Raw genomic sequence first — 72,089 nt, 5'->3', positions numbered from 1 at the left:
ATGCGTTAACTGTAGGTAAATAACCACAATCCATTTCTCCAATTCTAAAAAAAGATAAAGACCCCACTGAATGTGCATCCTATCGGCCAATATCCTTGCTGAATATGGATTCTAAGATTTTTACCAAAATTCTGGCCACTAAATTAGAAAATTATCTCACATTATCTCTGAAGTTCAGACCGGATTTATTAAAAACTGTTATTCATCTTTTAACATTAGAAAATTAATTAATATAATTTATACTTCTTCATCTAAAATACCAGAATGTCATTTCCTTAGATGCTGAAAAAGCTTTCGATAGAGTTGAATGGCTATATTTATTTAATACGTTGCAGAATTTTTATATTAGGTGGGTAAGGGACTTATAAGTTATCATTATATGCTGATGATTTGTTACTATACATATCTGACCCTGAGAGATCTATTCCTGCTATTTCATCCTTGCTTGCTCAGTTTAGTAGCTTTTCTGGCTACAAACTGAATTTTAATACGAGTGAATTATTTCCATTAAATATGCAAGTTCCAATTTATAAACACTTACCATTTAAAGTTGTCACAGATCATTTTACGTATTTGGGTATTAAAATTACCAGGAAACATAAGGGTTTATTTAAAGTTAATTTTTTACCTTTAATTGAACAAATCAAGCAACTTGTTACCAGGTGGTCCCCATTATCTCTGTCATTGGTTGGTCGAATTAATACTATCAAGATGATAGTATTACCCAAATTTTTATATTTATTCCAAACATTACCAATTTTTATTCCTAAATTTTTTTTTATATTATTGACTCCAAAACATCCTCGTATGTGTGGCAGAATAAAAATCCTAGATTAAGTAAAAAATATTTACAGAAGCCTAAGAAGGAAGGTGGTTTTGCTTTGCCAAACCTGAGATTTTACTATTGGGCAGTTAATATTCAGTATTTAATATTTTGGACACAAGAATCGGTCATAGTACCGTGCCCACAATGGGTAAATTTGGAGTGTAAATCTGTACAAGACTTCTCATTGTTTTTATTTTAGGATCTTCGCTTCCTTTTGCTTTATCTAAACCGAATAAACAAATAACTAATCCTATAGTTAAACATACATTAAGAATATGGTTTCAATTTCGTAAATTCTTTGGCTTGAATAATCAAGCCCTATTATATCTAACTTCTTTTTCCAGCCCTCTTTTATGGACCAAGCCCCTGTGTTTTGGAAAACAAAAGGTATAACATGTTTTCGTGATCTATTTTTAGATAACAGTTTTATGTCCTTTGAACAGCTATCCAGCCGAAAACTCATTTTTTTTAAGATACTTGCAAGTTAGAAATTTCTTGAATGTTAGTATTTTCTGAAATTATGTCCAATGGACATTACAGAAAAAATTCTAACTCTGAATCCTTGCCAGAAGGGTTAAGTAGCCATCATTTATCATATGATCATGAAAATACAGCCAGGAGTGTCAGAAATAATTAAGAAGGAATGGGAAAAAGAACTTCACTGTCTTATACCCACAGAGCAGTGGGAGAAATTTTTACAATTAGTCAATTCTTCTTCTATTTGTGCTAAACATGCCTAATACAATTTAAGGTTGTTCATAGGGTTCACATGTCCAAGGATAAACTCGCTCGATTTTATTCTTATGTTAATCCAACCTGTGACAAATGTCATTCTGAAGTCGCTTCATTGACCCACATGTTCTGGTCTTGCCCCTGTTTGCAAAATTATTGGAAAGATATTTTTGGTATTATTTCAACAGTTCTGAATATCAAATTTCAACCGCATCCTATTACTGCAATTTTCGGTTTACCAATGATGGATAATAGTTGTTTATCCCCCCTCAGCCCGGCGGATGATTGCATTTGTTACATTAATGGCTAGAAAATCTATCCTATTGAACTGGAAAGAAATTAGTCCTCCAAATATATTTCATTAGTTTTCTCAAACTATTTCTTGTTCGAGTTTAGAAAAAATTACAAGTGTTGTCTTTGTCCCTTCAGTTAAATATGAAGAAACTGGGAGACCATTTATTCAACATTTTCATATAAGCTAAACTGACTTTTCCTAAACCTTACTTTTATTGTCCTTAATTATTTGGATGGAGGTGCGGAGTTATTGACGCTACTGTGTATAATTGATATAATGCAATGGCCCATGTCGGTTAGGATTTTTTTCATTTTTTTGGGGGGGAGGGTTTCTTATTTTCTCCATTTTTTGTAACCACTATGAGTTTAGGAGGTTATTATCATCTATTTGTATTTATACCTTCACCTATTAATTATGTACTCTCAAGCTCTTTGTATTCATGTTTCATTTTTGGGTTTGTTTAAAATCAATAAAAATATTTAAAAAGTAAGGACTATTCTGAGGAAAGGGTGGAATAGGCGCAACGGGCCGAGTGGCCAGGCCTGCTCCTGTTACTTATTTTCTAAAGCACGAGTTTACCTTTGCGCCTTGTTCTCCCTTGGTTTTCAGCCGTTCGGATTGCACAGGGGAGCGGTGAGAGCTCCGGAGATCCATCGGCAGCCGCTGCGGGGCAGCTCCCGTCTCCCAGCAGGAAGGGACGGGTCTGGGAGACAACTCCAGACAACAGGCCCCGATCCTCGGCGGGGAAAGGCCGGGCGCCTCCGTGTAGCTGAAACATCTCACGGAATCTCCGCCGGTCTCTTCAGCTCTGCCTTCGAAAGGATTCACGACCCGCCGGTGGTGCAGCCGAAACCCGAGGCGCAGCTCCCGGTCTCCGGCCTCACTCGGTCCCGGTTGCAAACACAGGCCCGGCCGGGCGCTCAGCGTCCCGCCCACTGACTCCCCTCAGCCAATGAGAGCATCCGTCTCCCAACGGTGATCGCTGATTGGCTGTGAGTGTGTCTGAGGACGGGCTGCTGCCGGGAGCTGGAGATGTCAGTCACAGTTTGTTCTCAGAATTAAAGCAAGTTTCCCGAAACTCAAATTGCAAAATAAATTTTATTATCAGAGTCCAGATAAGTCACCACATACAACCCCGAGAAGCATTTTCCTGCGGACATACTTAGAAAAAATATAGAATAGTGACCATAACAGAAGCAGGCAGTGAAAGATCAGCCAGAGTGCTGAAGGTAACAAACTGTGCAAAGGCAAATATGGAGAAACAGGATAAATAACAGGAACATGAAATAACCGCAGCGGCTGCTGATGGATCTCTGGAGCTCTCACCGCTCCCCTGTGCAATCCGACAGGATGAAGGCCAAGGGAGAACAAGGCGCAAAGGTAACCTCGTGATTTAGAAAATAAGAAACAGGAACAGACGTTGCCATTCGGCCCGTTGCGCTGTTCTGTCCCTCACTCAGAACATGGCTGATCTTTGACCTCAGCGCCACTTTCCTGCAACGTTCCCAACATCGCCAAGACCCTAAATATGACAGTTTAATTTAGGAAACTTGTGGAGAAAACTCCAAATATTCACCGCAATGTGTTGGGGAAATTTCTCCTCATCTCAGTCCTGCTGAGGTGATCTCGGATTTTGAGTCTGTGATCACTGGTTCCACTGCCCAGCCAGGAGAAACATCATTCCTGCCCCTACCCTGTAAATACCCTGTGAGACTGTGTCTGTCTCAATCAGGAAGCTTCTCCATGTGAACCTTGTGTTAATGAAATTGGTGACAGTTCTTTCAGACCAGCAGCTTTGACCACAAGAACACCAGACAGTGTTCAGCACGGAATGTCCTGCAGTTACTGCAGGAGAAGGACTGGATGGACACAGTGGAGTGGTTCCCTGAGCAGACAGTCCAGACCATCTGGCAGAATGCCTCATCACCAGATCTCACCGACAGGCAGCGAGACCTCACCTGTCTGGCAGCGAGAGGGCCCCTCCCAGTCTGATCCTTGCTGCATGCCCGGAGATCACTCCCACAGCGCGCTGCCCCGAGATTACTGCAGTGGAGACGAGAGGGCCCCTCCCAGTCTGATCCTTGCTGCATGCCCGGAGATCAGTCCCACAGCGCGCTGCCCCGAGATTACTGCAGTGGAGACGAGAGGGCCCCTCCCAGTCTGATCCTTGCTGCATGCCCGGAGATCAGTCCCACAGCGCGCTGCCCCGAGATTACGGCAGTGGAGACGAGAGAGGCCCTCCCAGTCTGATCCTTGCTGCATGCCCGGAGATCACTCCCACAGCGCGCTGCCCCGAGATTACTGCAGTGGAGACGAGACGGTCACTCGCCTCTTTGCGGACTGTGGGCTGGCGAAGATCTGTGGAGAAAGATGCAAGGGCCTGTGCCACAGCAGCTGCGTGACAGAAGGCTCACTGATCCTCGGGCTGTTCCCAGAACGCGCAGGAAAACGGACAGCGAGTGCTGCTGGAAGATCATCAACTCGGGGAAAGACGCTCGAAACTTGTTGGCCTGCCATCACACCGAGATGTCCGGAGAGCAGCGGTTCCCAACCTGGTGTCCACGGTTACTGGTATTGGTCTTTGGCACAAAATGTTGGGAACCCCTGTCGTACAGGAATGCTGCCGAATGGCACATTCCAGACTACAGGGACACCATTGGTACTACAGGGATTCTCTACTGCTCGACTGGGAGACGCCGTGTTGGCTGAGGAAGCCTCTCAATTATTGTTCACCACCCCAGGGGGCACATTAGCGACAACAGACAACAGAATACCCTTCAGACAACGAATGTAAATTCATTGGGTAAAGGTATTGGAAAGTTTTATCATTCTAAATATTTTATATAAAGCTTATTTTGATACAAAAAAAAGTATCAACATCTGATCTGTACCCAGAGTGAAGGAGACCAGGCCTTCTATTGGAGACGGGACGGACGTGGGTCAAGTCACGAAGTTTTTCTCACGAAGGGCTTTTGAAATCAGGACCTTACCGAAAAATTAACATTTTTCACCCTGTGACGTAGAATGTCCAGTCCTGTGCTTTTTCCTGCAACCACAGGTCGGTCATCACAACTGCATCTCTCTCCTCACAGCACAATATTCTCTCCGCATCCCCAGTTTAATGGCATGTTTTCACTGTTTACTTATCCACCGTTTTACACTCCACTCTGAATCTGTTAGACATGGAGAAAGATAAAAAACGAGCTGCTGGAGGAACTCAGCGGGTCGGGCAGCATCTGTGGAGGGAAATGGACAATCAACATTTCGGGTTGAGACAGTTCAGATGAAGGATCTCGATCCGGAAAGGTCCTTCCGATCGGAGCGATGGGGCCTTTGGACATTCAGCTAACGTTTTTTGTCGCTCTAGGTGTTTACGAGATGGGGTTGCTGGGCATATGGCCAACTCACCTACGCTCGTCGCCGGGATTAGACAGTCCATTGGGCGTTTTCTTATCTTTTCCCAGTTTAATTTGTTTTTGATCCCACACTAACATGGAAATAGCCAGAATTTCCACTGAACATATCCAGCAGCAGAATGTTCATTCCCTGAGTCTGCAGCGCGCGTAGTGGACAATCGCGGTACTGCAGGGGATCAGCAGCTCCCCGAAAGTGAAATCATTCTGAATCAGGAAGTGCTGCGAGTTAACATGGCTTCGAAAAGAAAGGCCGAGAGTTGGACCGAGGAGGCAATTTGTCCCGTCTGCCTGGATTTCTTCACCGATCCGGTTATACTGGAGTGCGGACACAACTTCTGTCGCTCTTGTATCACACAGTGTTGGGAAAGGGAGGAGAGAAACTCCTGCCCGGAATGTAGAGAGGTGTTTGCTGACCGCACCCTCAGGGTGAATCGGGCCTTAGCAAATCTGGCTGAAAAAGCTCGAAATCTGAATCTGAATCCGAAAGGGAAGGAAAGAAAACTTCACTGCGAGGAACATGAGGAAGAGCTGAAGCTGTTTTGTGAAACGGACAAGACACTGATCTGTCTGGTCTGTGCAGTTGCGCAGGAACACAGAGAGCACCGCTTCATGCCGATTAAAGAGGCTGTTAAAATCTACAAGGTAAAAACTAACGTTAGCTTAATACTTAAAATATTTCATTTGTCCTACATACCATCACACTTGTCACACGACCCTCTGCAACTTCCGCCATCTCCAACGGGATTCTAGCATCTCTCCGTCCCACAGCCCACCTCCGCACCCCGCAACTCTCCGCTCTCCATACGGATCGCTCCCCGTAAGGTATCGCCCTGATCCACTCGCTCCTCCCCACTGATCTCCCTCCTGGCACCGACACCTGCAAGCGGGACAAGTGCTACACCTGACTCCTAACCTCCTCTCTCGTCACCATTCAGGGCCGCAAACAGCCCAGTTCCTCCCGTTTCTTCCATGGTCGATTGTCCTCTCGAATTAGATTCCTTATTCTCCAGCTCTTTACCTCTTCCACCTGTCCCCTCTCAGCTTCTCACTTCATCACCCTCCCCCACGCTCCCCCTCACGTTGTCTTACCCGTCAACTGTCAGCTGGTTCTCATCCCCAACCTTTTTATTCTGGCTTCTGTTCCATTCCTTCCCAGTCCTAATGAAGGGTCTCATCCCGAAACACCGACTGTTTATTTCCCCTGAGTAGATGCTGCCTGACTCACTGAGTTCCTCCGGCATTTTGTGCGATAATCGGGTTTGATCCCCTGTTTATTTCGATGCATCTTTTTTTCTATTTCCTTCACTCTCTGACTTCCAGGATCAGCTAAAATCTTCCTTAGACTCTCTCACAAAAAAGAAATCAGACTTCCAGGAAAAAGAGCAGCAACAGAAAGAGAAGATTTCCGGAGTTCGGGTGAGGCTTCCTGAGCGGAATTTCTGATATTACTGTCGAGTTTTGCTCCATGTAATGCAGAATAGCCGAGAATCGCAGCTCCAGTGACCTGGGTCCGATCCTGACCTCTGCTGCTGTCTGTGTGGAGTTTCCATGCTCTCCCTGTGGCCATGACGGTTTTAGACACATCCCAAGAACATGCTGGTTAAATGGTTAATTACAATTAACCCTGTGAAGGTGGGGGAGGGTATATGTGAATCAGGTGGGAGTTAATGGGTCAATGGGGGGAATAGGTTTCAGGAAAACGTGAGGGAATGGGGTTGACGGGAATGTCTCAGAAGTAGTATGGACCCCAATGGGCCGAATGGTCACCTTAATGTCATAAGGAAATACAACACAGCAATGCAGTATATTAATCTTCACCTTTCATTCGACAGAAACAGTCACACAGCGTTCAGACCCACATCACATCCCAGTTTGCTGAACTGCACCAGATTATCACTGAGAAAGAGCAGAGCTTACTCGGGGATCTCAGGGAAGAAGAGAAGAGGGTTCTCAACCCAATGGAGAAAAATCTTCTTAAGATTCAAGAGAATATAAGGATTATTCAGGAGGAAATCACTAAGTTAAAGGAACAGATGGATCAAAAAGACAGTGTGATATTTCTCAAGGTGAGGGATTATATTTCAATTTGTTCCTGTCAGAGGGCACTAAATGAACAGTGGTATATTTGAAATGAACACAGCACAGCGGCCAATTCTAACAAATCAATTGTCGCTGCTGGTGACCTCACACAGATTGTTCTCCTTGCATGACGAACCTCCGATCACTCCGCTAATGGCATTCTAAAATGTCGGAGACAGATATTCGATCCTTTATCAGCAACATACAATATTTAAGCGATGAAATTTCAGCATTATTAATCATAAATTAAACTGCAATTAATCGGTCAACAAAAGATATGGCATCTGCCAGTCCCAGGATCAAAACAACACAGAACAAAGTATGAATACGTAACTTATTCCCTTCACTTTTACCATGTCCCCACTCACCTGACTGGTTATGTAATAAACACGTAACACAGAATACAACGCAGACAGAAAACAGACGTGTTGCTCCTACACACAGCATTTACAAATGGCAGTAAACTGTTTCTCACCAGACAATTGATGCAACTATTCAGGGTTTCTGTTTTCCCAAAACTGGACTTCCACAACTTCTGTACATCCCAGGACAGAATGCAATCTTCTCTGAAATGATTTACTCTGATCATAACACAGAGCTGCTGATTGTGTCCTTAATTAGAACATTAAATATCCTCTAAAACTCCCATTAACACCCAGTTCTACTCACAGGCTATGAGTGTGTCTGGTGCGGTGGGTGTGAGGGTCTCTCTGTCAATCAGTGAGAACAAAGAATGTGACCCACACATCAGACTTAGCCTCCATATCCGGTTTCCATCAGATTACGGAAACTTTCACTGTCTCTACTTTTTCGAATTATTTTTACATGGGATTGTGTCCCGTTCTCTGTCATGAGCAGGCCATTCAGTCCATCTTCTATCAATTTCCCCTCTGCACAAACCTCCTGCCACCTACTCACCGCACCCAGCAACAATGCCCCGAACTCTCTGGTCCCTCACGTGTTTATCTAGCCTCCCCATTACATTCAATCTCTGCTGTTCCATTTCAACCACTCCTGTGGCACTGAGTTCCACATCCTCCTCACTAAATTTCTTGTGGGATTTATTAAAAACCTCCTGGCATTTTATCTTTGACTGAAGGTCTCCCCATAAATAGAAACATAGAAACAAAGAAAACCTGCAGCACAATACAGTCTCTTTGGCCCACAATGCTGTGTCGAACATCTACTGACTTTAGAAATTACCTCGAGTTACCCATAGCTCTCTATTTTTCTAATCTCCATGTACCTGTGTGGGAGTCTCTTGAAAGACCCTATTGCATCCACCTCCACCTTCATTGCCGGCAGCTCATTCCACCCATTCCAAAACACTTACCCGACATCTCCTCCGTACTACTTCCAAGCACCTGTGTCCTCTCGTGTTCGCCATAATGAGGTACTTTTTCCACCTTCGCGCAATCAAATCCATCACTAATCTTAAATTGTTCAATTTTATCATTCTGACGCTTTATCCAGATGGTAATGCACAGCCTGTCCTGTCTTTCCTGTAAGTTTCATCCTCTCAGTAATGGTCTGAATTTCAGAAACTTTCCCTGTAATTTACCCCGTGGTTCTGTATTGCTGGTGTGTGTTTGTGACTGTGGGAGTGGGAATTTTCAACACCTTGTAATGATTTGGATGAAATTCAGGATGTGGACATTAAGTCCAAGTCTAATCAGATTTGTGCTTTTATTTATTTCAGGAGGAAGCTCATCGAAACAGGAGGTAGGACATGCTCTTTACTGAAACCCTGTATGGATTTGTAAAATACTTCAAAATTCCAGTTTATCACCAGCAGTTTAATATTTACAGAATCAGTGACGATGTCCAGGAATTGTCAGTGACAGATGAGGCCCTACCGGTTGAAAAATTCGATCACCTCTATTTGTTGAACACAGTGCTGAGAGAAACACTTGATGCCATTAACCGAGGTAAAACTTACAAAGATTCATTTTTACTTATTCATGAAACACAATTAATTTATAAGCTGAAGCAAGGATTGGCTGTGATAATGGACTGAAGGGGAACTGAAGTTTATTTCACATCAACCCCACCGACTGGGAGGCATCGCTGTCACATGGTCAGCTGGAGATGTCAGACCCCTGGACACACCAGCACAGGGTCACAATACAACCAATACACGGGACTGGAAGATGAACCACTGTGTCCTGATTCCAGACACACTGCACTAACACACCAGGACATGAGTTTGAATCTACCACAAGAGCTGGTAATTTAATACTGACTTGATGATATTGTAGGGAATAAAAGCGAGTATCAGTGTGGTGACAGGGATTGTCCTCTGTGCCCTGTGAGTGCAGACTCTGACTGACACAGGTCTTCCCCCTTCTGGAACCACAACTCTCACTGTTGTTAGAGGCAGAAGAGGGGAGCAGTAGGGACAGGGGACTCAATTGTCAGGAGACAGACAGGAGAATATATGGACGGGAATTGGACACCCGAATGTGCCAAGGTCAGGGATGTCTCCGATCGTGTCTGCAGCATTTAGAGAGGGAGGGAAAACAGCCAGATAACTTGTTGCATTTTGGGACCAATTACATAGGAAGTAAAAACAAAGAGGTCCTGAAAATAGAATTTGGAGAGCTTGGTAGAAAGCTCAGAAGCAGTACCTCCAGGGTTGTAATTTCTGGATTGCTGCCTGTGCCACGTGCTGGTGAGGGTAGAAACAGGATAATTTGACAGATAAACATGGCTGAGAAGGTGGTGCTGGGGACAGGGATTCAGGTTCTTGGATCATCGGGATCTGTTCTGGTGGAGGAATGACCTGCTCAAAAGGGATGGGTTGCACCTCGACCCGAGGGAGAACAATATTCTCACAGAGAGGTTTGATAGAGCTGTTGGGGAGGGTCTGAACTAATTTGGTGGGGTGGGGGGTTGGAAGTGGAGTGAAGGGATAGGACTGATGGTAAAAATGCAAAGATAGCGTGCAGTCAGACTGTCAGATAGGGCGGACAGATACGAGGACAAAATGGCAGCCAGCAGGGTGAGTATCAGTGCATTAGCAATGCAGAATTAAAAAGGGTAGCAGATACAGTACACAAAGTGTTATATCTCAATGCATGGAGTATGAGAAATAAGGTGGATGATCTTGTTGCACTATTACCGATTGTCAGGTATGATGTTGTGGCCATCACGGAATCGTGGCTGAAGGATGGTTGTAGTTGGGAGCTGAATGTCCAAGGTTACACAATGTATCGGTGGTATAGGAAGGTCGGGTGAGGGGGTGTCGTGGCTCTGCTGGTAAATCATCAGGAAGATGTGACATAGGATTGGAAGATGTTGAATCTTGTGGGTTGAGGTAAGGAACTGCAAAAGTAAAAATGACACTGACACCAGTCATATACAGGCCTCCCAACAGTCAGTGGGTTGGGGCCCACCGATTACAACTGGAAATAGAAAAGGTTGATGAAAAGGACAATGTTATAATAATCACGGGAGATTTCAACATGCAGGGCAATTGAGAAAATCAGGTTGGTAAAGGATCTCAAGAGAGTGAGTTTGTTGAATGCAATGTGATGACTTTCTAGAGCAGTTTGTCGTTGAGCGTACTCGGGGAACAGCTCTACTGGATTGGCTGTTATGTATTGAACCAGAGCTGAGTAGTTAAAAGAACCCTTAGGAAGCAGTGCTCACAACACGACTGAGTTCAACTTGAAATTTGATAAGGAGAAAGTAAAGTCTGACATTGTAGTATTTCAGAGGTGTGAAAGAAATTACATTGGTCTGAGAGAGGAGTTGGCCAAAGTAAATTGGAAGGAGATGCTGGCAGGGATGAGAGAAGAGCAGAAATGGTGTCAGTTTCTGGGAGAATGTGAGAGGTGAAGGATAGATGTATTCCAAAAATAAATAAATACTCAAATGGCAAAATAGTAAAACCGTGGCTGACAAGGGAAGACAAGTTAATGTAAAGGCAAAAGAGAAGGGATACAACTAAACAAAAATTAGTAGGAAGACAGAGGATTGGGAAGCTTGTAAATATCTACAGAGAGGAACTGAAAGGATGATTGGATGGGAAAAATAAACAAGAAATTGATTTAAATTGACTTTATTACTTACATCTTCATATACATGAGGATTAAAATCTTTACGTTACGTCTCCACCTAAATATGCAATGCGCAATTTATAGTAATTTATGATGAATTATATGTATAACATGCTGGTCAATATAACATAAAAATACAGTTGTGTCAGCATGAGTTAATCAGTCTGATGGCCTGGTTGAAGAAGCTGTCCCCGAGCCTGCTGCTCCTGGCTTTTATGCTGTGGTACCGTATCCCGGATGGTAGCAACTGGTACAGTTTGTGGTTGGGGTGACTCTGGTCTCCAATGATCCTTCAGGCCCTTTTTACACACCTGTCTTTGTAAAACAAGTTAGCAAACAATACCAAATTGTTTTTCAAGTATTGTAAAAAAATAAAACAGAGATGAGAGTGGATATAGGACCGCTGGAAAATGAGGCCGGATATATAATAACGCGGGATAAAGAGATGGCAGATAAACCAAATATTTTGCACCAGTCTTCACCGTGGAAGACACTAGCACTGTGCCCGGTGTTGAAGGGTGCTAGGGAAGAGAAGTGAGTGCAGTTATTGTTACAAGGGAGAAGGTGCTCAAAAAGCTGAAAGACCTAAAGGTACATAAGTCACCCGGACCAGATGAACTGCACCCTAGTGTTCTGAAAGAGGTTTTGACATTGTGGAGGCATTTGAAATGATCTCCCAAAAATTATTGGACCCTGGCATGGTGCCAGAGGGCTGGAAAATTACTCTTTAAGTAAGAGGGAAGGTAACACAAAGGAAATTACAGACCAGTTCGCCTCACCTCTGTGGTTGGGAAGAAATTGGACTCAACTGTTAAATATGAGGTTATGGAATACTTGGTGACACTAGACAAGACAGGGCAAGTCAGCATGGCTTCGTTAAGGGAATATCCTGCCTGACAAACCTGTTGGATTCTTTGAGGAGATTACAAGCAGGATCGATAAAGGGGATGCAGTGGATGTTGTATATTTGGAATCTCGGAAGGCCTTTGACAAGGTGCCACACATGAAGGTGGTAACCAGGTTAAGAGGCCATGGTGTTACCGAAAAGTTACAGGCATGGTTAGGACATTGGCTGATTGGTAGGAAACAGCGAATGAGAGTAAAGGGATCCTTTTCTGGTTGAGTGCCAGTGACTTGTGTTCCACAGGGGTCAGTGTTAGGACACCTTCATTTTAGGCTGTATATCAAGATTTGGCAGATGAAATAGACCATAAGATATAGGAGCAGAAGTAGGTCATTCAGCCCATCGAGTCTGTTCCACCATTCAGTCATGGGCAGATCCAATTCTTCCAGTCATCCCCACTCTCCTGCTTTCACCATATACCCTTTGATGCCCTGGCTAATCAAGACCCTATCCTCTCTGACTTAAATATGACTTGGCCTTAACAGCCACTTGTGGCAACAAATTCCACAGATTTTCCACACACTGACTAAAGTAATTTCTCCACATCTCAGTTCTAAAAGGAAGTCCTTCAATCCTGAAGTCATACCCTGTTGTCCTGGAGTAGATGGCTTTGTTTCCAAGTTTGCATATGATATGAAGATTGGTGGAGGGGCCGGTAGTGTTGAGGAAACAGTTAGGCTGCACAAGGACTTGAATGAGGAGAATGGGAAAGAAAGTGGCAAATGATATACGACGTTGGAAAATACATGGTCATGCACTTTGGTCGTAGAAATAATGTGCGGATTTTTTTTTCAAATGGGGAGAAAACCCAAAATGCTGAGATGAAAATGGACTTAGCAGTCATTCTGCAGAACACACTAAAGGTTAACTTGCAGGTAGAGTCAATGGTGAGGAAGGCAAATCCAATGTTAGTATTCAATTCAAGGGGTTTAGATAGCATTCAATCCAAGAGCAGGGATGTGATGCTGAGGCTTGATAAGGCAGAGGTGAAGCCTCACCTTGAGTATTGTGAACAGTTTTCTAAGAAAAGATGTGCTGGCATTGCAGAAGGTTCATTTCATAAGGATGTATCCGGGAATGAAAGGGTTATCATACGAGGAACGTTTGATAGTTCTGTGTCTGTACTCGATAGAATTTAGAAAGATGAGGGGGGATCTCATTGAAACATTTTGAATGTTGAAAGGCCCAGACAGAGTAGATGTGGAAAGGATGTTTCCCATGGTGGTGGAGTTTAGGACAACAGGGCACAGCCTCAAATTAGAGGGGCATCTATTTAAAGCACATGTGAACAAATTTGAGCCAGCAGCTGGTGAATTTGTGGAACTTATTGTGTGCATTTAAGGCAGAGCTTGATAGGTTCTAGATTGGACACAGTATCAAAGGTTACGGGGAGAAGGGAGTGGGGCTGAGGAGGGAACAAAAGGATCAGCCATGATTGAATGGCGGAGCAGACTCGATGGGCAAATGGCCTAATTCTGCTCCTATGTCTTATGGTGATCAGACCACTACATCAAAGCATTGTGAGAATGAGCTCGGACACACCAACAAGCATTGACATGGGTCAAGATTTCATCTCGGGAGAAGCACACACAGCATAACCGGCCTGGCAAAGCTCCCTCACACACATACACAGGAAGGACTGGCAGATTGTAGTCAGAGCCTCAGCAATGTACGTTGTTATTTCCCTCAGTAACCTGGAAACCAGTCTCTTCAGAGACAGTCATTTATTCATTTAAACAACTCAATCACATGTGACACATTGTCAAAACACACCAGACATGTGATGACACACTGTAACATACAAATTCTTCAATATGCACACTCTCCTTCAATGTGTATACACACCAGACGAATATTTACCACAATCAACAGACACACACACACACACACACACACACACACACACACACACACACACACACACACACACACACACACACACACACACACACACACACACACACACACACACACACACACAGATATACTATGAGAGTGTGACACACGGCCACAGAAGTAGGCACAAATTCCCATTTAGGATTGAAATCTGCCGTCCTTACCCAGTCTGTCTGTTCTGTGGCACTGAGCTGCCCTCTGACGTGACGTCACATCAACACTTCACAGACAGACTCCGGGGTGAGATTCCTCAGGAGGATGATCTGGGAGTGTTTGATGGATGTTGAACTCACGGCCCACTTCATCAATCTGCAAGACTAAGGTGTCTTCTTGAGCATGGCCCATTTTTAGATAGATAGATACTTTATTCATCCCCATGGGGAAATTCAACATTTTTTTCCAATGTCCCATACACTTATTGTAGCAAAACTAATTACAACCAATACTTAACTCAGTCAAAATATGATATGCATCTAAATCACTCTCTCAAAAAGCATTAATAATAGCTTTTAAAAAGTTCTTGTGTGTGTTTAACCTTTAACCATTTCCCTTCTGTGCACCTGCCCAAATTTATTTTAAAATATTTTATTTTTACCTGTTTCTACAGCGTCTGAGGTCAAATTCCATTTACCAACCTCCCTCTCCATGAGAATATTACCCGATAGACCACTCAGAAAAATTTCCCATCTCACTTTCAATCTGAGGCCTCTGGTTCTGTACTCCAATTTCTTGGAAAAACAAACATTATTTAAGCTCCTTATGAATTATTTACCTCGATAACGGGTCATACCTGAACATCCTACAGTACAGCTGAATAGCCTGCCATGTGCAGAAGTTCGCTGATGACACGGCCATAGTGGGGTGTGTCAGGAATGGACAGGAGGAAGAGTATAGGAAACTGATACAGGACTTTGTGATATGGTGCAACTCAAACTACCTGCGTCTCAATATCACCAAGACCAAGGAGATGGTGGTGGACTTTAGGAGATCTAGGCCTCATATGGAGCCAGTGATCATTAATGGAGAATGTGTGGAGCAGGTTAAGACCTACAAGTATCTGGGAGTACAGTTAGATGAGAAGCTAGACTGGTCTGCCAACACAGATGCCTTGTGCAGGAAGGCACAGAGTCGACTGTACTTCCTTAGAAGGTTGGCATCATTCAATGTTTGTAGTGAGATGCTGAAGATGTTCTATAGGTCAGTTGTGGAGAGCGCCCTCTTCTTTGTGGTGGCGTGTTGGGGAGGAAGCATTAAGAAGAGGGACGCCTCACGTCTTAATAAGCTGGTAAGGACGGCGGGCTCTGTCGTGGGCAAAGTACTGGAGAGTATAACATCGGTAGCAGAGCGAAGGGCGCTGAGTAGGCTACGGTCAATTATGGAAAACCCTGAACATCCTCTACATACCACCATCCAGAGACAGAGAAGCAGTTTCAGCGACAGGTTGCTATCGATGCAATGCTCCTCAGACAGGATTAAGAGATCAATACTCCCCAATGCCATTCGGCTTTACAATTCAACTGCCAGGAGTAAGATATGTTAAAGTGCCGGGGTTAGGACTCAATGTATTTAAGTAAACTACTTAAGAACTTTTTAAAAGCTATTATTAATGCTTTTTGAGAGGGTGATTTTAGATGCATATCATATTTTTACTAAGTTAAGTATTGTATGTAATTAGTTTTGCTACAATAAGTATATGAGACATTGGAAAAAATGTTGAATTTCCCCATGGGGATGAATAAAGTATCTATCTATCTATCTTATCCACTCTCTGCTTTTAACCCAAGCCCCCAGGCCTGGTAACATCCTCCTGAAGCCTCCTGTCCAGTGTAATGACATCCTCCCCATATTCGGGAACCGGAAATGCAGACAATGCTCCAAGTGTGGTCTATCATCGACATCAAAGGCCTTGCTGAATTTCATGTGGACAGTGTGGAATAGGCTGATGAATACAGGACTGAAAGTGTTTTTTTAAATTGGGACAAGAAGGGCGGCGTGGGAGCTAAATTCTGAAGGAAGGCAGTTTTTTAAAAAAAAACTTTGCGTACAAGAACGGCAAGACTGCGCAGGACAGCGCGGAGAGTTTAAAAAGATGACCACCCTATACAGCGGGCAGCGGAGTGGGTGGCAGCAGAGTGTAGGGCTTTGGCTCAACGGGCTTAGGCGGTAACGGGAAGAGAGAGCGAGGCACCGACTCTTTTTCTCCCCTTGGCAAATCGGCCTGGACGGACGGGGGAAAAGCAGGGCACATTAGCCAATGGTTTAAAAAGTTTGTGTATTTGGCGAAGTAAGTGGGTGAGTAGACCTATCTTTCTTTGTTTCATTCCTGTAGAATTAGGTAGCATGTCTGCAGGGTTAGTGCTTTGTTCAGGGTGTCAGATGTGGGAATCCTGGGAGACCTCCAGCCTCCCTGATAGCCACATCTGCACCAGGTGAACCGAGATTCAGCTCCTCGGAGACCGTGTTAGGGATCTGGAGCTGCAGCTTGATGACCTACTGCTTATTAGAGAAAATGAAGAGGTGATAGACAGGAGCTACAGGGAGGTAGTCATCCCTAGGCTACAGGGGTCAGAAAACTGGGTGACATCAGGAGAGGGAGGGGAAATGCCTGGATAGTGGAGAGCACCCCTGTGGCTGCCCCCCTCAGCAACAAGTATATCGTTTCAGATGCTGTTGAGGGGGATGACCTGACAGGGGACGGCCACGGTGACCGGGTCTCTGGCACTGAGCCTGGCGCTGTTGTGCAGGAGGGAAGGAGGGAGAAGAGGAATGCGGTAGTCATAGGGGATTCCATAGTCAGGGGAACAGACAGGAGATTCTGTGAGCCTGGTAGAGATACCCGCATGGTGTGCTGCCTCCCAGGTGCCAGGGTACGGGATGTCTCGGATCGGGTCCAGAATATTCTGAAGGGAGAGGGCGAGCAGCCAGCTGTCTTGGTACATGCTGGTACCAATGACATAGAGAGGAAAAGGGAGGAGGTCCTGAAGAGAGATTTCCAGGAGTTAGGAATGAAGCTGAGAAGCAGGACCTCCAGGGTAGTAATCTCAGGATTGCTACCTGTGCCAATTGCTAGCGAGGGCAAGAATAGTAGGATCAGGCAGATGAATGCGTGGCTGAGAGACTGGTGCAGGGGGCAGGGCTTCAGATTCTTGGATTATTGGGATCTCTTCTGGGGGAAGTATTACCTGTTCAAAAAGGACGGGTTACACCTGAACCATAGCGGGAATGTTTAATAGAGCTGTTAGGGAGGGTTGAAACTAATTTGGCAGGGGGATGGGAAACCGGAATGATAGAGTGGAGGAGGGGGAGAACAGAAATAAATCTAAGATAGTGAGCAGTAAAGATGTCAGGAAGGACAGGCAGGTGATGGGGCAAATTTATAGCCAATGGGATGAGTTGCAGTGCAATCAATGCAAAAAGTACCAAATACTGGACTTAAGGTGTTATACTTAAATACACACAGCATAAGGAATAAGGTGGATGATCTTGTCGTACAGATACAGATTGGCAGGTATAATTTTGTGGCCATCACTGAGACGTGGCTAAAGGATGCATGTCTCAGAGAGCTGAACGTCCAAGGATACACGGTGTATCGGAAGGATAGGCAGGTAGGCAGAGGGGGTGGCATGGCTTTATTGGTAAGAAATGATATTAAATCATTAGAAAGAGGTGACATAGGATCGGAAGGTGCAGAATCTTTCTGGGTTGAGCTAAGAAATCGCAGGGGTAAAAGGACCCTGATGGCAGTTATCTACAGGCCTCCTAACAGCTGCAATGAGGTGGACTACAAATTACAACAGGAAATAGAAAAGGTTTGCCAGAAGGGCAGTGTTATGATAATTGTGGGGGTTTTTAACATGCGAGTGGATTGGGAAAATCAGGTCGACACTGGATCTCAAGAGAGAGAATTTGTAGAATGTCTACGAGATGGCTTTTCAGAACAGCTTGTTGTTGAGCCCACTAGGGGATCAGAGATACTGGATTGGATATTGTGTAATGACCCAGAGGTGATTAGAGAGATTGAGGTGAAGGGACCGTTAGGAGACAGTGATCGTAACATGATTGAGTTCACTGTGAAATTTGAGAAAGAGAAGCTGAAATCCGATGTGATGGTATTGCAGTGGAGTAAAGGAAGTTACAGTGGCACGAGAGAGGAACTGGCCAAATTTGACTGGAAAGGGACACTAGTGGGAGGATGGCAGAGCAGCAGTGGCTGGAGTTTATGCGAGAAGTGAGGAAGGTGCAAGACAGATATATTCCAAAGAAGAAGAAATTTTCGAATGGAAAAAGGATGCAACTGTGGCTGACAAGAGAAGTGAAAGCCAAAGTAAAAGCAAAGGAGAGGGCATTCAAGGAAACAAAAATTAGTGGGAAGTCAGAGGATTGGGAAGGTTTTAAAAGGTTACAAAAGGAAACTAAGAAGGCCATTAAGAGGGAAAAGATGAACTATGAAAGGAAGCTAGCAAATAATATCAGAGAAGATACTAAAAGCTTTTTCAAGTATATAAAGAGTAAAAAACAGGTGAGAGTGGAGAAAGGACCAATAGAAAATGATGCTGGAGAAATTGTAATGGGAGATAAGGAGATGGCTGAGGAACTGAACGAGTATTTGCATCAGTCCTCACTGAGGAAGATATCAGCAGTATACCGGACACTCAAGGGTGTCAGGGAAGAGAAGTGTGCACAGTCACAATTACGACAGAGAAAGTACTCAGGAAGCTGAACAGTCTAAGGGTAGATAAATCTCCAGGACCAGATGGAATGCACCCTTGTGTTTTGAAGGAAGTAGCTGTGGAGATCGCAGAGGCATTAGCAATGATCTTTCAAAAGTCAATAGATTCTGACATGGTTCCGGAGGAGTGGAAGATTGTAAATGCCACTCTGGTATTAAAGAAAGGGGCAAGGAAGCAAAATGTAAATTATAGACCTGTTAGCTTGAGAAATGGTTGGGAGGTTTCTGGAGTCAATTGTCAAGGATGAGGTTACGGAGTCATATGACAAGATAGGCCGAACTCAGCATGGTTTCCTTAAAGGAAAATCCTGCCTGACAAACAAGATAAGAGCCCATGGAATTACGGGAAATTTACATATGTGGATAGATCGTTGGCGGATTGGCAGGAAACAGAGAGTGGGAATAAAGGATCCTATTCTGGTTGTCTGTCGGTTACCAGTGGTGTTCCACAGGGGTCCTTGTTGGGGCCGTTTCTTTTTACGTTGTATATCAACGATTTGGATTATGGAATAGATGGCTTTGTGGCTAAGTTTGCTGATGATACAAAGATAGGTGGAGGGGACGGTAGTGCTGAGGAAACAGAGAGTCTGCAGAGAGACTTGGATAGATTAGGAGAATGGTCAAAGAAGTGGCAAATGAAATACAATGTTGAAAAGTGTATGGTCATGCACGTTGGTAGAAGAAATAAACGGGCTGACTATTATTTAAATGGAGAGAGAATTCAAAATTCTGAGATGTGTTACGAACCCCGTAACTGGGTCACTTACCAGCAAAGATAGAGAGGTCGGTTGAAGTCTGATGGTACTATTTTTAACAGTATTTATTGGTAAAAATACACAAAAATAATATCAATGCAAACATACAGATAATATACGTCGTCAATACTAAATCTAAAAGTGCGGGTATAATAATAATCAATAAGAAATAACTATCGTTGTCTAGGGGATAATGTATTGTCCGATTGAAATATAAAAGTCACTCAGTTCATGCAGGCTTCAGCATTTGGTTGGAGTCAAGAGAGAGTTTTTAGAAACTTGCCAGCTTTTCCTTTTTATGATGCCGATCCTTCGAAATTTCGTTGGTGGCCTCTTCTTTAGCGAAGCCGTTCTTCCGTGGTAAGGCCCCAATCCCAGGCAACGGGAAAGGACGCACGCGAGCCCTCCACCGGCTGTCGCTATTAAACGCTGTCACGGGATTTCTAACATTTCTCCTGGAGCGTCTCAAGGGGTTGTTTCCCAGACCCGCTTTTATCCTTACTCACGGGGTCTCAGATGTCAATCAGGTTGGGATGATGCAATCCCTCAATCAGCCCACTCCGGTCATTCGCTGAGGGCTTCAATGAATAGTACAGTACTCAATACACAATTCCGTCTCCAAGAGACAATGGCCGTTATCCGTGGCTTAGTCTTGCTGAGGGGCCAGGACACATTGCAAAAACCTTGAGGATTCTCTCTCATTTCCTGGGTCCCAGACCCGAATTAAAAGCCATCTTGCGATTCTCAAGAAGGAGGGGACGAATTTGTACCCTTCGGCCCGTGAGAGTTGTTGCACATTCGGAACAGATGCAATGGGACTTGGGAGTGCTCGTGCAGGATACCCTTAAGGTTAACCTCCAGGTTGAGTCGGTGGTGAAGAAGGCGAATGCAATGTTGGCATTCATTTCTAGAGGAATAGAGTATAGGAGCAGGGATGTGATGTTGAGGCTCTATAAGGCACTGGTAAGACCTCACTTGGAATACTGTGTGCAGTTTTGGGCTCCTTATTTAAGAAAGGATGTTCTGACATTGGAGAGGGTTCAGAGAAGATTCGCTAGAATGATTCCGGGAATGAGAGGGTTAACATATGAAAAACATTTGACCGTTCTTGGACTGTACTCCTTGGAGTTTAGAAGAATGAGGGGGAACTTCACAGAAATATTTCGAATGTTAAAATGCATGGACAGAGTGGTTGTGGCAAAGTTGTTTCCCATGGTGGGGGAGTCTAGTACGAGAGGACATGACTTAAGGATTGAAGGGCGACCATTCAGAACGGAGATGTGAAGAAATTTTTTTAGCCAGAGGGTGGTGAATCTGTGAATTTCTTGCGGCAGTGGAGGCCAGGTCATTGGGTGTATTTAAAGCAGAGATTGATAGGTATGTGTGTAGCCAGGGTATCAAAGGTCATGGTGAGAAGGTGGGGGAGTGGGACTAAATGGGAGAATTGATCAGCTGATGATAAAATGTCGGAGCGGATTCGAAGGGCCGAGTGGCCGGCTTCTGCTGCTTTGTCTTATGGTCTTATTTGAATGCACAACTATACAGAATAAGGATCTTGTAGCACAGGTAGAGTTTGACAGGTACAAACTTAGGCAGGTACGACTTTGGTCAAAGGAATAAAAGCAGAGACAATTCTGCAAACAGGGCGAAATTCAAAAATCAGAGGTGCAAAGGGACATGGGTGTCCTTGTGCAGGATTCCCTGAAGGTTAACTTGCAGTTTGTGTCAGTGGTAAGATTGGCAAACTCAATGTTTGCTTTCACTTCGAGAGGATTAGAATACAAGAGCAAGGATGTAATTCTGAGGTTTTATAAGGAATTGGTCAGACCACACTTGGAGTATCGTGAGCAGTTTTTGGGTCCCTTCTATTGGAAGACGTACTGGCATTGGAGAGGGTCCAGAAGATTCACAAGAATGATTCCGGGAATGAAAAAATTAACATATGAGGACTGTCTGATGGTTCTGGGCCTGTATTCACAGGAGTTTAGAGGAATGTCTGATTTATTATCTCCATCAACCCTATTCTCCCGCCTCCTCCCCATAACATTGGAGACACTGACCAATCAAGAAGTTTACTTATTAACTTCTGCTTTAAAAATCAAACATGAGAAACTCTGCAGATGCTGGTAATCCAAGCTACACAGGTCCTGATGAAGGGTCTCGCCAGATCTCTCTGACTCATGTCTGGAGAGAGTTGATGTTGGGAGGATGTGGGTGGGTCGAGAACGGTAAGCACAGCCTCCGACTGTAGAGATGAGGAGGAATTCCTTTATCCACAGGATAGTGAATCTGCCACAGGCGGCTGTGGAGGACAAATAATTGAGTATATTTAAAGCAGAGTAACACAAACAAATTTTTGGGGGAACAGCAGGCTGGGAAGTTTCTACGGAAAAGAGTAAACAGTCCACGGTTCAGACTGAAACACTTCGTCAAGACCTGTGTTGCTTAAGGGTTCCTGCAAATTCATCCTCGTCCTAATGAGGGGCCGCGGGGGATGGGGTTGTGGGAAAGGGGACAAAGTCATCCTCATCTGCCATCTTTGCCCCCTCTAGCTTCTCATTACGTCTACACACACAGTTCACCCACGGGGTTTCCACCTCTCCCCCCTCCTGGTTCAATCTGCCATTCATCTCTCCCCTACAGGTTCCCATTATCACCTCCTTTACTGTCTCAAACCATCACACTGCCCCACTTCACACTCACAAATGAATGTGAACATTGTATGACGGGCCTGTTCCTGTGCTGTACTGCTCTATGTTCTCTGTTCCCAGTTTCGAAGAATGAGATGAGATCTCATGGAAACACAAAATTCTTTCAGGGGTCAACAGGCAGGAGTGAGGGAGGATGTTTCCCCTGTTCAATGGAAAACCCTTGGGGAGACATTAGTTTTTGACCCGCTTTCGTCGGGTCAAACCTCCCCCCGATCCCCGGGGCCGCGCTGTCCGAGTCTCCCCCCGATCCCCGGGGCCGCGCTGTCCGAGTCTCCCCTCGATCCCCGGGGCCGCGCTGCCCGAGTCTCCCCCCGATCCCCGGGGCCGCGCTGCCCGAGTCTCCCCCCGATCCCCGGGGCCGCGCTGTCCGAGTCTCCCCCCGATCCCCGGGGCCGCACTGCCCGAGTCTCCCCCCGATCCCCGGGGCCGCGCTGTCCGAGTCTCTCCCCGATCCCCGGGGCCGCGCTGCCCAAGTCTCCCCCCGATCCCCGGGGCCGCGCTGTCCGAGTCTCCCCCCCCGATCCCCGGGGCCGCGCTGTCCGAGTCTCCCCCGATCCCCGGGGCCGCGCTGCCCGAGTCTCCCCCCCCCGATCCCCGGGGCCGCGCTGCCCGAGTCTCCCCCCCCGATCCCCGGGGCCGCGCTGTCCGAGTCACCCCCCGATCCCCGTGGCCGCGCTGCCCGAGTCTCCCCCCCCGATCCCCGGGGCCGCACTGCCCGAGTCTCCCCCCGATCCCCGGGGCCGCGCTGTCCGAGTCTCCCCCCGATCCCCGGGGCCCCGCTGCCCGAGTCTCCCCCCGATCCCCGGGGCCGCGCTGCCCGAGTCTCCCCCCGATCCCCGGGGCCGCGCTGCCCGAGACTCCCCCCGAACCCCGGGGCCTCGCTGCCCAAGTCTCCCCCCGATCCCCGGGGCCGCGCTGTCCGAGTCTCCCCCCCCCGATCCCCGGGGCCGCGCTGTCCGAGTCTCCCCCGATCCCCGGGGCCGCGCTGCCCGAGTCTCCCCCCCCGATCCCCGGGGCCGCGCTGCCCGAGTCTCCCCCCCCGATCCCCGGGGCCGCGCTGTCCGAGTCACCCCCCGATCCCCGTGGCCGCGCTGCCCGAGTCTCCCCCCCCGATCCCCGGGGCCGCACTGCCCGAGTCTCCCCCCGATCCCCGGGGCCGCGCTGTCCGAGTCTCCCCCCGATCCCCGGGGCCGCGCTGTCCGAGTCTCCCCCCGATCCCCGGGGCCGCGCTGTCCGAGTCTCCCCCCGATCCCCGGGGCCGCGCTGTCCGAGTCTCCCCCCGATCCCCGGGGCCGCGCTGCCCGAGTCTCCCCCCGATCCCCGGGGCCGCGCTGTCCGAGTCTCCCCCCGATCCCCGGGGCCGCGCTGCCCGAGACTCCCCCCGAACCCCGGGGCCTCGCTGCCCGAGACTCCCCCCGATCCCCGGGGCCCCGCTGCCCGAGTCTCCCCCCGATCCCCGGGGCCGCGCTGCCCGAGTCTCCCCCCGATCCCCGGGGCCGCGCTGCCCGAGACTCCCCCCGAACCCCGGGGCCTCGCTGCCCGAGTCTCCCCCCGATCCCCGGGGCCGCGCTGCCAGAGTCTCCCCCCGATCCCCGGGGGCCGCGCTGTCCGAGTCTCCCCCCCGATCCCCGGGGCCGCGCTGCCCGAGTCTCCCCCCGATCCCCGGGGCCGCGCTGTCCGAGTCTCCCCCCCGATCCCCGGGGCCGCGCTGCCCGAGTCTCCCCCCGATCCCCGGGACCGCGCTGTCCGAGTCTCCCCCCGATCCCCGGGGACTCTCTAATTCTCTGCTTCTCCCCCCAGTCTCTGTCACCCTGGATGTGGAAACGGCGCATCCGTATCTCGAGGTGTCTGAGGATCGGAAGAGTGTGAGACGGACCGGGACCTGCAGGAATCTCCCTGACACCGGGAAGAGATTCACAATCTGGCTTTGTGTGCTGGGATCGGAGGGATTCACATCGGGGAGACATTACTGGGAGGTGGAGGTGACGGGGAATCGGGTCTGGTGGCTGGGAGTCGCCGCAGAGTCTGTGGAGAGGAAGGGACGGGTCAGTCTGAGTCCGGAGACCGGATTCTGGGTCATCGGGCGGTATTATGACGTGTTACATCGGGATTGTGACGTGTTCTATGGTCTCCCCTCCCCCGAGTTCCGTCTCGCTGCCGGTCCCATCCCCGGGAGGGTGGGAGTTTATCTCAGTTACGAGTCCGGGACAGTTTCATTTTACAACGCGGAGACCAAGTCCCGTCTCCACACCTTCACTGGGAATAAATTCACGGGGAAACTTTATCCTTTCTTCATGACCTGGGATGGAAGCCAGTGGCTGAGAATCTGCTCCGGTTCCGCTCCGGGTCTGTAAACGGGTCGGGTCCCGGGACCGGCGTCAGGAGTAAAGTCCCTGTAAATATAAATGTGCGGAGAGTGCAGTTAAATACGTGGCTAAGGAGATGGTGCAGGAGGAGGGCTTCATGTTTCTGGACAATTCGGCTTTGTTCCCGGGAAGGTGGGGCCTGTTCCGACGGGACGGTTTGCCCCTGAACTGGAGGGGGACTAACATCCTTGCGGGTAGATTTGCCAGTGCTGCTCGGGGGGTGGGAGGGGGTGTTAAAAAGATTTGCAGAGGGAGGGGAACCAGAGTGTTAGAGCAGATAGTGAGGTGGAGGAGGATAAAGGTCATGCGAGGACTGCATGTATAGACAGAAATCAAAGGTTTGTACATTAGGTTGTAAATTTATTTTCAGAACTTTAGAAATTGTGGAAAACAAAGATTTCTAAAAAGATTTTGATGAAGAACATGATCAGAACATATGTGAAAAAGTGGCTACTTCAGTTTTACACCTATCGCAATAATTGTCTATGTTAGGAAATATTTTGGATAGTCTCTCCTTAGTTAAATAGTAAAAGTGAACAATTTTAAATTGAATTAAACACTGATTGGCACATATCAAAGAAGAATTGACTATCTTCATTAACAAAGGTCATATTAAGTTCTCTCTCCCAATCTTGTTTAATTTTTAGTGATTAAGGGGATCAGTATTTTTGCATTTATTTATTTTTATTTTCATTTATTTTGTGATGGTCGATTGATGACTTTTGAAGAGTTAATTAGCAAATATTCTCTCTCTCATACACACTTTCTGCAATATCTTCAGGTTAGATATTTTTTACAAAAATACTTTTCTAAGTTTACATATATTAATCTGATTTGTTGGATACTGTTTTGAATAAGAATCCTTTAGTAAGAGGTTTATACATGATAGAAATATTCGTTGTTTCAGATGTGATAGAGGGGGAGGAGTGGCATTACTAGTCAGGGAAAATATCACAGCTGTGCGTAGACAGGACAGACCGGAGGGCTTGTCTACAGAGGTCATATGGGTGGAGCTGAGGAACGGGAAAGGTGTGACCACACTAATAGGGGTGTATTATAGACCGCCCAATAGTCAGAGAGAATTGGAGGAGCAAACCTGTATAAAGATAGTAGACCGATGTAAGAAACAGGAAGTTGTAATAGTAGGGGATTTTAACTTTCCACATATTGACTGGGACTCCGAAACTGTAAAAGGGCTAGATGGCTTGGAGTTTGTGAAATGTTTTCAGGAAAGTTTTCTAAATCAATATATAGAGGTACCTACGAGAGAGGATGCAATACTTGATCTCCTATTAGGAAACCAGACAGTCAGGTGACAGAAGTATGTGCAGGCGAACATTTTGGGACCAGTGACCATAATGTCATCAGCTTCAAGTTAATTATGGATAAGGATGGGTCTGGTCCTCGAGTTGAGGTTCTAAATTGGAGAAGGGCCAATTTTGTGGAAATGAAAATGGATCTAGGAAGAGTGGATTGGGATAAGTTTTTTTTTCTGACAAGGATGTGTTCAGTAAGTGGAAGGCCTCCAAATGTGAAATTTTGAGGGTGCAGAGTTTGCATTTTCCTGCCAGGGTTAAAGGCAAAGTTAACAGGCATAGGGAACCTTGGTTTTCAAGGGATATTGGCGATCTGGTTAAGAAAAAGAGAGAGGTGTATAGCAGGTAGAGGCAACAAAAAGCAAATGAGTATAGAAAACATAAGAAAATACTAAAGAAGGAAATCAGGAAGGAAAAAAAGAAGACATGAGGTGGCTTTGGCAGATAATGTGAAGGTAAACCCGAAGGGTTTCTCCAAGTATATTATGAGTAAAAGGATAGTAAGGGACAAAATTGGTCCCCTAGAAGATCAGAGTGGTCGTCTATGTGTGGAGCCTTACGAGATGGGGGAGATCTTAAACAGTTTTTTTGTATCAGTATTTACTCAGGAAACTGGCATAGTGTAAATGGAAGGAAGGGAAACAAGCAGTAGTGTCATGGAAGATTTGTAGATTAAAGAGGAGGAGGTGCTTGCTGCCTTAAAGTGCATAAAGGTAGATAAATCCCCCGGGCCTGACTTGATATTTCCTCGGACCTTGAGAGAGACTAGAGTAGAAATTGCAGGGGCCCTGACAGAAATATTTAAAATGTGCTCAGCCACGGGTGCAGTGCCGGAGGATTGGAGGGTAGTTCATGTTATTCCATTGTTTAAAAAAGGCTCCAATAGAAAACCAGGTAACTAAAGGCCAGTGAGCCTGACATCAGTAGTAGGTAAATTATTGTAAGATGTTCACAGAGATCGGATTTCCAAGTATTTGGACAGCCAAGGGCTGATTAAGGACAGTCAGTATGGCTTTGTGCATGGTAGATCGTGTTTAATGAATCTTGAAGAGTTTTTCGAGGAGGTTACCAGCAAAGTAGGTGAAGGAAAAGCTGTAGATGTTGTCTACGTGAACGTTAGTAAGGCCTTTGACAAGGTCCCACATGGGAGATTAGTTCAGAAGGTTCAGACATGAGGTATCCATGGAGAGATTGGAGAGATTGAAAGAGTGCAGAGATTTACTAGGATGTTGCCAGGTCTTCAGGAGTTGAGTTACAGGGAAAGATTGAACAGGTTAGGACTTTATTCCTTGAAGCGTAGAAGGATGAGGGGAGATTTGATAGAGGTTTACAAAATTATGGGGGATATAGACAGTAAATGCGAGTAGGTTCTTTCCATTTAGATTAGGAACGATAAATATGAGAGGACATGGTTTTAGGGTGAAAGGGGAAAGCTTTAGGGGGAACATTAGGAGGAACTTCTTCACTCAGAGAGTGGTGGCAGTGTGGAATGAGCTGCCATCTGACGTGGTAAATGCGGGCTCGCTCTTAAGATTTAAGAATAAATTGGATAGATACATGGATGGGAGAGGTCTGGAGGGTTACGGAGTGGGTGCAGGTCAATGGGACGAGCGGAATAAAGTTTCCGCACAGACTAGAAGCGCCAAATGGCCTGTTTTCTGTGCTGTAGTGTTCTATGGTTCTATGGAGTGAAATAAACACGACATGAGAATTGTCGATCGATTAATTTTAACTCGTTCACCGCATCCGTCAACCGAACAGAAACACCGGGGATTCAGCAGCAGCTGCGGGGGTTAATGGGACAATGAGACAGGTTAAATGGGACAAGTGGGGGCGGTGCTGACCGGAAAAGACAGTGAAGATTGTTCATTAAGTTCAACTGCCATTTCTTTGTCCCCCATTACTACTTCACCAGCATCATTTTCCAATGGTCCAGTATCCACTCTCATCTCCCTTTCACTCTCCATCTAACTGAAAACTAAACTTTTAGTATCCTGATTTATATTATTGGCCAGTTTGCCCTCATATTTCTTCTTTACCATTCTTATGGCTTTTTTCGTTGCCTTTTGTTGGATTTTAAGTGCATCCCAATAATCCAACATCCCACTCACCTTTGCTACCCTATATGTCATTTCCTTAGGTTTAACACAATTATTACATGCCTTTTCCAGCTCAATCTGTGAATTTATTTAAAGTCAGTCCCATAATTTAATAGTTTTTATCTGAAAACTATCTACCCTAGCAAAGATTGTACTGAAGACTGCATTTGATTTTTCTTCAGCCTTGTACGCTTCACATTGAAATAGTATGTGTTTTGACAGTTTCATAATGACAAAATGTACACGACACAGCATGAAGTTTTCCAATTAGTTACAAGGCATAATTAAGCATAGTGTGGGCACTTCTGTGTCATGTCAATATCATTCCTTCCCTTGTTTTAAGCCCTTCTTCTATAAACCCAACAGGTTTATGTATTCTGGAAAGGTGTCTGTCCTTATGTTCATTATCCTACATCTTGCCATAAGCCCCCAATTCTTAACACTACCAACCCTTTAGCTTCTAATTTGCTAAGTGGAAGGCCAATATCCACAGCTTAACATTTAACAGCTTTTGGTGCTAAACAGTCAATATCATCATTTCCCTCAGCAGTGTGATGTTCAGGGCCCATAATGTGCAGACATATAAATCAAACTTTATATATGAAATACCGTTTGACAAGTTTCCAAAAGTCAATCTGACCTACTGCCAGAATGACCTGTTTAAGACTCATCAAAACTGAAATGTATTCTGAGCAAATTATAAGGACCGATTTCCTCCACCCACTGTAAGCCTAAACTGTTGGCAAAGAATTCGGCTTCCTTTGCTGATAAACGGCTATATGTCATTTCTTTATTATTACCTGCAATTCAGGCACACAAAAACAGCCACACCAACATCCCCAGTTAACTTATCTTTTGATTCATCTGTAAAAATGGTTACTGTATGATAATAACTTTCATTAATATACTGATGAACCAACAGACTCTCAGGCAGAACCAAATCGGATCGTGTAACATAAAATCAACTGAAATCATTGGAAAAAACAAGGTGGGGTTACAGAGAAAGCTACAGTGGGACATATTGTATCATCAAATACACCCATATTCCCAGCGTGGTAAGAACCCAGCCACCCAAAACAAAAAACACTCTTCATGTGATGTCCCCAACCGTCATCCAGCACACCTTTAACAGGATGATCATTTCCTTGCCCCCGCAAATTAATCCAGTATGTTGACATCAACTTGAACCTCTGTTACTTTGAGGGCAATTGTCCCATTGCAATCAGTTTATCCAAAACAGGAGACAACATTACCACACCAGAACACAATCTTTAAGTCTGCAATTGTATCACATACAAACATTTTTAATTTGAAGGTGAAGCTGATCCATAAGCCACACAGACATAATCAAGAACAGATCAAATTAAACAAATATAATTGGTCAACAAAGATTTTCATGTTGCACCCAAGAATACCCACATAGATGTCTGAGGAGATTTAAAGCTCCTTTACATTTATCAATTATTTTACTGATAGGTGCTTCCATGTCAGCTTATTATCCATCCACATACTGAGAAATCTTACCACTGACACTTCCACAAGATATTAATCATATAATTTAAAATCAAGTGCAAGTTTATTAATGTTATTTGTAAACCACGTAATGTGTTTTAACGACTGAAAGCTTAAAATCCTCATCAATCTGCCCACTGTTTGACCTATTAATTGTAAATTGCAATTAATACCTCTAATCTATAAAGTTACGTCATCTGTATATTGTGATTTACTCAGGGTATCCCATTTTCCCATCTCAGAGAAAATATCATTAATCATGATATTAAATAATGAAGGGCTACAAATACTGCCCTGTGGGATCCCATTCTCTATCTCATAGAAACACAAACATAACATGCCGACCGGTACTTGGACAGTCCATCCAAAAAAAACTCAGAAAAATTATACAATGTCCCCCTCACTCCTAATTTAATCAAAAGTCCTTTTTCCATATCATTTCCCTTTTCAGTATCAAGAAATACTGCTATTACAACATCATTATTTAATTGTCATTTCCGAATATCATCTTCATAACCTAAAACTGAAGCTAATGTCATTTCACCCTTCCAAAATCCACTCTAATAAAACACTTTATCACCACTCTTTCCAAAATATAACTCAAGCGCTTCATTCCATACATTCCATAAGATTACATAACTGAGACATTCACGATATCGGCCCTTAACTCGAAGGATCAAATGGGGATCTGCCAAGTTTTAGAATAGGCACTACTATTTCCATTTTCCATGAGGAAAGTAGATGCCCGACTCAAACATTTAATATTTTCACAGAAGAGAATTATATACAATTACAATTTCAAATATCACTCTTTCCTGGGGACACCTGACCTGCATTATTAATAGGCTTCTTAAATTCATACAAAGAAATCTCTCCATCAGTGATAGTATCATTGCTACAGCTGACTTCCAGCACATCAGGGTATTCACTGAAAAACATATTCCTACATTGTTTAACTTCTTCACTTAAATTATCCTGATTATGAATCTCAGCAAATGACCCAGCCAGTAACACAACCTTCCCTGTTTCAGTAACAACCATTTTGCCCTCATTAATCAACACTGGAATGTTATGATCCCCACAAATCCCATTTTCTAAATCATGTCCCAAACAATTCCAAGTTTGAAATCCCTTCCGATATTATCCCCATATAACCTCCAGTAAATCACCTACTTCCTCACCACGGCCTTTGCCCTTTTATTGTTAATAATGTCACTCGGAGACTGATGCACCATCACATAAAAACTCACATTTCTCCCAATTTGCTTCCTGTCCCGTTATAAATCCAAATCCAAACTCATAAAGACAGGAAGGCTGACTGACGTTCACATAAACTAATCACCCTCTGAGTTCCGATTTGAGCGGCATGCACTCCAGCCAATGACAGCAGGGGTCAGTGTTAAGTCTGAGCTACGATAGGCTGGAGGAAATCGGCCCATGATCAGCCCCTCCTCTTCCGCTCCATCGCCATGGCGGAGTTCAGCGCTTCGCTTCTTGACGGTGTCGCCGGCCTCGGCGCCCACAAGGACGGGTGTGATTCCCCTTCGCGCCTCGGTGGGTCTGTTTCGGTGACGTCTGCGGTGGCTGACGAAACATGCTTCGACAGGGAGCGAGCGAGGTCAATGACTACAACTCCCAGAAGGCCCCACTGATGACGTCGTAGTGTTGTTCAGGGGTAAGGTATAAAAACAAAATGGAGGAAAATGTAATGCATTACGTTTTCTGTACTGTGTCGTGCCTTCAATAAAAAATTAAATTAAAAGAGAGATTCCAGCGAGAAATAGATAGAACATAGAACAATACAGCACGGTACAGGCCGTTCGGCCCACAATGTTGTGCCGACCCTTAAACTCTGCCTCCCTAAGGTTAAATTCCTCCATATACCTGTCTAACAGTCTCTTAAACTTCACTAGTGTATCTGCCTCCACCACTGACTCGGGCAGTGCATTCCACGCACCAACTACTCTCTGAGTATAAAATCTTACTCTAATATCCCCCTTGATCTTCCCTCCCCTTACCTTAAAGCCATGTCCTCTGGTATTGAGCAGTGGTGCCCTGGGGAAGAGGCGCTGGCTGTCCACTCTATCCGTTCCCCTTAATATCAACTATACCTCTATCATTTCTCCACTCATCATCCTCCTCTCCAGAGAGTAAAGCCCTAGCTCCCTTAATCTCTGATCATAATCCACACACTCTAAACCAGGCAGCATTCTGGTGAATCTACTCTGTACCCTTTCCAATGCTTCCACATCCTTCTTATAGTGAGGTGACCAGAACTGGACAGAGTACTCCCAAGTGTGGTCCAACAAGAGTTTCATAGAGCTGCAACATTACATCGCGACTCTTAAACTCTGTCCCTCGACTTATGAAAGATAACACCCCATAAGCTTTCTTAACTACTCTGTCTACCTGTGAGGCCACTTTCAGGGATCTGTGGACATGTAGCCCCAGGTCCCTCTGCTCCTCCACACTTCCAAGTATCCTGCCATTTACTTTGTACTCTGCCTTGGAGTTTGTCCTTCCAAAGTGTATCACCTCACCCTTCTCCAGGTTGAACTCTATCTGCCACTTTTCAGCCCACTCCTGCATCCTATCAATGTCTCTCTGCAATCTTTGATAATACTCTGCAATATCCACAACACCACCAACCTTTGTGTCTTCTGCAAACTTGCCAACCCATCCTTCTACCCCCACATCCAGGTTGTTAATAAAAATCACGAAAAGTAGGTGTCCCAGAACTGATCCTCGTGGGACACCACTAGTCACAACCCTCCAATCTGAATAAACTCCCTCCAGCACAACTCTCTGCTTTCTGCAGGCAAGCCAATTCTGAATCCACCTGGTCAAACGTCCCTGGATCCCATGCCTTCTGTCTTTCTGAATAAGCCTACTGTGTGTAACCTTATCAAATGCATTACTAAAATCCATGTAGATTACATCCACTGCACAACCCTCATCTATCTGCCTGGTCACCTCCGAAAAGATCAGGCTTGTTAGACACGATCTGCCCTTCAGAAAGCCATGCTGACTGTCACTGATTAGACCATGATTCTCTAAATGCCAATAGATCCTATCTTTGTGAATCTTTTCCAACAGCTTTCCCACCACAGATGTAAGGCTCAATGGTCTATAATTATCCAGACTATCCCTACTACCCTTTTTGAACAAGTTGACAACATTCGCCTCCCTCCAATCCTCCGGTACCATTTTCCTGGACAATGAGGACATAATGATCCTAGCCAGAGGCTCAGCAATCTATTTCCTCGCCTCGGATGCAGAACTGGGAAGTGGCAGAGGGAGTTCAACACAGATGATGAGGTTCATTTCTGCAGGTCAAATTTGAACACAGAATATCATATTAATGGTGAGACTCTTGGCAGTGTGGAGAGTCAGAGAGATCTTGGGGTCCATGTCCATACGACATTCAAAGCTGCTGTGGAAGTTGGCAGTGTTGTTAGGAAAATGTCTGGTGTGATGGCCTTCATCAACCGTGGGATTGAGCTCAAGAGCTGTGAGGTGATGTTGAAGCTATATTTCTCCTAACCTGTACATAAGTAATTGTAATAAGATGATGAGAGGCTTTGACCATGTGGATAGCCAGAGGCATTTTCCCAGGCTTGAAGTGACTAACACGAGGGGACGTAGTTTTAAGCTGCTGGGAAGTCGGTACTGAGGGAATGTCAGGGGTAAGTTTCTTACACAGAGAGTGGTGGGTGCATGGAATGCACTGCCTGCAGCGATGGTGGAGGTGGATACAATAGGATATTTTAAGAGACTCTTAGATAGGTTCATGGAGCTTAGAAACATAGAGGGATATACGATCAGGAAATCCTAGGCAGTCTCTAGAGTAGGTTACATGGTCGGTACAACATTGTGGGCTGAAGAGCCTGTAATGTGCTGTAGATTTCTGTGTTCTGTGTCAAAGACAGGCAGAGGAATTAGTTTAAATGGACAGGAGGACAGCATGGAAAGGTTGGGCCAAAGGGACTGTGTTAGTGCCGTAAGGGAGCGGTTCTGTCCCAAACATCGACTCTATTCCCCTCAACAGATGCTGCCTGACTTGACAACGTTCTTGAAAAGTTGCATTCTGTTCCGCTTAGCATTCTGTACAAAGGATGTTTTGTGCTGGAAGAGTGCAGAGGAGATTCATCATGATTGAGGGGGCTTGTGTTCATAAGTCCATAAGGCATAGGAACAGAATTAGGCCATTCAGCCCATTGAGTCAGCCACCTTTCCATCATGGCTGATCCCAGATCGCACTCAATTCCAGATATCTGACCTCCCGCCATATCCTTTGATACCCTGACTGATCAGGAAACGATCAACTTCCGCCTTGAATATACCCACACACTCGGCCTCCACCGCAGTCTGTGGCAGAGCATTCCACAGATCCAATACACCTTGGCTAATAAAAAAATAAGCTACTTACCTCTGTTTGAAAAGGTGGCCCCTCTACTTTGTGGCTGTGCCCCACCACAGGAAATACCTTCTCCACATCCACCTTATCCAGTCCTTTCAACATTCGGTAGGTTTCAATGAGATGCCCCGCATTTTTCTGAGTTCTAGTGAGCACAGGGTCAAAGCTGCCAAGTGCTCCTCATATTTTAACCCCACATTCCTGAAATCATCCTTCTGAACCTCCTCTGGACTCTCTCCAATGACAACACATCCTGTCTGAGATGTGGGGCCTAACACTGCTGACAATACTCTAAGTGTGGCCTGACTCGTGTCTTATAAAGCCTCAGCCTTATCTCTTTGCTGTTATATTCATGGGGCGAGATTGGACTGTGTTAATCAACGGGGCCCCGGGTATCGGGGGAAGACTCGGGCGGCGGGGCCCCGGGGATCGGGGGGAGACTCGGGCGGCGGGGCCCCGGGGATCGGGGCGAGACTCGGGCGGCGGGGCCCCAGGGATCGGGGGGTGACTCGGGCAGCCCGGCCCCGGGGATCGGGGGGAGACTCGGGCAGCGCGGCCTCGGGGATCGGGGGGAGACTCGGGCGGCGGGGCCCCGGGGATCGGGGGGAGACTCGGGCGGCGGGGCCCCGGGGATCGGGGGGAGAATCGGGCAGCGGGGCCCCGGGGATCGGGGGGAGAATCGGGCAGCGGGGCCCCGGGGATCGGGGGTGGGAGACTCGAGCAGCGCTGGGGATCGGGGGGAGACTCGGGCAGCGGGGACCCGGGGATGGGGGGGGAGACTCAGGCAGCGCGGCCCCAGGGATCGGGGAAAGGCCGCTGGGCCTCAGGCGCAGTCGGGTGGCCGACACGAACCTTTCCCGTGGTTTGACTCGACGAAAGTGGATGGACATCTAATGTCTCCCCAAGGGTTTTACGCTGGACCGAGAGCAGAGAGACCCCTGGCCCTTGACTCCTCAGACAGGGGCTCTCATGGCCCGCCTCAAAGGGCCTAACTGGGTGGACTAGCTTCCCTGGGTCCTGCTTGGAATCCGCACGGCGCCCAAAGAAGATCTGCGCACCTCGTCGGCCGAGTTGGTGTACGGCGCAGCCCCTGGTCGTCCCCGGGGAGTTCATACCAGCCCCAAGGGGGCAAGAGGAAGAACCTGCAGCAGTCCTGAGCAGACTACGCAAGAGGCTCGGCAACCTGGCCCCCATACCCACTTCGCAGCATGGGCAGAACCCGACCTGCGTACCCAAAGACCTGCAGAACTGTAAGTTTGTTTTTGTACGACAGGGCGGACATCGGGCACCGCTACTGCGGCCCTACAAGGGGCCGTTTAATGTGATCAGGAACAACGGGTCCACGTTCGTGCTGGACATTGGGGGGAGAGAGGAGGTTTTCTCGGTGGACTGACTCAAACCGGCCCATGTGAACGTGGCGCAGCCGGTCGAGATTCCGGCATCGTGGCACAGAGGCAGACCTCCCAAACAGAGTCCGGCCCAGACTGTGGGCATCGGGGGGTGTATCGCCGGTTCTGGGGGGTGGGGTATGTGGCGACCCACTTCCCAGCGCACTCGAACCGGCTCACAAAGTGGTGCATTGAGGCCGGTCCCAAAAAGGGCACCAAGCCTGCTGGGGAAAAGCCAGGAGGGAGGGCTTCATGTTTCTGGACAATTGGGCTTTGTTCCTGGGAAGGTGGGGCCTGTTCCGACGGGACGGTTTGCCCCTGAACTGGAGAGGAACTAACATCCTTGCGGGTAGATTTGTTAGTGCTGCTTGTGGGGGGGGGGGGTAAAAAAGATTTGCAGAGGGAGGGGAACCAGAATGTTAGAGCAGATAGTGAGGTGGAGGAGGATAAAGGTCATGCGAGGACTGCATGTATAGACAGAAATCAAAGGTTTGTACATTAGGTTGTAAATTAATTTTCAGAGCTTTAGAAATTGTAGAAAATAAAGATTTCCAGAAAGATTTTGATGAAGAACATTACCAAAACATATGTGAAAAAGTGGCTACTTCAGTTTTACACCTATCGCAATAATTGTCTATGTTAGGAAATATTTTGGGTGGTCTCTCCTTTGTTAACAGTGAACAATTTTAAATTGAATTAAACACTGATTGGCACATATTAAAGAAGAATTGACCATCTTCATTAACAAAGGTCATATTAAGTTCTCTCTCCCAAACTTGTTTAATCTTTAGTGATTAAGGGGATCTGTTTTTTTTTTGCAGATTTATTTATTTTTATTATCATTTATTTTGTGATGGTTGATTGATGACTTTTGAAGAGTTAATTAGCAAATATTCTCTCTCTCACACACACTTACTGCAATATCTTCAGGTTAGACTTTTTTTTACAAAATATAATTATCTAAGTTCCCATATATGCAAGAATCTGATTTGTTGGATACTATTTTGAATATGATTCCTTCAGTAAGAGAATTTGTAATTCTCATTGATAGAATTTATAATTTATTTTTAATACATTAATACAAAAAGATAACCTCCCACCTAAGGTTTATACATGATAGAATTATTTGTTGTTTCAGACGTGATAGAGGGGGAGGGATGAAAGGGGGAGGAGTGGCATTACTAGTCAGGGAAAATATCACAGCTGTGTGTTGACAGGACAGCCCGGAGGGCTTGTCTGCAGAGGTCATATGCGTGTAGCTGAGGAACGGGAATGGTGTGACCACACTAATAGGGGTGTATTATAGACCGCCCAATAGTCAGAGAGAATTGGAGGAGCAAACCTGTATAAAGATAGAAGACCGATGTAAGAAACAGGAAGTTGTAATAGTAGGGGATTTTACCTTTCCTCATATTGACTGGGACTCCCAAACTGTAAAAAGACTAGATGGCTTGGAGTTTGTGAAATGTTTTCAGGAAAGTTTTCTAAATCAATATATAGAGGTACCTACGAGAGAGGATGCAATACTTGATCTCCTATTAGGAAACCAGACAGGTCGGGTGACAGAAGTATGTGTAGGCGAACATTTTGGGTCCAGTGACCATAATGTCATTAGTTTCAAGTTAATTATGGATCAGGATAGGTCTGGTCCTCAAGTTGAGGTTCTAAATTGGAGAAGGGCCAATTTTGTGGAAATGAAAAAGGATCTAGGAAGAGTGGATTGGGATAAGTTTTTTTCTGGCGAGGATGTGTTCAGTAAGTGGAAGGCCTTCAAAGGCGAAATTTTGAGAGTGCAGAGTTTGCATGTTCCTGCCAGGATTAAAGGCAAAGTTAACAGGCCTCGGGAACCTTGGTTTTCAAGGCATATTGGCGATCTGGTTAAGAAAAAGGGAGAGGTGTATAGCAGGTATAGGCAACAAAGAACAAATGAGTTACTTGAAGAGTATAGAAAATGTAAGAAAATACTGAAGAAGGAAATCAGGAAGGCAAAAAGACATGAGGTGGCTTTGGCAGATAATGTGAAGGGAAAACCCAAAGGATTTCTACAAATATATTGAGAGTAAATGGATAGTAAGGGACAGAATTGGTCCCGTAGAAGATCAGAGTGGTCGTCTATGTGTGGAGCCTCACGAGATGGCGGAGATCTTAAACAGTTTTTTGCATCAGTATTTACTCAGGAAACTGACATAGTGTATATGGAAGGAAGGGAAACAAGCAGTAGTGTCATGGAACATTTGTAGATTAAAGAGGAGGAGTTGCTTGCTGCCTTACAGTGAATAAAGGTAGATAAATCCCCCGGGCCTGACTTGACATTTCCTCGGACCTTGAGAGAGACTAGTGTAGAAATTGCAGGGGACCTGGCAGAAATATTTAAAATGTCCCCAGCTACCTGTGCAGTGCCGGAGGATTGGAGGGTAGCTCATGTTGTTCCGTTGTTTTAAAAAGGCTCCAATAGTAAACCAGGTAACTACAGGCCAGTGAGCCTGACATCAGTAGTAGGTCAGTTATTGGAAGGTGTTCTGAGAGATCGGATATACAAGTATTTGGACAGCCAAGGGCTGATTAAGGATAGTCAGTATGGCTTTGTGCGTGGTAGATCGTGTTTAACAAATCTTGTAGAATTTTTTGAAGAGGTTACCAAGAAAGTAGATGAAGGAAAGGCTGTGGATGTTGTCTGCATGAACTTTAGTAAGGCCTTTGACAAGGTCCCACATGGGAGGTCAGAAGGTTCAGACACTAGGTATCCACAGAGAGGTTGGAGACTGGATTCGAAATTGGCTGTGTGGGAAAAGACAGAGAGTGGTAGTGGATGATTACTTCTCAGACTGGAGGCCTGTGACTAGTGGTGTGCCTCAGGGATCTGTGCTTGGACCATTGTTGTTTGTTGTCTATATCAATGATATAGATGTGGTCAATTAGATCAGCAATTTTGCTGTTGACACCAAGATTGGAGGCGTTGTGGACAGCGAGGAAGGCTTTCAAAGCTCGCCGAGGGATCTGGACCAACTGGAAAAATGGGCCAGAAAATGACAGATGGAATTTAATGCAGACATTAAATTCTGCATGAGGTGAGGTGAGGTGAGGTGTGAGGTGTTGCATTTTGGAAGGACAAACCAAGGTAGGACATACACAGTAAATGGTAGGGCACAGAGGAGTGCGGAGGAACAAAGGGATCTGGGAGTTCAGGTACATAATTCCCTGAAAGTGGCGTCACAGGTAGACAGGGTTGTAAAGAAGGCCTTTGGCATCCTAGCGTTCATAAATCAAAGTACTGAGTACAGGAGTTGGGATGTTCTGCTGAGGTTGTATAAGGCATTGGTGAAGCCAGATTTGGAGTATTATCTGCAGTTCTGGTCACCTAACTATAGGAAGGATATCAGTAAGATTGAAAGAGTGCAGAGAAGATTTACTAGGATGTTGCCAGGTCTTCAGGAGTTGAGTTACAGGGAAAGATTGAACAGGTTAGGACTTTATTCCTTGGGTGTAGAAGAATGAGGGGGGTATTTGATAGAGGTTTACAAAATTATGAGGGGTATAGACAGTAAATGTGAGTAGGTTCTTTCCACTTAGATTCGGAAAGATAAAAACAGGAGGACATGGTTTTAGGGTGAAAGCGGAAAGGTTTAAGGGGAACATGAGGAGGAACTTCTTCACTCAGAGAGTGGTGGGAGTGTGGAACGAGCTGCTATCTGACGTGGTAAATGCGGGCTCACTCTTAAGTTTTAAGAATAAATTGGATAGACGCATGGATGGGAGAGGTCTGGAGGGTTACGGACTGGGTGCAGGTCAATGGGACGAGTGGAATAAAGTTTCCGCACAGACTAGAAGCGCCAAAATGGCCTGTTTTCTGTGCTGTAGTGTTCTATGGTTCTATGGAGTGAAATAAACACGACATGAGAATTATCGATCGATTAATTTAAGCTCGTTCACCGCATCCGTCAACCGAACAGAAACATCGGGAATTCAGCAGCTGATGGGGGCGGCGGGTCCTGAGCTCTCCCGGGTCCTAAAATCCACCCGTAAAGAGACAGGTTACTGGGACAAGTGGGGGCGGTGCTTAACGGAGAAGACAGTGAAGATTATTCATTAAGTTCATCTTCCATTTCTTTGTCCCCCATTACTACTTCACCAGCATCATTTTCCAGTGGTCTAGTATCAACTCTCATCTCCCTTTCACTCTTCATGTAACTGAAAACTAAACTTTTAGTATCCTGATTTATATTATTGGCCAGTTTGCCCTCATATTTCGTCTTGACCATTCTTATGGCTTTTTTCGTTGCCTTTTGTTGGATTTTAAGAGCATCTTAATAATCCAACATCTCACTCACCTTTGCTACCCTATATGTCATTTCCTTAGGCTTAACACAATTATTACATGCCTTTTCCAGCTCAAACTGTGAATTGATTTAAAGTCAGTCCCATAATTGAATAAAGTTTTTATCTGAAAACTATCTACCCTCGCAAAGATTGTACTGAAGACTGCATTTGATTTTTGTTCAGCCTTGTATGCTTCACATTGAAATAGTATGTGTTTCGACAGTTTCATAATGACAAAATGTACACGACACAGAATGAAGTTTTCCAATTACATACAAGGCATAATTAAGCATAGTGTGGGCATTTCTATGTCATGTCAATATCATTCCTTCCCTTGTTTTAAGCTCCTCTTCCATAAACCCAACAGGTTTATGTATTCTGTAAAGGTGTCTGTCCTTAATAAGCTGATAAGGAAGGCGGGCTCTGTCGTGGGCAAAGTACTGGAGAGTTTAACATCGGTAGCTGAGCGAAGGGCGCTGAGGAGGCTACGGTCAATTATGGAAAACCCTGAACATCCTCTACATAGCACCATCCAGAGACAGAGAAGCAGTTTCAGCGACAGGTTACTGTCGATGCAATGCTCCTCAGACAGGATGAAGAGGTCAATACTCCCCAATGCCATTAGGCTTTACAATTCAACTGCCAGGACTTAAGAACTTTTTTAAAGCTATTATTAATGCTTTTTGAGTTAGTGATTTAGATGCATATCATATTATTACTGAGTTAATTATTGTATGTAATGAGTTTTTGCTACAACAAGTGTATGGGACATTGGAAAAAATGTTGAATTTCCCCATGGGGATGAATAAAGTATCTATCTATCTATCTATCTATCTATCTATCTATCTATCTATCTATTATCCTACGTCTTGCCATAAGCCCCTAATTCTTAACACCACCAACCCTTTAGCTTCTAATTTGCTAAGTGGAAGGTCTATATCCACAGCTTAACATTTAACAGCTTTTGGTGCTAAACAGTCAACCCCATCATTTCCCTCAACAGTGTGATGTGCAGGGCCCATAATGTGCAGACATATAAATCAAACTTTATATATCAAATACTGTTCTATATGAAATTCTGAGCTTATGCCAGAATGACCTGTTTAAGACTCATCAAAGCCGAAATGTATTCTGAGCAAATTATATGGACCAATTTTCTCCACCCACTGTAAGCCTAAACTGTTGGCAAAGAATTCTGCTTCCTATGCTGATAAATGGCTATAAGTCATCTCTTTATCATTACCTGCAACTCAGGCACACAGAAACAGCCACACCAACATCCCCAGTTAACTTTTCTTTTGATTCATCTGTAGAAATGGTTACTGTATGATACTAACTTTCATTAATTTATTGATGAACCAACAGACTCTCAGGCAGAACCGAATTCGATCGTGTAACATAAACTCAACTGAAGTCATTGGAAAAAACAAAGTGGGGTTACAGAGAAAGCTACAGTGGGACATATTGTATCATCAAATACACCCGTATTCCCAGCGTGATAAGAACCCAGCCACCCAAAACAAAAAACACTCTTCTTGTGATGACCCCAACCGTCCTCCAGCACACCTTTAACAGAATGATCATTTCCTTGCCCCCGCAAATTAATCCAATATGTTGACATCAACTTGAACCTCTGTTACTTTGAGGGCAATTGTCCCATTGCAATCAGTAAAGCCAAAACAGAAAACAACATTACTGCACCAGAACACAATCTTAAAACTGTAATTGTATCAAATACAAACATTTTTAATTTGAAGATGAAGCTGATCCATAAGCCACACAGACAGAATCAAGAACAGATCAAATTAAACAAATATAATTGGTCAACAAAGATTTTCATGTTGCACCCAAGAATACCCACTTAGATGCCTGAGGAGATTTGAAGCTCCTTTACATTTATCAATTATTTTACTGATAGGTGCTTCCATGTCAGCTGATTATCCATCCACAAACTGAGAAATCTTACCACTGACACTTCCTCAAGATAGTAATCATTTAATTTATAATCAAGTGCAAGTCTATTAATCCTGCTTGTAAACCACGTAATGTGTTTTAACGACTGAAAGCTTAAAATCCTCATCAATCTGCCCACTGTTTGACCTATTAATTGTAAATTGCAATTAATACCTCTATTCTATAAAGCTACATCATCTGTATATTGTGATTTACCCAGGGTATCCCATTTTCCCATCTCAGAGAAAATATCATTAATCATAATATTAAATAATGAAGGGCTACAAATACTGCCTTGTGGGATCCCATTCTCTATCTCATAGAAACACAAACATAACATGCCGACCCGTACTTGCACAGTCCGTCCAAATAAAAAACTCAGAAAAATTATACAATGTCCCTCTCACTCCTAATTTAATCAAAAGTCCTTTCTTCCATATCATTTTCCTTTTCAGAATCAAGAAATACTGCTATTACAACATCTTTATTTAATTGTGCTTTCCGAATATCATCTTCCAAACCTAAAACTGAATCTAATGTCATTTCACCCCTCCAAAATCCACTCTAATGAAACACTTCATCACCACTCTTTCCAAAATATAATTCAAGTGCTTGATTACCATACATTGCATAAGTTTACATAAATGAGACATTCACGATATAGGCCCTTAACTAGGATAAAATGGGGATTTAATATTTTCACAAAAGAGAGTTATATACAATTACAATTTCAAATATCACTCTTTCCTGAGGACACCTGACCTGCATTATTAATAGACTTCTTAAATTCATACAAAGAAATCTCTCCCTCAGTGATACTGTCATTGCTACAGCTGACTTCCAGCACATCGGGGTATTCACTGAAAAACATATCCCAACATTGTTTAACTTCTTCACTTAAATTATCCTGATTATTAATGTTAGCAAATGACCCAGCCAGTAACACAACCTTCCCTGTTTTAGTAACAATCATTTTGCCCTCATTAATCAACACTGGAATATTATGATCCCCACAAATCCCATTTTCGAAAACATATCCCAAACAATTCCAAGTTTGATATCCCTTCCAATATTATCTCTATATAACCTCCAGTAAATCACCTACTTCCTCACCACGGCCTTTGCCCTTTTAATGTTAATAATGTAACTCGGGGACTGATGAACCATCACATAAAAACTCACATTTCTCCCAATTTGCTTCCTGTCCCGTTATAAATCGAAATCCAAACTCATAAAGACAGGAATTCTGACTGACGTTCACATAAACTAATCACCCTCCGAGTTCCCATTTGAGCGACAGGCACTATAGCCAATGACAGCAGGGTTCAGTTTTAAGTCTGAGCTACTATAGGCTGGAGGAAATCGGCCCATGAGCAGCCCCTCCTCTTCCGCTCCATCGCCATGGCGGAGGTCAGCGATTCGCTTCTGTCGGTGTCGCCGGCCTCGGCGCCCACAAGGACGGGTGTGATTCCCCTTCGCGCCTCGGTGGGTCTGTTTCGGCGACGTCTGTGGTGGCTGACGAAACATGCTTTGACAGGGAGCGAGCGAGGAACAATGACTACAACTCCCAGAATGCCCCACTGATGACGTTGTGGTGTTGTTTCGGGGTAAGGTATAAAAACAAAATGGAGGAAAATGTAATGCATTGTAGCGGTGTGCTACGCGCAGCGCTGAAATTACGACACGGAGTCGGTAAACTGCAACCACGGAATAAGTTTATTTCACAAACACAGTCTTGCTTAAAAGCCTGTCTCCCCCCACTCGAAACTTGGAGAGGCACGTAACTGAAACTCCCTGAGGCTATGTATCTTTGTCTCTGGCTCTGGCTAATTGTCAGCCGGTTCGAGTGTGCTAGTAATTGGGTCGCCACATAACCCCCCCCCCCCCCCAGAACCGGCGATACACCCCCCAATGTCCACAGTCTGGGCCGGACCCTGTTTGGGAGGTCGGCCTCTGCGCCGCGGTGCCGGAAACTCGACCGGTTGCGCCAAGTCCACGTGGGCCGGTTTGAGTCGGTCCACCGTGAAAACCTCCTCTCTCCCCCCAACGTCCAGCACGAACGTGGACCCGTCGTTTCTGATCACCGTAAACGGCCCCTCGAAGGGCCGTTGCAGCTGTGGCCGATGCCCGCCCCGGCGTACAAACACAAACTTACAGTTCTGCAGATCTTTGGGTACGCAGGTAGGGTGCTGTCCATGCTGCGAAGTGGGTATGGGGGCCAGGGCACCGAGTCTCTCGCGTAGTCTGCCCAGGACCGCTGCGGGTTCTTCCTCTCGCCCCCTTGGGGCTGGTATGAACTCCCCAGGAACGACCAGGGGCGCGCCGTAAACCAACTCGGCTGACGAAGCGTGCAGATCGTCTTTGGGCGCCGTGCGGACGCCAAGCAGGACCCAGGGAAGCTCGTCCGCCCAGTTAGCTCCTCGCAGGCGGGCCATGAGAGCCGACTTCAGGTGGTGGTGGAAACGCTCCACCAGTCCGTTCGACTGTGGGTGGTAGGCAGTGGTGTGGTGCAGCTGAGTCCCCAACAGGTTGGCCATCGCTGACCAGAGGCTGGAGGTGAACTGGGCGCCTCTGTCGGAGGTAATGTGGGCCGGGACACCCAAGTGGCGATCAGCGCCCGGGCGCAAGATTCGGAGGTGGTGTCGGTGAGAGGGACCGCCTCTGGCCATCTTGTGAACCTGTCCACGATAGTCAGGAGGTGCCGCGCCCCGCGTGACACAGGCAGGGGGCCCACGATATCCACATGAATGTGGTCGAAACGCCGGTGGGTGGGGTGGAACTGCTGCGGCGGGGCCTTGGTGTGTCGCTGCACCTTGGCCGTCTGGCAGTGCAGGCACGTTCTGGCCCAGTCACGGACCTGCTTGCGGAGTCCGTGCCAAACGAACCTGCTGGAGACCATCCGGACGGTAGTGCGGATGGAGGGGTGGGCCAAGTTATGAATGGAGTCGAACACACGTCGTCGCCAAGGTGCCGGGACGACGGGACGGGGCTGGCCGGTGGCGACGTCACAGAGTAGGGTCCTCTCACCTGGGCCTATGGGGAGGTCCTGGAGCTGCAAACCGGAGACTGCGGTCCGGTAACTCGGGATCTCCTCATCTGCCAGCTGTGCCTCTGCCAGCGCATCACAGTCTACCCCTTGGGAAAGGGCGTGAATGTTAGGACGAGAGAGCGCATCCGCCACGACATTGTCCTTACCCGAGACGTGCCGGACGTTCGTCGTGTATTCAGAGATGTAGGACAGATGGCGCTGCTGGCGGGACGACCAGGGATCGGACACCTTTGTAAATGTAAAGGTAAGCGGTTTGTGGTCCGTGAACGCGGTGAAGGGCCTACCTTCTAAGAAGTACCTGAAATGCTGGATTGCCAGGTATAGCGCCAACAGCTCCCGGTCGAAAGCACTGTACTTGAGCTCGGGTGGCCGCAGGTGTTTGCTGAAAAACGCCAGGGGTTGCCAGCGGCCCGCGATGAGCTGCTCCAGTACCCCACCGACTGCCGTGTTAGAGGCATCCACCGTGAGGGCGGTAGGGACGTCCATTCTGGGGTGCACTAGCATCGTGGCATTCGCCAAGGCATCCTTCGTTTGAATGAAAGCGGCGGCGGACACCTCGTCCCAGGTAATATCCTTGCCCGGACCGGACAGCAAGGCGAACAGGGGGCGCATGATCCGGGCAGCTGAAGGGAGGAAGCGGTGGTAGAAATTGACCATACCTACGAATTCCTGCAGGCCTTTGACCGTGGTGGGTCGGGGGAAATGACGGACCGCATCCACCTTAGCGGGCAGAGGGGTTGCCCCGTCTTTAGTAATCCTGTGGCCCAGGAAGTCAATGGTGTCGAGCCCGAACTGGCATTTGGCCAGGTTGATCGTTAGACCGTAGTCACTCAGCCGGGCAAAGAGCTGTCGGAGGTGGGACAGATGCTCCTGACGACTGCTGCTGGCTATGAGGATGTCGTCCAAATAGATGAATGCGAAGTCCAGGTCGCGTCCCACCGCGTCCATCAACCGCTGGAACGTCTGTGCGGCATTCTTCAGGCCGAACGGCATGCGGAGGAACTCGAAAAGGCCGAACGGGGTGATGAGAGCCGTTTTGGGGATGTCGTCTGGATGCATCGGGATTTGATGGTATCCGCGGATTAGGTCTACCTTGGAGAAGATCTGCGCGCCGTGCAGGTTGGCTGCAAAGTCCTGAATGTGCGGCACAGGGTAGCGGTCCGGTGTTGTAGCCTCGTTCAGCCTGCGGTAGTCGCCGCATGGTCTCCAGCCCCCTGTCGCCTTGGGCACCATGTGCAGGGGAGAGGCCCATGGGCTGTCAGACCGCCGTATGATCCCCAATTCCTCCATCCGTGTAAACTCCTCCTTCGCCAGTCGGAGCTTGTCCGGGGGAAGCCGCCGAGCGCGGGCATGGAGGGGTGGTCCCTGGGTCAGGATGTGGTGCTGTACACCGTGTCGGGGCATGGCTGCCGTGAACTGTGGTGCCAGAACCGATGGGAAATCCGCCAGGACCCTGGTGAAGTCGTTGCCGGACAGCGTGATGGAGCCGAGGTGAGGGGCTGGCAACTGGGCTGCAAGGTCTCGGCGTGAACCAGTCTCTTTCTGGGCAGGTCGACCAGTAGGCTGTGAGCCCGCAAGAAATCCGCACCCAGAAGCGGTTGGGCTACGGCGGCCAGTGTGAAGTCCCACGTAAACTTGCTGGAGTCGAGCCGTAGCTGCACCGGACGGGTGCCATAAGTCCTTATTGTGCTGCCGTTCGCGGCCCGTAGGGGGGGACCCGGCGCCCTGCTGCGGGTGTCGTAACTCGTCGGAGGTAAGACGCTGATCTCGGCACCGGTGTCGACCAAAAACCGGCGTCCCGACTGTTTGTCCCAGACATACAGGAGGCTATCCCGAAGGCCAGCCGTCGTAGCCATCAGCGACGGCTGGCCCTGGCGTTTCCCGTGGAATTGGCAGGGCGGGCGACAGCGGCGGGCATCTGCGCCCCACTGCTGGTGGTAGAAACACCAGTGTTCGTTGGGCTCCACAACCTGGCCTCTGGGTTTAGCGGGCTCTGCGGCCGGGCCTGGACTGGTTTGCTGCTGGGATGGCCTGGTGATCTGTGCGATGGACATCCCACTCACCTTCTTGGCGTTCCACAGCGCGTCCGCCCGGGCTGCCACCTTCCGGGGGTCGCTGAAATCCGCGTCGGACAGCAGCAGGCGGATGTCCTCGGGCAGCTGCTCCAGGAATGCCTGCTCAAACATGAGGCAGGGTGTGTGTCCGTCGGCCAGAGACAACATCTCATTCATCAAAGCCGATGGAGGCCTGTCTCCCAAGCCATCCAGGTGCAGTAAGCGGGCAGCTCGCTCGCGGCGGGAGAGCCCGAAAGTCCTTATGAGCAGGGCTTTGAATTCCGTGTACTTGCCGTCTGCCGGGGGAGACTGTACGAACTCTGCGACCTGGGCCGCTGTGTCCTGGTCGAGGGAGCTCACCACTTAGTAGTAACGGGTGTCCTCTGAGGTTATTTGCCGAACATGGAATTGGGCTTCTGCTTGCTGAAACCATAGGTGAGGTTGTAGTGTCCAGAAGCTTGGCAGCTTCAAGGAAACCGCGTTAACAAACGCAGCGTCTGCCATCTCCGGTCCAAAAAAACGGTTGGACCGTCGGGGTCACCAATGTAGCGGGGTGCTACGCGCAGCGCTGAAATTACGACACGGAGTCGGTAAACTGCAACCACGGAATAAGTTTATTTCACAAACACAGTCTTGCTTAAAAGCCTGTCTCCCCCCACTCGAAACTTGGAGAGGCACGTAACTGAAACTCCCTGAGGCTATGTATCTTTGTCTCTGGCTCTGGCTAATTGTCAGCCGGTTCGAGTGTGCTAGTAATTGGGTCGCCACAGCATTACGTTTTCTGTACTGTGTCGTGCCTTCAATAAAAAATTTTAAAAAAAGAGAGATTCCAGCGGGAAATAGATAGAACATAGAACAATACAACACAGCACAGGCCCTTCGGCCCACAATGTTGTGCCGCCACTTAAACTCTGCCTCCCTAAACTTAAATTCCTCCATATATCTGTCTAGTAGTCTCTTAAACTTCACTAGTGTATCTGCCTCCACCACTGACTCGGGCAGTGCATTCCACGCACCAACCACTCTCTGAGTATAAAATCTTCCTCTATTATCCTCCCTTGAACTTCCCTCCCCTTAGCTTAAAGCCATGTCCTCTTGTTTTGAGCAGTGGTGCCCTGGGGAAGAGGCGCTGGCTGTCCACTCTATCTATTCCCCTTAATATCAACTATACCTCTATTATTTCCCCTCTCATCCTCCTTCTCTCCAGAGAGTAAAGCCCTAGCTTCCTTAATCTCTGATCATATTGCACACCCTCTAAACCAGGCAGCATTCTGGTAAATCTCCTCTGTACCCTTTCCAATGCTTCCACATCCTTCTTATAGTGAGGTGACCAGAACTGGACAGAGTACTCCAAGTGTGGCCCAACCAGAGTTTTATAGAGCTGCATCATTACACCGCGACTCTTAAACTCTGTCCCTCGACTTATAAAAGCTAACACCCCATAAGCTTTCTTAACGACTGTGTCTACGTGTGAGGTAACTTTCAGGGAACTGTGAACATGGAGACCCAGATCCCTCTGCTCCTCCACACTTCCAAGTATCCTGCCATTTACTTTGTACTCTGCCTTGGAGTTTGTCCCTCCAAAGTCTACCACCCCACGCTTCTCCAGGTTGAACTCTATCTGCCACTTCTCAGTCCACTCCTGCATCCTATCAATGTCTCTCTGCAATCTTTGACAATTCTCTGCACTATCCACAACACCACCAACCTTTGTGTCTTCTGCAAACTTGCCAACTCATCGTTCTACCCCGACATCCAGGTCGCTAATAAAAATCACGAAAAGTAGAGGTCACAGAACTGATCCTTGTGGGACACCACTAGTCACAACCCTCCAATCCGAATGTACTCCCTCCACCACAACTCTCTGCTTTCTGCAGGCAAACCAATTCTGAATCCACCTGGTCAATCATCCCTGGATCCCATGCCTACTGACATTCTGAATAAGCCTACCGTGTGGAACCTTATCAAATGCATTACTAAAATCCATGTAGATCACATCCACTACACTACCCTCATCTATATGCCGGGTCACCTCCTAAAAGAACTCCATCAGGCTTGTTAGACACGATCTGCCCTTCAGAAAGCCATGCTGACTGTCACTGATCAGACCATGATCTCTGAATGCCAATAAATCTTATCTTTGTGAATCTTTTCCAACAGCTTTCCCACCACAGATGTAAGGCTCAATGGTCTATATCCGGACTATCCCTACTACCCTTTTTGAACAAGGGGACAACATTCGCCTCCCTCCAATCCTCCGGGACCATTCCCGTGGACAATGAGGACATAATGATCCTAGCCAGAGGCTCAGCAATCTATTTCCTCGCCTCGGATGCAGAACTGGGAAGTGGCAGAGGGAGTTCAACACAGATGAAGAGATTCATTTCTGCAGGTCAAATTTGAACACAGAATATAATATTAATGGTAAGACTCTTGGCAGTGTGGAGGGTCAGAGAGATCTTGGGGTCCATGTCCATACGACACTCAAAGCTGCTGTGGGGGTTGGCAGTGTTGTTAGGAAAACGTCTGGTGTGATGGCCTTCATCAACCGTGGGATTGAGTTCAAGAGCTGTGAGGTGATGTTGAAGCTATATTTCTCCTAACCTGTACATAAGTAATTGTAATAAGATGATGAGAGGCTTTCACCATGTGGATAACCAGAGGCATTTTCCCAGGCTTGAAGTGACTAACATGAGGGGACGTAGTTTTAAGCTGCTTGGAAGTCGGTACTGAGGGAATGTCAGGGGTAAGTTTCTTACACAGAGAGTGGTGGGTGCATGGAATGCACTGCCTGCAGCGATGGTGGAGGTGGATACAATAGGATATTTTAAGAGATTCTTAGATAGGTACATGGAGCTTAGAAACATAGAGGGATATACGATCAGGAAATCCTAGGCAGTCTCTAGAGTAGGTTACATGGTCGGTACAACATTGTGGGCTGAAGAGCCTGTAATGTGCTGTAGATTTCTGTGTTCTGTGTCAAAGACAGGCAGAGGGATTAGTTTAAATGGACAGGAGGACAGCATGGTAAGGTTGGGCCGAAGGGCCTGTGTTAGTGCCGTAAGGGAGCGGTTCTGTCCCAACCATCGACTCTATTCCCCTCAACAGATGCTGCCTGACTTGACAACGTTCTTGAAAAGTTACATTCAGTTCCGCTTAGCATTCTGTACAAAGGATGTTTTGTGCTGGAAGAGTGCAGAGGAGATTCATCCTGATTGAGGGGGCTTCTGTTCATAAGTCCATAAGGCATAGGAACAGAATTAGGCCATTCAGCCCATTGAGTCAGCCACCTTTCCATCATGGCTGATCCCAGATCGCACTCAATTCCAGATATCTGACCTCCCGCCATATCCTTTGATGCCCTGACTGATCAGGAGATGATCAACTTCCGCCTTGAATATACCCACACACTCAGCCTCCACCGCAGTCTGTGGCAGAGCATTCCACAGATCCAATACACCTTGGCTAATACAAAAAATAAGCTACTTACCTCTGTTTGAAAAGGTGGCCCCTCGACTTTGTGGCTGTGCCCCACCACAGGAAATACCTTCTCCACATCCACCTTATCCAGTCCTTTCAACATTCGGTAGGTTTCAATGAGATGCCCCCGCATTTTTCTGAGTTCCAGTGAACACAGGGTCCAAACGGCCAAATGCTCCTCATGTTTTAACTCCTTCATTCCCGAAACCATCTTTCTGAACCTCCTCTGGACTCTCTCCAATGACAACACATCCTGTCTGAGATGTGGGGCCCAACATTGTTGACAACACTCCAAGTGTGGCCTGTCTTATAAAGCCTCAGCATTATCTCGTTGCTGTTATATTCATGGGGCGAGATTGGACAGTGTTGATCTACAGAGAGATCTTGGAATCCGAGTTCATAACTCCCAGATAGTGGTTCCATTGTCAGGCAGTTATGTTGCAGTTGTATAAATCTCTAGTTTAACCACATCTGGAGAATTGCATTCTCATGCAGGAATAATTTGGAGGTTTTGGGTGGTGAGTGGAAGAGGCTTAACAGGATGCTGCCTGGATAAAGTGAGACTGGACAATCTCGGGTAATTTTCTCCGGAGCGGCAGAGGCTGAGGGAGGTCTGACAGACGTTTACAGGAATGTGAGAGACACAGACAGAGTGGACAGCCGGGATTTTTTCTCTAAGGAGGAAATGTCCAATGCCAGTGGGCATGCACTTCAGGAGAAAGGGGGTAACACATCCTCATTGGACCTTTTTGCACTATTGAAGTATTTTGTAATTTAGTGTAATTTTGTATCTTTTCTCTGCATAGCTGCTGTTGAAAAAAAACAATTAGAAAAGACAATGATGTTAAAAACCTGACTCAGGATGTTTAAAGGAGATTTGCGTTTCAAGTTTTGTTTATCATTCCCATAGTGGTGGGTGTCTGGAGTGAATATCGGGGGTGGTGGTGGAGGCCAATGTGAAAGAAGCTATTAGATACCACATGGATGTGAGGAGAATGGAAGGATGTGTTCCTTGTGTAGGCAGAAGGGATTGGTTTAGTAAGGCATGAAGTGACCAGTTCAATTGGTTCAGAACAACACAGTGAGCAGAAGGGCCTGTTCAAGGACAAGTACAGCAAGCAGAGCAGGTAAACTGGATAAAGTGATCCCACTCAGAGAACAGACTGTGACGTCAGTGGATATATGCCGGCATCACAGTTCTCTCACCAAAGATACTTCACTGCTGGATAAAATGAAGTTTGTGATGTTTATAACCGATGTGGTGAATTGTACTGCTCAGACATCTCATCCTACTGAGGAAATTAAAATTATTGTGAAAGCTGCAGAAAGGTATCTTGGTGTAACTGGTGTTATGTGGGAAGCTGTAAATGAAGCTCTGATTTGTGGGGGTTTCTGCATCCCAGTCTACTTGTGAAGATATGTAATGGAATTGAAATATTGAAGTGAAATGCAAGAAGCCTGATTTTACATGGTCAACACTTTCAGCAGTTTATTTCTGATTTGTCAGATTCTTCCGATGTTATATCTGTTCAGGAAACCTGCACATTTTAAGTTTTATTGCTGTGCAGGATTATATTGTCGTTTGGCTTGACAGGTTAGTTGGTAGAGGCATGGTGTTGTCAGTTTTATAAGGAAAGGGGCAAAGTATAGTGTTGTGAATGGGAATAAAATGTATCATGAACTTGTAGAAAATCTTGATTCAACAGTTATGTGTGTAATTTTCTTTTGTGAGAATATTAACTTTCTGAATCGTATTTGGAGGTTTGGCCATCGACTTTTCTCATGGAAAATGGTTGTAGTAGTTCCCATTCTAAAACCCGGATCTCGCCGTCTGATCGTCCTTCTTGTAGACCAATATCATTAAAGTCTCATTTATGTAAACTTGTGGAATGTATGGTAATTGAGTGTTTGAATTATATTTTTGATAAAAGAGGTCATTTCACGTTTTATCAGAGGGGAATTTGGAACGGTAGAATAAGACCATAAGACAAAGGAGCAGAAGTCGGTCATTCGGCCCATCGAGTCTGCTCTGCCATTTTATCATGAGCTGATCCATTCTCCCATTTAGTCCCACTCCCCCACCTTCTCACCATAACCTTTGATACCCTGGCTACTCAGATACCTAGCAATCTCTGCCTTAAATAACATTGGAATCAGTTTGGGTTTGGAAGATCATATTAGGAAAGTACAGTTAAATAAAGAGTTGTAATAGCAATATTTTTGATATTGAAAAGGCAAATAATATTTATTGATGGACTTTTGATAAATTTTTGGAAATGCAATTGAGAGGGCTATTGTACAATTTTTTCTGATTGTTTCTATTTGTACGTCTTGTAAAGGTATGGATGGGCAAGTATGACATTGAATTCATTTTTATATTTGGAAGATGGTATTAGTAAAGCCAGTTAAATATAGATGTTGTAACAGCAGTATTTTTGCTATTCAAAAGGCAGATGTTATTTATGGAAGGAAAGAATTTTTAATAAATTGTGGAAATGAGGATGGAGGGACTGGTATCTAACTTTGAGTTGTTTTAATTGAACGTTTTGTGTCAGGTATGGGTGGGAAAGTTATATTCAGGTTGTTATGAGATAGAAACTGGGATCCCACAGGCAGTATTTATTATTTTATATTACAATTAATATTTTTTTCTTAGATAGGTTTATCGTTGTGTAAATCTCTATATGCAGATGATGGAGGTGTATTGATTAGAGGTAGAAATTTCTATTTTACTATAAAGGATGCATTCGCAATTAATAAGGTCGAAAAGTCGGCAAATAGATGGGACAAGTTATGTGTTTTACAGACAGGATTAATGAACCTGCACTTGATTGGAAATGATAGGAACTAATATGGTCAAACTCCTTAAAAGGTTTCAGTGGTAAGATTTCCAGGCATGTGGATGGATAATTAGCTGACATGGAAGCACCGGATAAGAAAATAATTGATTAATATAAAGAAACATTAAATATGCTCAGTTATCCCTGCGGGTATTCTAGGGTGTTACATGAAAGTATTTGTTGACCAATCTCATTTGTTTAATTGGATCTGTTCTTGATTATGGTTGTGGTTTATAGATCAGCTTCAGCTTCAACTTTATTATGTTTGGGTGTGATACAAGCACAGGCTTTGAGATTGTGTTGTGGTGCAGTAAAGTTATCCCCTGTTTCGGCTTTTCTGCATTGGTCAGGCCTAATCTGGAGTATTGTGTGTAGTTTTTGTTACTGGCCTGAAGGAAAGTTATCAACAACATTGAAAGAGTGCAGAGAAATTTACAATACGTTTGCTGGGACTTGAGGACTCGAGCTTTAGGAAAAGGTAAGGACTTTATTCCCTTTAGTGTTGGAAAATGAAGGGGGATTTTGCAGATTTATACCAAATTATGAGTGTTGTTGACAGGGTAAATGCAGGCAGGATTTTTCCTCTGAGTTTGGGTGAAATGGGAACTGGAGGTCGCAGTTTAAGGGTGAAAGGTGAAATATTTAAGAGGAACCTGAGTGGGAATTCCTTCACTCAGATGGTGGTGTGGGTGTGGGAAGAGCTGTCAGTGGAAGTTATGGATTTCACTGCAGAGAAGTTTGGATCGGTACATGGACGGGAGGGGTATTGAGGGCCATGGTCCAGCTGCGGTTATGGGACTCGGCAGAATAACAATTCGGTACGGACTAAATGGTCAAAAGGGTTTGTTTGTTTGTTATAGTGCTCTCTGACTCCAAATAAAGTGTCGATGAAGGGGAATTGGTTAGGGCTGTTGTCGGGAAGCAAACGATGTGCTTTCAGGATTTCCTGCTGGGAACAGAAGTGAATTGATACTGGATATCCATGGTCAAAGTGTGGTGATCAGAGCCAGGGATTGTAAAGTTGTTGAAAACAAACAAACACATACACCCCCCCCCACACACACACACGCTCTCTCTCACACTCACACACACACACACACACACACACTCACACACACACACACTCTCTCACACTCTCACACACACACACTCTCTCTCACACTCACACACACACACACACACACACACACACACACACACACACACACACACACACACACACACACACACACACACACACACACACACACTCCCTAAAACTTCACATTGGCGTTCACACCACTTCCCAAAAATATCTCGTTCCTCCTCTTTGGCTCAAACTCTCCCCACTCTCCTGCCCCCATCTTCACCCCTTCCCACTTTTGCCACCTCTGCTTCCCCGTTCCCTCACTGTCTCTTTCTCTCCCTCTCTTGTCTCCCACTCCCTCATTCTTTCCCTTCCTCCTCTCCCCTCACCTATTTCCCTCTCTTCCACACACTCTCTGTCTCTCTCCTCTCTTCATCCGTTCCCTTCCCCACTGACACATCCTTGTCCCCAGCACATTCCTCCCTATCCTACCCACTCACTCCCTCCTCCTTTACCTTGTTGTCTCTTTCTCCCTTTCTAACCAACGCTTCCCCTGCCTCTCACACTCTCCCCAGTTCCTCCTTTACTACAGCTCGTTTTCCCGGCCACCCTCCCGTCCCCACATCCCCCACCCCGCACTGTGATGACGGTTGACTCGCACAGTGAATTGTCTGATGTTGTACAATTCTTCGTTTTTTGGACAGTGACAGTGTTTTCTCGGAATATGAAGGCTTGTGGTTTCCGGGAGAGGCCAGTTTGTTCCCTTTTTATGTGCTACAGAATAGGCGGGGGAAGGGAGTGTGGAGGAGAGAGGAGGGAAAGAGAGACTAAATATATGTAGCCTCAATTTCTTTCTCCCTGTCCTCCTCTCTTCATCCGTTCTCATCCACACCGCCCCACTCTTTCCTCCACACATTCCTCACTAATCCTCCCCCTTTTCTGTCGCCCGCTTTCCCGGCCACCCTCCCATCCCCACATCCCCCCCTCCCACCCCGCACTGTGATGACGGTTTGGAAAGCAGCAATGTTCTCTCAGAGATGAAGGCTTGTGATTTCCGGGAGAGGCCAGTTTGTTCCCTTTCTGTGTGCTGCAGAATAGGCGGGGGAGGGGATGTGGAGTCGACGGGATAGCCGAGTGTTTTCAGTAGCTACGCCGTCACGACAAAGACCGAGCGCCGTCTGCGAGCTGGTCTCTGACACAAACACACACAGACACATGAAAAGACGGACAGACACATACGGGGACACATATAAACACAGAGATGCAGACATACAGAAATACTTTAAAAATGAATGCAGTTTGCATTTTCAACGTTTTAAGATGGAGGCTGCTATTTTGTGAACCGTTTGAAATGATTCTTTCTCTGGGATAAGCTAGTGTGCTTGTGGGGATGTCAGCGGGTTTGGGGGTTCACATGGAGATGGGTCTGCACATTGATTTGGGGATGTGCGAAGGTTTCAGGGTATGTTGGTGAATATGGATTGTGGAGTGTCGGTGAATTTGGGGGTCACACTGCTTTGGGCATTTGAGGGTGCACGGGGATTTGGGAGTATTTAGGGCTGCGCACAGATTTGAGTGTCTCAGCGGATTTGGGGTTGCACACGGATTTGAGGATTGTGCTGAGTTAGAAACGTTTTGGAGAATATGGGGTGCACAGGGATTTGCGCAGACATAGGGGTTTGTCAGTGAATATGGGGGTGTTGGTGGATTTGCGGGCACCCACTGACACCGGGGTGAGGATGGTTTGGGGAGGAGCGTAGATTTAAGGGGATGTCAACTAGAATATGGGGACTATGCATGTGGACGTGTGTTTGAAATTTAAACTTTGTTCTTGCTACTTTTCAGGAGGAGGCAGCTGTTTTGTGAACACAGTTCTTAAATATTCTCTCTCTCTTCGGCTGTCACTCAGAAACCAGCTCCAGCCTCTGAAAGTGACACTCAGAGTTAAGGAAGCAGGAGCTGGTAACAGGTGTGTCGGTTGCTTTGGGGTGCACACTGACTGGAGGGTTGAATGTGGGGTTTTTTCGGTGAGCACAGATTTGTGGGTGCACACCGATTTGCAGATATGTGAAGAGTGGGTGTGTTGGCGGATTCGGGGGTGAACACTGACTTGGGGGAACCGGTGGATTTCGAGGTGTTACAAATCTCATGTTTTTTCCCTTTATACAGACTTCAATAATAAATGCAATATGAATTTTGGCCTCTGTTTTTGATTTTTATTAATGGAGACAGCCATTCCGTGAAATGATTCTTGCACTTAATGTGTATGTGGGGCTGTGTGCAGATTTGGAGCTGTGACGAGTCTCAAGGCAAATTTACACTGGCAGCATATTCCATTGATCCCAACCTTTGTTGAGACAGCTGACTCCCACATATGGTCTAAATATTAACTCATTAATGTAATCACAATCTGTCACCGTGGGCATTGCGCCGGTCAGACGTTATCAGGTGATGAGCCGGTGAAATATCCGGTCACCTCGGCGCTTCAGTTCATTAATAAAGCCGCGTCCTGAGCACACGGCAGTGGCGGCCGCAGTGTCTTCGGTCCGGGCTCCAGCTTCTCACATTCACCGCCTCATCTCCCAGGTGTTATTCCCGGGCGGATTGTCCCATCGACCGGCAGCTCCGGGAGGATACCAGAGTGTGTGTGTGGGACGGGTCAAAGCACCGGCCTGGAAACTCGGTACCGCATTGGATCCATCAGATGGCAGTCAAAGAATTACTCCTGAATGCCGCTCCACCATTGGTCTGCAAATATGCCCATCAGTTCCCGTTCCCGCCCACCGAACTCGCAGCCCGACGTTGCCAGAAAGTGGCGGAGATCTAGTCGACACGTACAAACAAGCTGGAGGAACTCAACAAGTCGGGAAGCAACATTTCGGTCCGAGACCCTTAGTCCGGACCACTTTGATGGCGACGGTTTAGCCGGATGCTGGTTGGCTAATCCTTTGTCAATCACAGCAGTCTCCGCCTTCTCCTTGAATAATTGGCTGACGTGTGAACGAGGGCGGGGTTTGTATAAACAGCGGCGGACACTCCAATTTAAAGCCGCATTCCAGACACGAACTGGACTGGAATGTGGTGTAGAGAATTGGGACATAAAACCCTCACTGCTTCCTTTTTCAAATGAAACCTAAATTACCCCCTTAAAAGTCCTATAGTTTGTACGTAACAAAACACAATAGCGTGAGTTAAATTAAAATTATTGCCATTTTTAAAAAGAAAACTGCATACCCAGAATGATGCTTCCCAACACGAACAAAGGAATACAGTAATTAGGCATAGTGTGTCAAATTCTAAGTCTTTTCAATGTAATTCCTTACCTTCTTGTTTCATCCACAATCTTCCACAAACACAACAGGTATGTATTCTGTAAAGGTGTCTCCATTGATGCCCTTTATCCCGCCAATTTGATTTAATTATTAATCCGACAGCCCCTTAGCTTCTGATGTGCTAGTTGAAATTTTAATAGCTTTTGTAACTGATCCGCTGAGTGGAAGGACCCATAAGAAGTGTGTCCCATAAATCAATACTGTGCGTATGAAAAAAATGTTTGATGAGTTTCCGACAGTAAATCTGTCCTACTGCAAGAATTACCTGTTTTAAGACTCATCAAAACCGAACAGGCATCTGAACAAATTACAACTTTACATGAACAAATTTCCAACACCCACTGTAAGCCTAAATTGATGGAAACAAATTCTTCTATATATACTAATAAATGGTTGGTAAATTGTTTCTTTATCGTTACTTGTAATTCATGAACAAAAAACAGCCACACCGACATCCCGGTTAAGTTATCTTTTGATTCTTCTGCAGCAATGTTAAACATGTCATATTAATTTTCCACAATATACTGACGAATCAAGATTGCCCAGCATAACAGAATCCTGAGACCTCATTAAATCGTGTATCCTAACATCAACTAAAGGCATTGAGAAAATCAATGTGGGGTTACCAAGAACGCGACAGTGGGACATATTGCATAATCCAACGAACCCATATTCCCAGCGTGATTAGAACCCAGTCCCTGGACAACAAGCTGTGTGAACTGACAGCCAGAATCTCTCACCAGCGGGAAACAAAAGAATATAACGTTTTGTGCTTTGTGGAGACCTGGTTGACGGAGGAGACACCGGACCACGCCATCGAACCCTCTGGGTTCTCCCTGTTCCCTGTGAACAGGTGGAAACCCCTCACTGGGAAGAGTAAAGGAGGTGGGGTATGCTTCATGGTCAACAATGCTTGGTGCAACCCCCAGAATATACATGTGCTCCAATCCTTTGTTGCCCAGATGTGGAGCAGCTGTTTAGACCCTACTGGCTGCCCAGTGAGTTCACGGTGTTATCATCACAGCGGTGTACATTCCGCCCCAGGCTGATACTGACCTGGCTCTCAAGGAACTGTACGAATCCCTGAACACGCTGAAGACTGCCCACCCAGAGGCTGCCTTCATTGTCGCCGTGACTTTAATCCAGAATCGCTAACTGAAGTCCCTCCGAAGTGTTGTCAGCACATCCAGGTGAGCGCTCGGGGAGCTGGCACACTCGACCTTTCCATAACGCTTACAAAGTGCTCCTCCGACCACACTTCAACAATCAGATCACTCTCTGATCCGGCTTCTGCTGATGTACAGGCAAAAGCTGAAACAAGAGGCAGCCATAGGTGAACCGTCCACTGTTGGTCGACCAATCGGTCTTCATGCTACAGGACTGCTTGGATGACATCAATTGGATTGTCTCCCATGATGAGGATGTGACCAAGTTCACGATGGAGTCATGTGCTTCATCTGAAAGTTCATCGAGAATGTTGTTCTCCAGAAATCGGTCAACGTCGTTTCTTTATCGTTACCTATAATTTGGGCACAAAAAGAGCCACACAATCAATCCCAGTTAAATTATATTTCGATCCTTCTGTAAAATGGCTAACATATCACAAGAAATTTCCTTAATATACCAATGAACTTACAGATTCTCCGGGATAACAAAAACCTGAGACTTTATTAAATCGTGTATCCCAAAATCAACAAAGGCATTTACAAAAACAAGTTGGGGTTACCGAGAATGCCATAGTGGAACATATTGCATAATTCAACGAACCCACATTCCCAGTGTCATAAGAACCCAAGCACCCAAAGCTATAATACTCTTCTTGTGATGTTCCCAACAGTCCTCCGACACACCTCTGACAGGATGATCGTTTCTTTGCTCCTTCAAATTAATCCAGTACGTTAACATTAAATTCAATCTCCGCAAAATCAATCAGTAAACCTGAAACAGGAGACGACCTTACTGCACCACAACAGAATCTTAAAGCCTGTGCTTGTATCACAGCCAAACATTTGAAAGTTGGAGATGAAGCTGATCCATGAGCCACAGAATCCAGGCAAGATCTAATGAAACAAATGTAAATGGTCAGCAGAGATTTTCATGTCGCTCCCGAGGAATATCCACAGAGACACCGAGAATATTTATTGCTCCTTTATATTTATCAATTATTTTACTGACAAGGTGCTTCCATGTCAGCTGATTGTGCATCCACCTGCCTGGGAATCTCACCACTGACACGTCTTCAAGAGTTTGATCAGATGATTTCAGATCAAGCGCAGGTCTATTAATCCTCTTTATAAAACACTTGATTTGTGTTTTTTGCCACTGAAAGCTTAAGTCCCATCGATTTGCCAACTGATTAATTGGCTAATGGCATCCTATATACAGTTAAAATCACATTTCTATTTCTAATCCATAAACCTTCATCATCTGCAAATAGTGATTTACCCACCCCTGTACCTATCTCAGAGAAAATATTATTAATTATAATAAGAAATAATAAATACTGCCTTGTGGGATCCCAATCTCTACCTCAGAAACCCGTGTATAACTTGCCCACCGGCACCTGCACAAGGAGCCTAAATAAAATAAATCTCATAAAACTTTACAGCCTTTAACTATGATCAAAAGGCCTGTGTAAAAGCTAAGGAACCGGCATATAAGTCGTGAAACAGGGATTTCGGCTCATCATTATATCCCAGTTATCTGCCTTCTCCAATTCAGCGTTTGGTCTATTGCCTTCTCTGCCTTGGTGATTCAAATGCTCAAAGAGATGGTCTTTAAATACCTGCCTGCAACATGTCCTCCGTCATTATGTTCCAGATGGTAACCTTCAGAGGCAATTATTCCTCAGATCCCCTCTAAACCTCACACTCTTCTTCTTAAACCTCTCCTTGTCATTCAGACCTCTGTCTGGAATCACAGAGTCCCAATGAACAGAAAGTGTGGTTCCTTCCAAATGGTCCATGCCCACTTGAATTCACCGCATTTGCCTGCGTCTAGCCCATAACCCTGTGATCAGGTACTATCCATTAGCCTGTAAAGATATCCTTTAAACCCTCTAGCTGAACCCAACCCTACCACATTCTATAGTCGCTCCTTCCACATTCCCATCATTGTCTGTGGATAAAATGCCCCCTTTTAGTCTTTCTTCTCTTACGTAAAATCTATGCCCTTGAGTTTTTCAACCACCCCCTCGTGATTGAAAAGGCGGTCTCCATTTATATTATCGATGCACCTCATGTTCCTTGTCTTCTTTAAGAATACCTCTCAACTTTAGATGTTCCAGGAAAACATTGTTCCCACCAATGCGGTCTCTCCTTCTACCTCAGTCCGTACCACACATTCTGGTGAATCTCCAGTGTAATTAAACATCTTCTGTCGTGTGACACCAGAAGTATACACTTTTCAAGCTTTTGAAACAATTCATGTTTTAAAAAGTCCTTCCAAGAGTTCTGTTCAGTACTTTCCTAATAACGACAGGTATCCCATTCTATTTACCTGTCTCAACACCTTTAGGTACCGCTGTACCTCTGCGTCAATGCTACGCCTTCTGCAAGAAATTCAGAAGGCGCAGGATAGATATATCCCGAAGAAGAAGTATTTTAAAGGGAGGATGAGGCAAAGCAAAAGAAGGGGCATAGAATATAGCAACTATTTGTAGAAAGCTAGAGGAATGGAAAGCTTTTATAACTCAACAGTATCGACGTTCAGAAGTTCAAAGTACATTTATTATCAATGTATATATACTGCATACAACCCTGAGACTCGTCTCCATACCGGCAGCCACAAAACAAAGAAATCTCATAGAACTTATTAAAGAAAGAAGACCGCCAAACACCCGATGTACAGAAAAAAGAAACAGATCCTGCAGACAACAAAAGTCAGCACATAACATATTGAACTGAAGTGCTCGATAGTGTGTCTAAAGCCACAGAACCAGTCATCACTGTAGCCGATTCAGGAGCCCGTTTATTGCAGACCAGCGCAGAGACAAGGAAACCCCGCAGTGCTGTGATCTGAACTTACCTGTCCTGTCCTCCAGCCCCAACACCCTGACATTTTCAGCCTGTCCTGGTACTTCAAACTCCTGAATCTCAGGTCATTCCACGCCTCTGCTTCTGGGCCGTGCCGCGTCATAACGCTCTCAGCCATCTCAATGCGGAATGCAAAGAAAACAAAGCAGTGAGGACAGAAACGATGAATATCAGGGTAATCTAGGCAGTAACATAAAAGAGGAAACCAGAAATCCATTTTCTCAGATACACATCACAAAGCGTTCAAGAGAGGTAAAGTGGATATCAGACAACTGTAAAATGATGTTGGTGAGGGAGCAAAAGCAGAACAAAAAATAGCAGATCAAGTCAATGTTATTTTGCGTTTGTCTTCACCATGGTAGACAGCAGCAGAACACCTGAACATCGGAATATCAGACAGTAGAAATGTGTGAGCTGCCTTTACTAATAAGAAGGTATTTGAGAAGCTGAAAGGTTTGAAGGTAGATAGGTCACCTGGCAGCAGAAAGGATTGTTGAGCTAATATCAATGACTGATCTAGAATCACTAAATTCTGGAATTGTTGTAGAAGACTGGAAAATGGCGAATGCCCCTCCAGTCTTTGAGAAGTGGGGGAAGCAAAAGAAAGAAAATTATAGGTGAGTTAGCGTCACTCAGGTCAGTTAGGTTGGTAAGTGTTGGAGTCCATGATTAAAGATGTGACTTCAGGGTACCTGGAGGCACACGACAAAGTAGGCTGATTAGCACATATTGTTTAAGGGAAATCGTGCCTGTATAATCTGATCTGTTGGAATTCTTGCCTGGAAAATCAGTTGAATTCTTTGAGGAAATAACAGGTAGGATAGAGAAAAAGAATATGCTAACATGGATAGAAGATTGGCTGACGGACTGCAGTTAAGGAGTAGTAATTAAGGTGGCCTTTTCAGCTTCACTGTACGTGACGTTGTTCCGTTTATTAAAAAAAAACTAATAATAAATTCAATATGATCTTTGAGCTCTGTCCTGTTTTTTTAAATGTAGACAGCCATTTTGTGAACTGTATGAAACGATTTTTGCGATGGGATAATCGAATGTGCATGCGGGAGGGTCAGGGGGCTTGGGGTGCGCACGGATTGGGGGTGCAGACGGATTTGAGAATATGTGCTGAATTAGGGGTGTTTTAGAGAACATAGGATGTACAGGGATTTGGGGATGTTCTGTGCACAGAAATTGCTTTTTGCCAACGAATGTTGGGTTGCAGGCGGATTCAGAGAGTTGGAAGATGTGGGGCACACACAGTGCACACGAGTTTTGGGGTGCAGACGAATTTGGGTTGATGTGCGGATCTAGGTGTGCAGAGATTTGGCAAAGTCTGCGAATTTGAGGGTGCACATGGATTTTGAGGAATCGGTGGTTTTGGAGCAATGTCATGGATTTGGGGGTGCGCACGGATTTTGGGGATCGGTGGTTTTGGAGCAATGTCATGGATTTGGGGGTGCGCACTTATTTCAGGGTTGTCAGGATATGGAGGTTTGACAACTCTCGAAGTTGTATTAGTCATAGATACTTCAATAATAAATGCAGTTTGGAATGCAATTGCTTCTTGCTGTTAACTCAGGCGGACGCAGTCGTTCTGTGAACTATTTGAAATGATATGTGCTCTGGGATAATTCAATGTGCATGTGGGGGTGTCTCCTGAGTTGGAGCCCTACCGATTCTCAAGATTGTCTCATTTGTTCATACATTGATCATGAAGTTAATTTGAATTTTGACCTCTGTTTTTTTTTATGGTTCAGGCAGCCATTTTGTGAAGTGTTTGAAATGAGAGTTCGAGCGCATGTTCAGTTTACGGACACAGATGGGAAGAGACCGAAACAAGGGTATAAAGTGATCTCGAAGTCTATGGACAAATGTTCATTCAGGCAGGGTCAGGCGGAGACAATGGATTAACCACACAAGTCTCAGAAACACAGTAACATACACAAACACACACAGTCAGACAAACAAGTCGACACCAAGAAACACACACACACACACACACACACACACACACACACACACACACACACACACACACACACACACACACACACAACTACACTGTCTTCACCGTATAGAGAACATAGAAAAGAAACATAGAAAACCCTACAGCACAATAGAGTCACTTCGGCCCACAAAGCTGTGCCGACCATGTCCATGACCATGACCAAAGAATCTACCTAGGGTTACACATAGTCCTCTATTCTTCTAAGCTCTCTGACCCAACCAGGAGAATCTTATGAGACCCGATCGTTTCCGCCTCCACCACCGTCGCCGGTAACCTGTTCCACGCTCTTCCCACTCTCTGCGTAAAACAACCTGTCCCTGACCTATGCCTTCTTCCAAGCGCCTTGAAACTGTGCCCTCTCGTGCTAACCATTTCAGCCCAGGTAAAAGACTCTGATTATCCACACGATCAGTACCTCTTATCCTCTTATACACCTCTATCAGGTCACCTCTCACCCTCTGTCGCTGCAAGGAGTAAAGGCCGAGTTCATTCAAGCTACGCTCATAAGGAATGATCCCCAATCCAGGCAACATCCTTGTAAATCTCCTCTGCACCCTTTCTATGGTTTCCACATCCTTCCCGTAGTGAGGCGGACAGAACTGAGCACAGTACTCCAAGTGGGGTCTGATCAGGGTCCTATATAGCTGTAACATTACCTCACGGTTCCAAAACTCAATCTCACGGATGATTAAGGTCAATGCACCACTTGCCTTCTTGACCACAGAGTCAATCTGCGGAGTAGCTTTGAGTGTCCTATGGACTCAGACGTCAAGATCCCTCTGATCCTCCACACTGTCAACAGTCTTACAATTAATACTATATCCGCCATCATATTTAACCTAGCAAAATGAACCACTTCACAATTATCTGGTTTGTACTCGATCTGCCACTGCTCAGCCCAGTTTCCCATCCTATCAATGTGCCGCTGTAACCTCTGACAGCCCTCCACACTATCCACAGCTTTTTGACACATACGGGGTGAGATGATTAGAACACACTCACCCCTACCACTAGACTGCTGAGTTTGGTGGCCATGCATTAGGGTTAGGGGTGGACCCGGACGAGCCCCCTGATGTTCTGCCTGTGACTGTCACTGAGGAAACCGGAGGGTTTCTTCAATATGAAAGTGTTTATTCATCACCACAGACAGATATTTTCTTGGGGACCCGCTCATTAGAGCGCGCCAAGCACAAACTACATCGAGAGTTTATATTCTTGAGGCGAATGGCAACAGTAGGTGATTCAATACAATTTCACAAGCTATAATGACATAATTTACTTCAATATTCAGTGTCTGACAAATGCTTCTGTCACATCCACGGATTCAGCAGCGCGGCAGATTCGGCAATTGCGCTCGCGAATATGCACGTGGCAGCCAATTATTATTTCATTGTGATCGTATTTAACTACATTCGTCCCGTCGTAGTTTTTGTCCGGACTTGAACCTCGGACACAGCAACACTTCCCTTTCCGCCTTGCCTGTGAAATTGGACTGTTGAGTCACCTGAATCTGAAGACTAGCGGTCTTCGTTTAATTCTCACTTGTTCTTTTCAGCCGCGGTGTCGGCTTCGTTTTGCATTTGAGAGTTTTAGTTCACGGCCTGTTTGGCCGAGCGTTTTTGTTTGCTTTTCCCTTTAACATTGTTGGCGTTAAAGTCTATGCACTGTCGAACTGCATCAGTGTCTCTCGCTGCGCACTCTGGCCATGTCCGCACCGCTGTGACAGGTTCCTTTGAAGTTCATATTTACAGTGGAGCACAATTAATTGATAAGATACCTGTCAGGTTCAGTCACCTTTGTTGGGACAAACTATCTCCTACCAATGGTCTAAATATTAAATCTTTAATTTAATCACATTCTGTCACCGCGGGGATTTCACGGGTCTGACGTAAATGGTTTGTAAATAATTACAACATGTTTATTTCTAAATCTGTTGAAACCTGTCCCTGTGGAGTCGCTGAATGGTTTTAAAAACCCCAGGCAAGTGCTGCCTCGACATGTCATTCCGAGAGAACACCTGTGGCACAGACGGATCATTGGACAGAGACAATGTCCTCAATTATCCATAGGTACCTGAGTGTGCAGAAAATATTGTTCGTGTGGATTGCCGTCATTGGAGTTCCTGGTGAGTGAGCAGAGCAATTCATGTTCGGTATCTCTGATTGTTTACTGGTGTGAAGCTATTTATGATCATTTAACAAGCTTTTAACTTGATGATCATTGTGTACATCTCCGTCAGAGATATCGATCCTGTCAGTTCCATATCCTGATATTTTATATTTAACGACAAGCGGAACTAAACCGCTGCCTCTCCTCTAACTCACGGGATCGACTCGAACGTTGTTCTTGCCTTTAACGGGACGTTGTACAGAGTTTCTCCAGTGCGGGGACAAGCAGCTCTCCGGGAGGGTGTGACGGGGAGGGTTTCAGTGGAGCCTTTTCCAGAGCAGTCCCATTGCTGGGTCCAGGCATCTCCATAGAAAGGTGTGACAGGGTGGGTTTAAATGGGAATTTGTCCAGATTTTTTCCCAGTGCTGGGGGCAGCAACTTCCAGGGAAGTTGTACCTCGGAGGGTTTTACATGGTGCAGTTGTGACCCCACAGTGTGAACCCTGTCTGATGTTGAATTAACAACGGTTCACAGACTCTAGCACTCCTGATCTTCAGATGAAAACCGATCCGTTGTAAATTTCCGCAGAATGTGTTCAGTAATGTACAGTGTCTATTCTTTCTCCCTCGCTCTCCAGTGAATTTATTGGCGATTGTGACCCTGTCCCGGGGAAAGTGCGGCCTCTCTACCTGAACCACTCGCTACCTGGTGGCCATGGCAGCGGCGGATCTACTGACCATTGTTACCGAGATCATTTTTTTTGAAATCAGTTGGTATTACTTCCGGTGGAGCTTTCTGGACATCACCCCTGTGTGCAGAGTTATCGCTATATTGAGGTTCACAGCCACACAATGTTCTGTCTGGTTCACCGTCACTTTCACCGTTGACCGGTTTGTCGCCATTTGCTGCCAGAAGCTGAAACCAAAATATTGCACCGGGAAAACTGTGGTTGTGGTTCTAACAACAACCGGTGTACTGACCTGTCTGAGAAACGTTCCCCGATACTTCACGCTGGAACCCAAGGTGATCATCGACAATGTACCGTGGTTCTGTATGATCATGGACAATTATTTCACTGACCCCGGGTGGGTAGCATATGACTGGCTCGATACGGTTTTAGTTCCGTTCCTCCCTTTCACTGTGATTCTGCTGCTCAACGCTCTGACAGTCAGGCACATTTTAGTGTCCAGTCGGGTCCGTAAGGGGCTGAAGGGTCAGAGCAAGGGGGAGAACCGCAGAGACCCGGAGATGGAGAGCAGGAGGAGGTCTGTGGTTTTACTCTTCACCCTCTCCGGCAGCTTCATCCTCCTGTGGATGACACTGGTGGTAAATTTCATATATTATCATGTCTCAGGAAAAGGATACAATTTCAATGACTCTGAATGGATCTTTACCTACGCCGGTGTTTTGCTGAGGAATTTCAGCTGCTGCACGAACACATTTATTTACGCGGTAACTCAGTCAAAATTCAGGGATCAGGTGATCAGCGCAGTGAAATATCCGGTCACCTCGGTGCTTCAGTTCCTTAATAAAGCCGCGTCCTGAGTACAAGCCGGAGGCGGCCGCAGTGTTTCCAGTCCGTGTCCAGCCTCTCACGTTCACCACCTGATTTTCCAGGTGTTATTCCCAGGCCGATTATCCCATCGTCCGGCAGCTATGGGACATTAGCATAGTTTGTGTCTGGGGTGGGGCAAAGCACAGTCCCGGAGGGTCAGTATCTCATTGAACCGGGAAGATGTCAGTCGAAGAACTGCTCCGGAAGGCGCAAACCCATTGGTCAGTGGATATTTGCATCTATTTCCAATCGCTTGGACCATCCTCGCAGTCCGACGTTCCACCATGTCGGCGGCGTATAGTACGATGCTAGTTGGCTATTTCAATATTATCACAGCAGTCTCCGCTGTCCCTTGAATGATTAACTAACGTGAAGGAATATTGCGGGATTTGGACAGACGATGGTCGACATTCCCACTTCAAGGCGCTAATCCCGCCACCATCTGGACTGGAGTGTGGTGCGGAGAATTGGGAAATAAAACCCTGGCCGCTTCCATTGTTTTTCCATTTGAAAGGTAAGTTACCCCAAAGTCCCAGAGATCGTATGCAATGAAACACAATATTTTGAATTAAATTAAAGTCACTCCCATTACTTCAGAAAATTTTTAGATAAAATCTAACAACCCTCTAAGATTGTAATGAAGGCTCCATTTGATTTCTTTCTTTCTGATACGCTTCTCACTGAATTAAAATGTGTGCAACTGTTTCATAATGACAAAACGTACACGACCCAGAATGATGTTTACCAACACGACATGAGGTATAGTATTGCCAATTGGAAGACGATTCGTGTTTTAAGCCTTTCTCCCATAAATCCAATTCTTCTATGTATTCTGTAATGGTATCTCCCCTTGTGATCATTATCCCTCCAGTCTTGCCATAAGCCCACAATTATTAGCACTAAAAACCCCTTACCTGCTGATTTCCTAGGTGGAAGCTCTTTACCGAGAGTTAAAATTTTTAACAGCTTTGGTAAGTAAAGCTGTTAATCCATGTTAACTTCACTTTCAGTTAGTCCTGACGAAGGGTGTCGGCCCGAAACGTCGACAGTGCTTCTCCCTATAGATGCTGCCTGGTCTGCTGCGTTCCACTAGCATTTTGTGTGTGTTGCTTGAATTTCCAGCATCTGCAGATTTTCTCGTGTTTGCATTTTAAATAGGAAATAATGTTTGATGAGTTTCTAACAGTAAATCTGATCTTTTGCTGAAGTCACCTGTTTTAAGACTCATCAAACCCGAAAAGGAATCTGAACGAATTACAAATTTGGATGGCCGAAAACGGATGGCAACTAATTTTGCCGTATGTTCTGATAAATGGTAGGTAAGTCATTTCCCCATCCTTCTTTGCAATTTAGTCAGAAAAAAAAGTTCTTCACCAACATTCCCAGTTAAATTATCTTCGGATCCGTCTGCGAAAATGGTTAAAATGATTAACCTAGTTAATGATGAATGGTTCATATATCATAATAATGTCTTTGAATATACTGATGAGCTAACAGATTCTCAAACATGACAGCATCCTTAAACATTATTAAACTGTCCAACCCAAAATCAACTGAAGTCATTAGTAAAACAGGGCGAGGTTACCGAGAACGCGACAGTGGGACATATTGCATGAACCAACAAACCCATATTCCGAGCGTGATAAGAGCTCAGCCAGCCAACACTAAAAGCACTCTTCGTGACGTCACCACAGTCCACCAACACGCCTTTAACAGGATGATCTTTTCCTTGCCCCATCAAATTAATCCATGTTAACATCAAGTTCAGCCGCCGCAGTTGTCAGGGTGATTGTACAATTTCAAGCAGTGAGGCCTGATAGGGCACGAATCTACTGCACCACAACACAATTTCAAAGCCCGTGTTCTGAATCACACAGAGGCATTTTAAAGTAGAAGATGAAGCCGATCCATAATCAAGAACAGATCCAATTAAACAAATATAAATAATCAAAAAAGATGTCCGTGTAGCACCCCAATAATACAGACATAGATACCTGAGAATATTTAATGCTCCTTTACATTTATCAATTATTTTACTGATATGGTGCCTCCGTGTCGGTTTATTATCCACCCACGACTAGAAGTCTCAGCACAGACTCGTCTTCAAGAGTTTGATCATATAATTTCAGATCAATGGCAGGTCCATTAGTCCTGTTTGTAAAACACATTACTTGTGTTTAGCTACTGAAAGCTATTTGCCTATTGTGAAAATATATTAATTGCTAAATGCAGCCTCAATACACTTAAATTCAAGTTTCTATCTCTAATGCAGAAAACTCCTTCAGCTGTACATAGTAATTTAACTATGTATTCTCTGAGAAATAGCATTAATCAAAATATTATACAATAAAGAATTGCAAATACTGCCTTGTGGGATACCATTCTCGATCCCATAGAAACTAGAATGTATCTTTCCTACCTTTACTTGCAGAGACCGTCCAAATTAAAATAAACTCAGAAAAGATGATACAATCTCCCCTCCTGATGTCCATAATTTCATCAAAAGCCCTTCCTTCCGTAAATATCATCTGCCTTTTCAATATTAAAAGCACTGCTATTACAACTTTATTTAACCGCACTTCAACTGAATCAGTATCGTCTTACAAACATAAAACTCTACTTAATGCCATTCTACCCTTCCTAAACCCACTCTGATAAAACGATACATCACCTCTCTCTTCCAAAATATAATGCGAGATTAACAAACGTCCCATAAGTTTACGTAAATGAGACGTCAATAACCAGAAGGATCGAGAGGGGGAGCTATATCGTTAATGTCTCACATATGTGCTTGAAATTAAACACTTTAATGCCCCTACACATTGAATGTATTAATTCTACTACAGATGCCACATACGTTCCATTCACATTCAAAAGTGGGACCTGTGCTGTCGGAGGGGGGAATCAGTGTTTCATCACCCTCCGTCTCTATCCAGTCTCCTTCGGATACGAGTCCTCCAGTCCAGGAAACAAAAGTCGTTAATCCTTACTGTTCCTTTCCAGGTTAATCCCGTCCTTCCTGTGGCGGCGACCCGAGATGCAGACAGTACTCCGGCCGTGATTTCACCGGCATGGGACAGTACAGCAGGGGAACAGGCCGTTCCACTCACTGTGCTGTTCTGATCCAATTGAACGAGCGCTTCATGTTTTACGAATGTTGCAACACACATCTCGTTGAACCATTCTGAGACAGGTTTAACATTGCATAAGTGAATTGTTCTACAGTAGCAGTGTCGGGAAAAGGTAGAAAAGTACACGGAATTACAAACTAAATAAATAGTACATAAACAAGGACTAATGAGGCCGTGTTCCTCTGTTCACCTTAAACGCTCGCCCTCTAGTGTTAGACATTTGCTCCTCAGGCTGTCTACGCTGTTTGTGCCTCTCATATCCTATACACTTCGGCCCGCCTCCCTCAACCTTTACCATTGCCGAGAAAATATCTCTAGATTGTCCAATCTCTCATTACCCTGCCGTGTCCTCGTAAACCTCTTCTAATCACCGTTCAAAACCTCCACATTTTCCCAACAGTGGAATGCAATACTGCAGAAGCTGTTCAACTAGAGATTTATAAAACTGTAAAATAACTACCTGATACTGGAACTGTGTGCTTCCACTATAAAAGACAAGGAGGTCTTACATCGCCTTGAACAACCCGGCATCGTGTGTACTCCATTTCCGGGAGTTATAAATTAAGATCCCAAGATCCATCTATATACCCAGAGAACAATCTCATCCCATGGCACAAGACCCTCAAACTCTCCCACCAAATACTGAATCTCTTATGCAGCTTTCCAGCGTAAAATATAATGTTGTATATAACTCTGACCAGAACTGAACGTCTTCCTTCCCTTTCAGAATTGACGTTGGCCCTTAGGCCCAACTCTTCCATACCTACCTGGTGCCCACCTAAACTAATTCCACCTGCCGGCGTTTGACCCATCTCCTCCGGGACAGGAATTAGCTTGAATGTACGTCGCTGTCACATGGACACATGGGCTGAAGGGTCCTTTCCCTGCTGTAAGTGTCAATGACTAAACCTTTCCCGTCCTGTTCTTATCCACAATATCTTTTCAATTTGTATAAGTACAGGACCACTAAGGAGGTCGTGTTTAGTCAGTGAACGGGGGTTATTTCCGCACAGCCTGGCGGGGTTTAATTCAGATTATTCGGAGAGGCAGGGAATGAAATTACAGTGGACTTTACCAACATGATTGTGTTGTATCTAGCCACAATGAAGATACCCGGAGAGCGGCAATAAATGTTATTCTCTTATTTAAGAACTGGAATGGATAATACTGGAGTAATGTAGACTGGTGAGTCTAATGTCTGGGGTAGGCAAGTTACTGCAGAGGATTCTTAGCGATAGAATATAGACTTAGTGAAACCCACAACAATAAGCAGTTCCGATTATCGTAAAGAACCCTCTGGCACTTCCAATTCTCTGGCCTAGTTTTCATGTTTTCTGGCCAAGTCTCATCGACCTGCACCAGGACCAGAAGCTTTCATACCCCTCCCATCCATGTACCTATCCAAATGTCTGATTAAATATACTTACTCAGTTCGCCCGGCATTACCTCGTGCCCCACCTCTCCAGCATCATTTTCCAGTGGTCCGGTACCCGCTCCCGCTTCTATTTTAAACATAGAACAGTATAACTCAATACAGGCCCTTTGGCCCACAATTCTGTGCCGACCCTTAAACCTTGCCTCCCATATAACTCCTCACCTTAAATTCCTCCATATACCTCTCTAGTAGGCTCATAAATTTCACTAGTGTATCTGCCTCCACCA

General features: G+C 45.7%; 1 protein-coding gene and 1 long non-coding RNA gene across 2 annotated transcripts; both read left to right on the top strand.

Moving 5' to 3' along the window:
* The first annotated feature begins 8,022 nt into the window (after window positions 1–8,022).
* LOC140719995 (E3 ubiquitin-protein ligase TRIM39-like) lies at window positions 8,023–25,312 on the top strand. Its single transcript, XM_073034906.1, has 4 exons — window positions 8,023–8,040; window positions 9,048–9,070; window positions 9,158–9,276; window positions 24,205–25,312. Exons 1-4 carry the CDS (start codon window positions 8,023–8,025, stop codon window positions 24,756–24,758), a joined length of 714 nt encoding a protein of 237 aa, XP_072891007.1. The 3' UTR covers window positions 24,759–25,312.
* Window positions 25,313–43,128: 17,816 nt separating this feature from the next.
* On the top strand, window positions 43,129–56,435 carry LOC140720014 (uncharacterized). The gene is made up of 3 exons (XR_012097079.1): window positions 43,129–43,379; window positions 49,036–49,299; window positions 56,107–56,435. It is a non-coding gene; the product is annotated as an uncharacterized lncRNA (long non-coding RNA).
* The last annotated feature ends 15,654 nt before the right edge of the window (window positions 56,436–72,089 follow it).

This window comes from Hemitrygon akajei, unplaced genomic scaffold, assembly GCF_048418815.1.
Source record: "Hemitrygon akajei unplaced genomic scaffold, sHemAka1.3 Scf000034, whole genome shotgun sequence".
Taxonomy (NCBI): Eukaryota; Metazoa; Chordata; class Chondrichthyes; order Myliobatiformes; family Dasyatidae; genus Hemitrygon; species Hemitrygon akajei.
This window is presented reverse-complemented; position numbering and strand designations above follow the sequence as displayed.

Bases quoted from the DNA above. Each gene is read 5' to 3' on its own strand.
- LOC140719995 (XM_073034906.1), top strand. The intron at 9,071-9,157 runs GTAGGACATGCT...TAATATTTACAG, and splicing joins GAAGCTCATCGAAACAGGAG to AATCAGTGACGATGTCCAGG. The intron at 9,277-24,204 runs GTAAAACTTACA...TTCTCCCCCCAG, and splicing joins ACTTGATGCCATTAACCGAG to TCTCTGTCACCCTGGATGTG.